Raw genomic sequence first — 72,089 nt, 5'->3', positions numbered from 1 at the left:
CCTCCTGTTTTGGGGCTAACATCATCTTGCGCACAACACAATTCACCTCCTTTTCCTCTTCTTCAAAATCATCCTCGTCGCCATCCGGTTCACAACAATATTTATCTTCCTCCTCTTCCCTCGCTGCCACATTAACTGTCTTTCTCTGAGGGCATTCATTAGATTTGTGCCCGGGTTGATTACACCTGTAACACTTTATCCCCACTGGTTTAGCGTAAGGATTTGGGTTCGCAGATTTCTGCGCTTGCGTTCCCTTATCCCTCGCCTCATTCATAGGGCGCTTCTCCATTGCCTTATCATCTCGACTCCGCTCCGTGTTATAGCGATTGTTGAAGCCGCTTTTCTCTATGGAACTGTTCGAACTGCTACCTCTATAGTTCTCGTAGCCCCTCTTACCTCGTTCTTGCTGCATCATCTCCGCCTTCATCGCCATGTTCTTCGCTTCGGACAAATTCCGCAAAAACCGTACTCCAATCTTATCTCGGATGAAGGGCTTCAACCCATCGATATATCTAGCCACTTGTTGCCCCTCCGTCTCCGACAGGTTATTCCGCTCCGCCAACCTCATAAATTCTGCCGTGTACTCATGTACGCACCGATTACCTTGCCGGCAACGTTGATATTGCTGGAACATAATCTGCTCATAATCGGGAGGAAGGAACTCCCGCTTTAGCAATCTTCTCATCCTCCGCCAAGTTCAAACTCGCTCTTTTCCTTCTCTCTCTCTCTCTCCTATGCTGCAATCTCTCCCACCATGCAGACGCACCCCCCTTCAATCTACAAGCTACTAATCGCACCTTTTTCTCACTAGGGGTTTCCATATAATCGAAGAATTTATCTATATCAGCAACCCAATCCAAAAATTCCTCTATTCCCAGACCTCCATTAAAAAAAGGGATATCGACTTTTAGTTTAAAGTCGTTACCTTCACGATCGTCATAGCGTCGCCTGCCGTCTCTTCTTCCACGATCGTTGTAACGTCCCCTTCGATTTCCTCCATAATTGTTCCGGTTTGCATAATCATCACGTTCTTCATCCGAAACTTCGGTCTCCTCTTCTTCCGAACTCTCTGAATAAAGAGGATTATCTTGCCTGCGAACAGAAACGTGCCTATTAACAGGGTCACCGCGAGCAAAATCTGCACCCGGCCTTCTGCCTTGTCGCCGATTCCGATTCACATCAACGCCGAGACCCTCGAATCGATCTGCTATCTCGTCAAATCGCTCTTCGAAACGACGAAGGCCTTGATCAAATCGTTGATCTATGCGTTCCATTAAACGCCGCTCCAAACGTTGCAGCGCGTCGTCCCCAAGGATTGGGGCTCCATTCTCCCGAACATCGTCACGAAGACCACCGCCAATCGCCATAGGCTCTGATTACACCTAACGCAATGTTCAAGAAATAACGCAAGAAAATTCTTGCTAAAGGAGAGAAATCTCGAAAATTCTATGAATATTATTGATGATGTACTTCAAAAAATGTGATAAACACCTTTTATAGGGTGTTCTCCTAACCCTAGTCCAATTAGGAATCAAAATATCAAAAAAAGGGAAAATTACAAAAGTGCCACCGAAATAAAATTAATCCCGAAAAATACTAAAAAAATAGGAAAACCCATCTAGACATTCTCGAACGGCCAAAATTCATCGTTAGTCACGGCCAAAGGCCGTGAGTATTGATCAGGACGCCGTTTCGCTTCAGTCTATCGAATTTGAGCTCAATCCGACGTCGTTGACCCGATCCGCTGGTTCTAGCCGCAGCACCGTTTCGCCTTCCGATTAGATTTGTGTTGATCCAATCAATCCAGAAACGTATTACTAATGACATCCGCATCATTAGACATATTGGGTTTTCTCCTTTGTTGTATGTATGTACGTTTATACCCTTTCTTGTATATATATTTATATTGGTCTTGTTGTGTCTGATGATAAATCAAGCATTCCATTATCATTTTCTCACTTCCTAACACCCATATCATCCTCTTACAATGAATAGCCCGGAGGGTCCTTTGAATTGGCCAATGGCCTGGACCGTGACAATACACAAGCAATGAATGGGAAGAAGTAAAGAAACCTTATAGCTTGACAGGAAAACCCAAAAAAAAGGGAGATACATTGGCCTTTTCCAGAGACTTCATATACGCAACTTAACCGGAACATACCTACAACGGAAGGATGGACAGCGGTTTTCCTACGGGAAATCATCAAGGATCTTCGATAACAAAAAGACAAACAAAATCAAGAATACAACTTGATCTTTGTGTGTTCCGAATAGATATAAAACCGCATATGAAAAACCGTATGAGGTAAAATGAGAAGTAATAACTACCGATGAACTAGCTGTTTTTTTTCATGCATCTCAAAACAGCCTACGAAATTTACAAAGTCAATAATGAGGGAAAGAGAAACAGCGCTGTAGGTGTTAGAACACATTTCGGATCCACGGCCTTTTGTGGACGGCTCAATCTTTTTTTTTTGTCCCCAACAGTTGGCAGCGGATTAGCGAAAGATTGAACTTTCGTTCTTTTGAATTCTAGAATCCGGACAATGTCCCCGGACTCAACATGGGAATCGTGCTCCATCCGAGAAAGCTCGGCGACAAGCTCAGCTCGAAGCCATCTCCAAACTTGTGGAGAGGCTTCTTCTCAGGGCCCTCAGACACCAGCTCCCTGTACACAGTAGACAAAGGAGTAGTGGCCTTCGGCGCCGCTGCCGTGTTATTGTTGTTGCTGATATCGCTACGGGCCGGGCTCGGCGTCACGAGCTCAAGCGGGGGAGGGGCCGCCTCCTGGAGCCGGCGGGCGGGGGGCTGCGGCAGCCGGGACGGAGCCCCCGTGAGCTTCTGGACGAGCTCTCGGAAGTTGATGGGCTCGACCTTGTAGACCCGGGTGGGGTTGGGGGGGAGCGGGGCGGTGGGCTTCTTCCACGGCTTGGCGGGGGCTTTGCGGACAGAGTGGAGAGACTTGTGGAACGGGTAGGCCTGGGGAGGGACAGTCGCGGCCTCCTCATGCGGAACCATGGCCGCTGCCGATGAGTATCTCTCCATTTCTCTTCTGGTTTGTCCTAAAGTTCTTGGCTTCAGAACGACAAGATTGTGTGTTGTGCCTGAGAAAGAGGACGCGAGACTATAAATATGTTCTGTGGAGAGAGAGAGAGAGAGAGAGATTTTTCAAGGGTTACGTTCGTCTTCGGCCGCCGGCGATGGGCCGGGGTTGGCGTATGCAGTGGGGTCAAATTCCAAGGTGTTGACCGGCTCAATGTTGAAACGACGTTTCTGAATGATTATAAAAATTTCTTGTCCGTTGTCCCGTTTTGACCGAAGCTGGTGGATCTGGAATCTGATCCATCTACCAAAACTGGTTTTACCGAAATGGGGCTGGCAATTCCGCGATATAACATGGCGCGACATTTGTATTCCTCGAGGACCAATTTTTGGAACTTTGGTCTCAAGATTTATTTATTTCGTTAGAATATGTGTTAAAGTAATGCTACCGACTTTCAATAACAAGTTAAATATGACCTACTTATTAAGGCATGCAAATCACAACCAATCACGTTACCGGAAAAGAAATTATTAAGCCCGTCTTAGACCAATTTGTACCTCACCGTATTGTTTTCTAAGGTGGTACATGTATTCATTTCACTTTACCAGAAGCATGCTCTAATATTATGTTTCCTAAGTCTGTCTAGAGTTGATTTTGCGGTAATAACTTGAATGTGTTTGGCGATACTAAAGAAGGTCGGGTATTAAGTCGATCACTTCTAGCACATTCATGTTTTGGGCTTTACAAAACACAGAAATCTGTTTGGAATGATTGCATGATCCCAATTCAACTCCCAACTTAGAATTTTTGACTCGCGTGTGATGATATGGTCGACAATATTATTGCGATAATTTGCACGTCAAAAGTTTACCTTTTTCTATAAACTAGGTTTTCCCATCAAAAATTTATCAGAGTGATGAATTTATGCATGTATTTGGCTTCCATAATTTAGGGAATAATTATCCAATAAGCCCTAAATTTATCATACGACAGCCCTACGTGTTACATCGTCATGTCGGCGATTTTCGACAAAAATTAGTCTAAATAACTATATCGAATTCCACTTAAAATTTTATGATTAAATTGACAAAATATAAAGTTCACGACTAAATTGATATTCGTACAATAAATCGAGACTAATAGGATAATTTTTTTTTCCAAAAACTAACCATAGTTAAAGTAGTACAGTTATGAAAAGTAAATAGAATACTCTCCCAAAGCCCCACCCGCCATTCGCTTTCCCGTACCAAACAATGGAGGAGGGAGGCGCCGCCGCCAGCTGGCCGTCTCTGAGTGGCCCCGACGCACGCGCGGGTCGTATCCCCACGTGATATTATTCTCCGCGTGGGTCCCCCCAACACCTGGAATATCATTAATCGTTCGTGCCGAGTGTCAACAGCCCCAGCAGTCGGAACGAGAAAAAGAGGGGGAACGATCCAAGCTGAAATATGATTTGACACTCTTGCCCTCGCAAAACCTCATGATTTTCCACTTCCCCGCGTGCCATCGCTTGGACTTTCGGGGCAATAAATATCAAAGGGAGAACGAGAAAAAGAAGGAGCACGATCTAAGCTGAAATATGATTTGACACTCTTGCCCTCGCAAAACCTCATGATTTTCCACTCCTCCGCCATCGCGTGCCATCGCTTGGACTTTCGGGGCAATAAATATAAAGGGAGAATGAGAAAAAGGGGGAGCACGATCTAAGCTGAAATATGATTTGACACTCTTGCCCTCGCAAAACCTCATGATTTTCCACTCCTCCGCCCTCGCGTGCCATCGCTTGGACTTTCGGGGCAATAAATATCAAGGGAATGAGAGAGAACCCGGCTGATGTTTCGGGTTGAGTCTTAGGAATTGGAGTGGGAGTCTTTTTCAAAGCGTGCGCCTGTTTTGGTTGACCACATGCAGCAAGCAATGGCACGCACGGATGGAAAGGAATCGGGAAAAAACATGGAACGATGGACGGGCTTACAAGACCGAGCTATTGAGTGGCGACGCGCCGGACTCCGAGTAACCCTTGGACCGAATTGGCCGTATTCAGTAAGCAGTGACGACCCGACGTGTCATTCTATAGATTGATTTTTTTTTAATTGGGTGCTTTCAAAAAAGAGAAGGACCAAATGCGGATTTATTTTCAAAGGGATATGTTATGTTGATGTCATCCCGCGGTGTTAAAGCCGCTCCTTACTTATATGGAATTGGTGTGTTCAATGACAAAACATGCACACCCCGACTGGTAATCTTAGCTTTCTTTGTCTTTCAAGTGCTTTTATGTCCTCCTTTCTCTCGGCACAGCCTTGCACGGTAGGTTGCCATAGTTCTTGACCACAATAGGCGCATTGCCGCCTTCAATGCCCCTTCCATCGGCCTCACCTTCGTTGCCTCTCTTTGTGTGCTCGCGCGGATGATAGAGTAACTATTGTTGGGGCGGCCGACGTTGGTGTGGTGGCATCGATTAGTGTGATGGAAAAAGCATAAAAAAGTTTTAAATCTATTGCATTGGTACCAATTCACTCCTAAACTTTTCAATTGCATCAATTTATTCTTAAAACTTTCACATTTTACCAAGTGACTGCATCCTTCCAATTTAGGCCGAAGATTCTTGTTGTGAACAATTTTTTTAAATGTTTATATTTATTTTTGTCAATTTTCTTTTCTCTTTTTTAATATACCATGGCTAGCAAGGGTCGCTAGAGCCGGTCGACCACTAGGCGATCATTGTGAAGCCCTTGCCAGCAGCGGGCGAAGGTGGCCATGGCCTTGCTAGCCATGGGCAAAGTGGTCTTCGCTCGCGACCAACTAGGCCATAGCGAGGCTATGTCGCCCACGGCTAGGCGAGGCCGAGTGAAGGCCATGAGCCTCGTCCACCATAGTGGAAAAGAAAAAGAAATGAAGGAAAAGAGAAGCCAAAAAATGCTAAAATCAATAAAAGGTTTCGAAAAGAATAAAAATTATAAATAAAACTATTCACATCAATGCCACCAGTGCCACGTAGGATTGCCGATGTACACATAAGTGATTTCCGGCTAAAATTGATCGGATGGACTCAATTAACAAAATACGAAAATATTTAGGACATAATTAGTTCAATTAAACCATTTATGACTAAAACGGTACTAATGTAATAGGTTTATGATTTTTTTTTTTTTGGGTACTTTTCTCTAGTGCGATGGCTATGGTGTGGATGGAGAGAGAGAGAGAGAGAGGGGTTAGTAGAAGGTTCCATGAACGTACAACACATGTCTGAGCTCAAATGCTAAGACGCTGCTCTTTAGCGACGATCAAAAGCCATCTTATTACATAAACATTCTAGTAAGTAGTCGCAAAATGTCAAAATGGCCACCGTGCGGTAGTTTTCGACTCAAAATGCCTCAAGAAGATGCCAAAATTCTCAAAATGACCCTAGACCTGGTTCAATCCGTGTCAATTGCCCCCCATGATCATCTTCTTGGTCTTCACATATAGTGCTATGTGTTCGCGCCAATGTACAGAAATTTAGTGGGAACAAAGCAAACCATAATTATTTGTCCAGTTGACGCACGTCTAACTAAAACTGATTGGTGGGTTACAAGTTATGGACATCATTCACATACAAATCTAACTAAAACCGGATAAGGGCAGATGCGCACATTCGTCACTCATCAATTAAAGGGCAAGATTCTTCGCTATTTCTGATTAGTGAATTATGAAATATGATGTATCACCAACGTGTGAACTTTAACTTTAATCAAAAGTAGGTGACAGTTCATTTTTGTCGCCCGCCAGTTAGAGATGCGGGGTCACTCCGGCGCCTCCGATCAAATGCATGTGATCCAACCAGGGATGGAGAAAAAAGCGACGACGAGAAACACGGCTTCGTCCTTTTTATTCCTCTTCTCCTTCTTCTTTCGTGGGAAAAGGTTGACGAGGTCTGGGCTTAGTTACAACATGGGGTCTCTCCTCTCTAGTCTGAGTTTGCCCTAATTTGCATGCCCTATTTGGCGGAGCCGTAATGTAAAAGAAGAAGGCGAATAGTCCTTGGCTTTCTATTTCCCGCTTGCTCATCTCATTTTTATACCCAAATGAAATTCCAGATCTCAAGTCTACCTATTAGAATAGAAAACCATGGATCCATTTAGATAGGCTCACGACATTCTCATTCCGGTTCGATTCGAACCGCCGGTCCGCTCTTTCCCTCCGAGCCTCCCTTTTAAAAAAAAAAAGACAAACAAGCCCTTCTCCTTTCCGTTAGAACCGTCCCTATCAACAGGCCATTTGGACATGTCTAGATCCATTACACGACATCTCACTCTAACAAAACATTTTATATTTGGGCATTCTAGCAATGATCTTCGAATGCTCGTTTTGATGAAAAATTGCCCCGAGCCGAGAAACTACCTAAAAAAGTGCTAAATTTATAGCAATTGTGCTAATTTAGTTCTAAACTTTTTGTATTTTTGTCATTTCAATACATCCAATCAATTTTGAGCCGATTGATGCTAACGTAGCATTGTCAGCACTTACGTAACAATTTTTTTAATAATTTTTATAACTTTCCTTTTTTTCTCTTTTTTTCCTCCTTTTTTTTTTTTTAAAGTTTTCCCCAAACTCTTAGGGCTGAAGAGGGTCATCGACGCCGAGCCTCTCAGCCCTCATCGGCTTGCGCGAGGGTGCGTGGCCCCTCCCCCAAATCTAGCAAGGGCCAAAACCCTTGCTAGATTTGGCTAGGCGAGGGCGCCGCGACCTTCGCTAGGTCGGGGCGAGGCTATCGTAGCCCTCGTCGGCCTTAAGGGTTGGGAAAATATACTAAAGAAAAGGAAGAAAAACAAAAAAATTTAAAAATTTTATTAAAATAAGTTCATGTCAACACCGGCCGATCAAAAATTGGCGGGATGGATTGAATTGACACAAATGCAAAAAGTTTAGGAATGAATTGACACAATTACAATAGGTTCATGACTTTTTGTTAACTCTCCCGATGTAAACCGCTGGTCACTTTCTTGGGGCTTTTTTCTAAAATAGGATTAAAAAAAATACCAAAATAGGTTTTTTTTTCATTTTTTAACCGTTTTAGGTGTAGTTCGGTAGTCTTATTGCTGAGCAAGGGAGAGCCCAAAATTTCACGACACTGTAGCGCCCAACCAAAGGTGCTACAACACCTTTGGCTCTGCTTTTTTAAGCAAAGCCCAAGGCTTTGCCTCCTCTCACTCTTCCTCACACTACAGAAATCATGTCCCTCACCTTGCACTCTTTCTTGCCTCAAAGCTCCTCGCCGAAGGCTCTCCCTCGCCTCACTCAGAAACCCTCTCCCTTGCCTCGCACTCTCCCTCGCCTCAAAAGAAGAGCCCTTTTGTTGTTGTTGTTCATTTTTCCTCACTCGATATTTTCTATTCATCGGCCTCATTTGCTCATTGAAGGAGATCCCCTAACCTCAGGTGCCTTTATCGGTATTAAATAATTTTTCAATTAAGTATTATATTTTTATATAAATTGATATTATTATAGGTTGTTAGTACTATATTTTTATTTTATTTTTAATATTTTTGTAATGTTTAAATTAATTTGTGAATTTTTTATTTTGTAGAATTTGAGATAAAAGCAAAGCCGGCCTCCCTATTCGATGCTTTCTCTTAGCGGTTTGAGCTCCTCATTCGATGTGTGCTCTCCCTTGATAGTTTGAGGTAAATTTCGTTGTAGTTATTTTTTGCAGTTTCATAAGTATAGATTTATTTATTTGGTTATTATTTGTACTTGAATATATATGTTACTTATAGGTTGTTAATAATATGTTTTAATTATTTTTTAATGTTTTGGCAATAATTATAATATTTACGAATTTAGGTATTCTTCAAGTTTCGGGATTTTACGGATTTTATATGATGAGATTTGTCCAGCTTAATTGGCATTTGATTACTGTATTGGTCGAGCGGTGAAGGCCCGAGACCCATACCTTCACTATGCCGAAAGGTAAGTGCACGATCATGCATAGGATATTACGGTGCTCACAAGGCTTCCCATTGATGGACATGTAGTTACTAGTCCTACTAATATAAATTGGGGCACTCTCCGTGATAATTTACTTGGTGCTCGGCCACCCCAGTTGCATGGCACGTACATAAAGATGACTTGGTTGAGAGAATAATTTAGTGAGCTTCCGGTTAATGCCGATGAGGTCACCATAGTGTAGCATGCTAGGGCATTCATTCTCCGGTTGCTTGGAGGATCTATTTTTGCAGACAAATCGAGAGTCAAGATTAGTTTGCTATTTTTTCCACTATTGGTAAACCTCGATGGCCCTATACAAGATAGTTGGGGTTTAGCAACGCTTACGTGGTTATATTATGAGCTATGCAATGTAATCGATCTAGAAGTGTAGTAAATTGGCCTTGTCGGTACAATATTAGACATGTCGAACGGCGGAGACAACCTGATTGTGGAACAAGAGGTTATGTAAGAAGAGGATATCATTAATAGATATAATTGCGATTAACGATTGTTATCTATTATGAAAATCCCATGTTTTTCATTTATCCTACCACTTTTATTTTATGAATATTTTTAATTAATTACATAAATACAAAATTATTTATTAATTATATATCTTAATTAATTAATTAGATAATTATGTTATAAAAATAAGCTTCAAAAGAAAAAATAATAAATAAAATAAATGTTATAAAAACATAAAAAAAAATACGAAATTTAAAAAAAAAAATATTTGGCTCGGCAGTACGTAAAATGGAAAAAAAAAATTTTTTTAACCTATTTTGATAAAAAAAATTTATCCTAATTTGGAAAAACAGCCCCACTTTCTTGTCCTATTTCGTCCCCATCTCTCCAATTTAATGCTATTATTCAATCTGGTGAAGAAAGAACGAGGAAACTAAAGAGGACGGGCTCGTTTCCATTAGAGTGTCCCTAAAAGAAAAACTGGGAAGCCCCTCGATATATAAGGCAAGTTGCCCAACTTGAATGGCTCTTTGGCAAGCCGAAAGGGCCATATAGAAATTAGAAACGTGGTTCTCATGCAAAGCGCACACGAACCTTCGGGCGCTCTTGCCTTCTTATGGACGCCAATGGCTCGTCCCGCTTTCTTTGCCTTTACCAATCCCTTTTCATCGAGTCAATGGTACATTATAGTACATCCTTTTAAACTTCGTAACCTCGATTGTAGCTCAATTTGGGTTCGATCCTATCTAATTACAAGCTGAGCCTCCTAATCTCGTCTCTCAGTTGCAAGTTGGATCCCTTCTTCTTTCACGGAGGTTTATTGTCCCAAGCAATTTCGAGCCTCATCTAAGCACAATTTATGCTCGAGGAAAGTACCAAAAAGCCCTAAACATATTGCATTAGGGGTCATTCAATCATAAACTATTCAATTGAACTAATTTAATCATAAATATTTTACATTCTTGTCAATTTAATCCATCCAACCAATTTAGACTATAAATCGCTGACGTGGACACCAACCATCCTATTGGAACAGTCGGTGCTAACGTGATTTTTTTAAAACAAGATTTTATGAATTTTTATATTTTTCTTTCTCTTTTCTCTTAGGGTCGCGGTTTTTCCACTCATTTTTATGGCCAAAACACTCATCAACACAATTTTTGACCATTTTGCCCTTCATGGGTCCCAGGCATTTGATATTTCTGCCCCTTGTGGTTTCTTCTTTTCTTTTCTTGTGGATCTCATTTTTCTTCATCTTCTTCCCCTTATTATTATTATTTATTTTTTTGTGACAATACATGAGACTATATCTAAGAATCAATGGATGAAGAAGGGTTATGGATGACATGATTCTTCAACGGTTGGAGTTCACTACCTCTGCCTCTTGCATTCGTACTTGAGAATGCCTTTAACTCCTTGTCATGGCAGTATTAATTACTTTAAGGGGGACGAAAAAAAGAAGAAGAAGAAGATCAAGATGTAAAGAAACTGTTCGACCCTCTCGCCACGGCTGCACGAACTGGAATACCGACTGCGACTTGACCCTCACCACTGGTGCCGTTAGTTACGGCAGATTCAGAGCGATGCGGAGGTCCTGAGCCTAGAGCGCGTGCGAGCCACGTAGAGCTCCAAGCCTTAGAGAACGCATTGCCAGAGAGGCGGCTCTTCTCCGCCACATCGCCGCCCTCAAAGGCGGTACCACAGCAGAGCCAACGGCGGTCTGGCGAATCGCAGAGTGGCACGCCAGAGAGGTCAAACCAGACGCCTCTTAGGAAGGGCCTCTGCTGATGAGTTCCGAAAGGAGATCTCAAGCATATGGAACCTCAGCAACTCAGGCTCTTTGTGGCCTCACAGCCCTCGCGATACCACCTCTGCATCCCCCTCAACTCCACCCCGAGGATATCACAGTTCAAGAAGCATGTAAGGAAGATAATTGGCTGCAAGAGAGAAGAAGGAAGAAGAGGAAGAAAAGTCGGACCCGGAAGAAAAAAAAAAGAAACTTAATGCATAGTGGCTCTCGGATGGATGCTGATGTTGGGATACACGTAACATGCATAGGCAAATAAAACATATAAAATACGCAGCGGAAGTAAATAAAAACCTATACACGTATCTCCAGAGGCGTAGTTCGTGCGTTTCAATCGAAAAACACGTGCAACAAAAGGGGTTTAACGGATTACCTCTTGAAGCGTGCTTGAAACGAAATAGGTTTAGATGTTCTTCCATCCGAGCCCCACAAGTGTCGGGCCTCTAGTTCAGACACACCACCAATCGCAACGACGAACGGAAGAACGAGCGCGCGAAAATCACCACCTTAATTGTGCTAGCAATGTCGTGGATACATTACTCCGCAATCTCAAATTTTGGTCAAGAAGGAGGAGCTAAGAGAGGCTTCCAATAGTTCATTTTAAAAATACTTTTTCAGCAGCCCAAAAAATGCTCATACACTTTCTCAAAGCACACCAAGTGAAAACCGTTTCACTCGTTTCCCTTTTTCCCCTTTTGCAGACAAATCCCTTTTTTTTTTTTAATTGAAAACATGCGCCGCACGATCAGCATCGTGAGAAGCACCCACGATCGATCGTGGTTGCATTGCACAACGATGGCAACACGTTGCCTTTTTTTTATTAAAGAAATACGATGAGCAACATTTGCTCATCGTGTGCCACGCACATGGTCAGCATTTGCTGACCATGTGCATGCACATAAAATATATATATTTTTAATAATAATAATAAACCATTATTATTATAATAAAAAACAAAAAGGCTATACAATAATAAATGTGCATGTTAGACATATAATATATGTCCACGTTAAGAGTACGTGTGCATTATATGCACGTGAGCCGATGACCAAAAATAAAATTAAAATTAAATCACATTTAATTTAATTGTTACCCGACTAAAATCGGTACATCGTAATTGCAAACATATTTGCAATGTGTCTTTCCGTTCAACGTCGTCATGTATTGGTTAAGGTGTGTGACATCCCTAGGTTCATCACCGAGTTGGCAAGAAGACATGCACTAACACATTAGTACTTCCAAGAGAATTGATTGTCCCGATCAACCTCTAGGTCCTACAAGTCACGAGTGACATCTAGCAATATGTCATGGCTACCCGAGGTGAATTCTTTAAGAACATAATGAACCTGTCAGCTTTGCTTACAGTGTAATTCAATCCCTCTGTCTTACTATATCCCGATCGAACAAAGACCATGGAATATTTGTCAAGTCACCGATTCGATCATATGCACAAATCTAATCGACATGCATTTATACGAGACATGAACATTTCATTCTCGATTATAACCCGGCCGAGGATTTCAATGCATTGTCATAATTAAATTGCATAGGATATCATACCTTGCATGTGACAAGGAGACAATTCCATTTTGCGCACACGTGCGACTTCGTATGTGCATGAACTGGACCATCAAGAACGAGACGGATCGACGAACCATCAATATGCGTCCTCGTGAACCATAGTCATGCAACACACAAGTCAACACTATGCCTCAGGTCTAAGGATTATTTACACAAGACCAAAGCATGAACAATTAGACATTGACCACGCCAAAAGCTTCCATGTCGCTAATCGTTCAATGCGTGTCACGTTCGATGAACTTGTATGATACAAGCACCTGTGTTCTAACTCGAGCATCGCAATACCCAATGACTTGTGACTCGTCATTCCCTTAAGCATCCAATGCTCAATGGTGAAGTTAAGAACACACCGGTCTCAACAGGATCATTGATATCCATTCAATAATCCATCAACCGGGAACAGTTTAAAGATTCGGCTAACCGTGAACCTGTCACACATATTCTCAACGTCTCAAGAATAGGTCCAACCACAACCGATCTTGTGGAATTTATTCATATAAGTAAATAATTGGACAAATGAATAAATAAGTCTTTGCCATTAATTAAATAAGAAATTGAAAATACAACCGAAATCCCTAACATGTAACTATTACATAGTCGCTTTAGGGCATATCTCTAACAATCTCCCACTTGCACTAAAGCCAACTAGTCCGGTACCTCAAACCCATTTTGTCAAGGTGTCTTTCAAAAGAAGACCGAGGTAAGGCCTTAGTAAAGGGATCCGCCACGTTTTCCGCCGAGGCAATTTTCCGCAAGGCGATATCACCTCTCCCAACTATTTCTCCAATGAGATGGAAGCGTCTCTCAATGTGCTTGGACTTTGGTGAGACCTCGGTTCCTTAGCTTGAGCGATTGCCCCATTGTTGTCACAAAACAATGTAACCGGTCGCTCAATGGAAGGAACTACTCCAAGTTCGAAATGAATTTCTTCATCCAAGCGGCTTCCTTTGCCGCTTCGTGAAGCGGCTACATACTCTGCCTCGGTGGTGGAATCAGCAGTTGTGCTTTGTTTGGAACTCTTCCAACTAACTGCACCACCATTGAGTGTAAAGACAAACCCAGATGTAGACTTATAGTCATTCGGATCCGATTGAAAATCGGAATCGTATAAGCTTCAACTTTAAACTCTCCTTCTCCATATATCAAGAATAAGTCCTTAGTCCTTCGCAAGTACTTAAGAATATTCTTGACTGCTATCCAAGTGCTCTTCCCTGGATCGACCGATATCCGCTAGTAATACTTACAGATGCGAATATCGGGTCGTGTACATAGCATAGCATACATTATGCTTCCAATTGCGGATGCATAAGGTATTTTTGCCATCCGCTCTCTTTCTTCAGGAGTGTTGGGACACATCTCCTTGGAAAGACGGATTCCATGCCTAAAAGGCAATAATCCTCTTTTGGAACATTGCATGTTAAACCGTGTTAACACTTTATCTATGTACGTAGATTGGGAGAGGCCAATCAATCTTCTCGATCTATCTCTATAGATCTTGATACCTAAAATATAAGTTGCCTCTCCTAAATCTTTCATGGAGAATTTACGTGACAAGAATAGTTTGATCAATGATATCATTGGAATATCATTCCCGATTAAAAGTATATCATCGACATAAAGAACTAGAAACGCAATTGCGCTCCCACCGACCTTCTTATATACACATGGTTCATCCGGGTTTTTAATGAAGCCAAACGATTTGACTACCTCATCAAAACGGATGTTCCAACTTCTGGAGGCTTGTTTGAGTCCATAAATGGATCTCTTGAGCCTACACACCTTTCGACTTTCACCACTAGATTCAAAACCATGTGGTTGTTCCATATAAATGTTCTCCTCGAGGAAACCATTTAGAAAAGCCGTTTTGACATCCATCCGAAATATCTCATAATCAAGGTGCGCAGCTATAGCCAACATAATCCGAATGGATTTTAGCATGGCTACAGGTGAGAAAGTTTCGTCGTAATCGATCCCTTCTTTTTGACGATATCCTTTCGCCACCAGCCGTGCTTTGTAAGTTCCAACTTGACCATCAACGTTCATCTTCCTCTTGAAGATCCATTTACAGCCAATTGGTACAATACCATCGAGGCATCAACTAGAGTCCAAACATCGTTGGAATACATTGAATCCATTTCGGATTTCATGGCTTCTAGCCATTTACCGAATCGATGTCCAACATCGCCTCCTCATAGGTGCTAGGATCACTCGGCTGATCACTATCATTCACAATGAATAGTGGCTCAATATCTTCAACCGAGTGTCTATAACGAATAGGCGACGAGACGTTCTCGCACTCCTCCTAAGAGGTTGTGTATCGAAGCTCCCACCGAATCGAGATCGGTCTCCGAACTTGATTATTTGGTACTTCATTATTTTCTTCTTGTAAGACTATTTTTCGCCCAAAGACCACCTTCTTGAATGAACCGATTCTCCGAAAGGAAGCATGCCTATCGACCAAACTCTTTGGTCGAGTGAAAATAGAAATAATACCCAAGAGTCTCTTTTGGATATCCAATGAAGCGACCTTGTTCGGACCTAGCCTCCAATTTCTCCGTCCTCAACTTCTTGATGAAAGCGGGACAACCCCAAATCTTAGTATGATTAAGACTTGGTTTCCTACTATGCCATATCTCATAAGGCGTAGTTGAAACAGATTTGGATGGCACTGTTCAAGAAATATGCAGCCGTCTCAAGGGCATATCCCCAAAGGGATACGGCAAATCGGTGTAACTCATCATAGATCGCACCATATCCAATAAAGTGCGATTTCTCCTTTCGATACACCATTATGTTCGGGTTGCAGGAGGTGTCCACTGTGATAAAATGCCATTATCTTTAAGATAGTCCAAGAATTCAAGACTAAGGTATTCACCTCCTCGATCGATCGAAGAGCCTTAATACTCTTTCCCCGTTTGTTTCTCAACTTCAAACCTAAATTCCTTGAACTTTTCAAAGGATTCAGATTTATACTTCATTAAGTACAAATACCCATACCGTGAATGATCATCAAGAAAGGTAATGAAGTAAGAATAACCACCCCTAGCGGTTTCATTAATTGGTCCACATACATCCGTATGTATCAATCCTAGTACGTCGGCCGCGCACTATGTCCTACAAAGGGCGCCTTAGTCATTTTTCCTAGAAGACATGCATGACAAGTCGAGTATGGTTCAAAACCAATTGGATTAATATATCCATCATTACTCAACTTGTTAATCCTGTCTTCTCCAATATGACCTAATCGAAGATGCCAAACATACATTGGATTTGGACTATCTCTAGGGCGTTTATTAGTTATGGCATTTACATCGTGACTATTTTGCTTATTGACATTGGTAATCGCATTACCGGACATTGTAATGGTATAGAGATTATTGGTTAATAATCCAGAACCAACACATGTTCTATTATAATAAATAGAACATACATCATCAGCAAAAGAAAATTCATAATTCTCTTTACCCAAACGAGGTATAGAGATGATGTTCGAACAGCATTCTCATAATGCAAACAATTCTTTAAAACCAAAATATGTCCGGAAGGCAAACATAAACGAAAAGTCCCTATAGCTAATGCAGCAACTCTTGCCCCATTTGCAAATGTTAGGACAATCTCATTTCGCCCCAAAGATCCCGCTTATTTCCAGATTCCGCAAAGACATACAAATATGTGAGGTTGCAGCAGAATCCGAATCCATAAGTTGGATTCAGCACTAACCATAAGATTAGTTTCAATAAGGATGGACACCATACCTTCACAAGGTTGGTTCTTTGGCTTGACCTTCAAGCTCGCGAGGTACTTCTTGCGCTTCCTCCTCCAATGCCCCATGACACCACAATAATGACATTTCCCTTTTTCAATCTTGGGTTTTGGTTGCACAAAGCCTTTCACAGCCTTTTCCATTTCTTTTCTTCAAAATAGTCTTACTCTTTGAAGAAGAAGCCTTAGCCATAGCCACTACATTTGGCCTTGTATTGTGCATTTCCTTCTCATAAACTACCAGCATGCTATGTAACTCAGCAAGAGTTTTCTCCATCTTATGCATGTGGAAATTTTGGACAAAACCAAGAAGGAATCGGGTAAGGATTGGAGGATCAAATCCACAGCTAAGTCATTGTCCATAACGAGATTCAGCCTAGCCAATTCTTCTATGTGCCATATCATTTTCAAAACGTGATCATTAACCGATGATCCTTCACCATCCTCATGCGGTACAATGCCTTAGATATCTCATATCTAGAGGTTCGACCATTCTCATCAAAGAATTCCTTTAGGTGCAATATGATCGACCTAGCATCTTCCATTGCTTCATACTTCTTCTGAAATTCATTATTCATTGAAGCAAGCATATATGACCTAACTTTTAAGTCATCATCATGCCACTTATCATAAGTGACACGTTCCTCTTGGGTCCCACCCTCGGGAAAAGAGGTTGGCATTTTTTCATCAAGCACATACCCGAGTTTTTCCGAATTGAGAACAATTCTCAAATTCCTCACCCAGTCGGTGAAATTGGGTCCAATCAAACAGTTCTTGTCAAGTATCGAAGCAAGCGGGTTTGTGTTCACCATTTTCGGAGTAATAAATATCCGTGCAGAAAATAAATTGTTAGATGTTGTCTTTCAAAGTAACTATTTCATTTTGGCCTTTAAATGAAATAGACCCTCCCACTAAATTTATATTCGGATCCCATACTCCTTAAAAATGGGAAACGGTAATCTTTGTTGGGTAAAAGATTACTAGTGGGGATTGGAGTCCCACCAGCTCATAGTCCACCTCACCTAACAGTTATTGGTGCTCTATAAACTTGGTGAGTGAATCAACTTATTCAACGCATCATATGCGAGTCCCAATCATAATTTCGGCCTCTAGACCATGAAAGTCTCACCTGACGTTATTGACCTCATGATCATAGTTAAGTCTAACCCATCGTCTCATGCAAATATTGAAAACGCAAACGATCCCCTCACCTAACAGTTATTGGAAATCGTTTGGCTCCAACCCCACAACATCATATGCTTAATGGAGTGGTCCATTATTATGAATGGCAATTGACCCCTATGTATCCATAGCAACAATCAACCACTATAATATAGGATCAAACCACGACGACGGAAGGCCACGAGTCCGAAACCCGTTACGACTTAATATTATTTTAAGGAGGTTGTGGTCATTATTAAAGGTCTCACTTTGCACATTAACCGGTTTAACATGCTCATAAAACATAATAAATAAATAGATGTCAAACGCATAAACATCTATCCTACGTGGTGATCATGGAATTATGGCTTAATGGGTCTTGAGCCAATGAGACCACATTTAACCATTTTTAATATTTTAATATTGGAGATCCGCTTTTCGCTTCGTCTTGGTTCCTTGAACTCTTCACGAACCGGGCCCATAGAGCTCTCCGGCTTAACGGCTCCTCCACGTAATCCTCGTAGCATTTATATCAACAATTGACTATGCTAAACTACGCTAAAAATAAAAATTACATGAAAAATAAAAGAAGGACGCAGCCTCCATTTAATAATTACAACCCCAAAAATACCTGTAATCACCATACATTCAATCATATATCAATCACATTGATTAAGGGTTTTTCCATGATCACCACCCTTCCACGTGAGCAATAAATTCGTAATTTAAAGCTTCGGAAGGCACAAATAAAATTCTGCATTTAATCATATTCATGGTAGAGCAACGCAAGCCACGTTAAGAAATCAACGCCGGCGAAACAAATTTCACGTGCGTAATTCTAAGCGGCATTAGCATTCTCGCCACTTGATTCGTAGTCGCGAATCATTTTGCAGAATTCATACATGATATAAAATAATTACAGATTTTCGATTCAAAATTGATTTAGCCTCAATTTTTGCTACGTTGATTAATTTATCGAATAAAGTAATCAACTTCTATCGGCCACGTAAAAAGAACAATTCTCTAAAAATAAATTGGCCATAGCATCGCAAAAATCACTACGAACTAAAATCAATTAAACGCACGAAAACGCCTAAGGATTGGCTCTGATACCACTGTTGGGATACACGTAACATGCATAGGCAAATAAAACATATAAAATACGCAGCGGAAGTAAATAAAAACCTATACACGTATCTCCGGAGGCGTAGTTCGTGCGTTTCAATCGAAAAACACGTGCAACAAAAGGGGTTTAACGGATTACCTCTTGAAGCGTGCTTGAAACGAAATAGGTTTAGATGTTCTTCGATCCGAGCCCCACAAGTGTCGGGCCTCTAGTTCGGACACACCACCAATCGCAACGACGAACGGAAAGATGAGCTCGCGAAAATCACCACTTTAATTGTGCTAGCAATGTCGTGGTGATACCTCTACTCCGCATCTTAAATTTTTGGTCAATAAAGGGAGAGCCAGTTTTGAGAGAACTACGCAATAGTTCATTTTAAGAGCACACTTTCAAGAGCTCTCAAAAAATCTGCTTTCTCATTGGAAAAAGAAATGAAAATCGCTTTTGCACAACACGATCAGTTCGCTTTTGCATGACGCCCCTCATTTTTTTTGTGCACTTGTGCACAAAGCACACGCATCGGAAAAGCACCCGACCATGTGTGACATGGTTAGCAACATTGCACAACGATGCACACGTGCACTATTTTTTTTTATTAAAGAAATAAAACGCAACATTAGCACAACAAGTGCCGACCATATGTACGCACATCAATATGTGCGTGCAACACAAATATATATATTTTTAAATAATAATATATAACCATTATATATAATATAATTTAAAAAAAACATATATAGTACGATAAATGTGCATATCGGATACATCAATATGTGTCCACTATAAGAGTGCGTGTGCATCATATGCACGTACGTCCATGACCAAAAATAAGAATCAAAATTAAATCTTATTTAATTTAATTTTTGCCGACTAAATCGGTATACGTAATTGCAAACATATTTGCAATATCGTCTTTCCGTTCAACGTCGTCATGTATTGGTTAAGGTGTGTGACATCCCTAGGTTCATCACCGAGCTGGCAGTAAGACATGCACTAACACATTAGTACTTCCAAGAGAATTGATTGTCCCGATCAACCTCTAGGTCCTACAAGTCACGAGTGACATCTAGCAATATGTCATGGCTACCCAGACAGTGTGAATTCTTTAAGAACATAATGAACCCGTCAGCCTTGCTTACAGTGTAATTCAATCCCTCTGTCTTACTATATCCCGATCGAACAAAGACCATGGAATATTTGTCAAGTCACCGATTCGATCATATGCACAAATCTAATCGACATGCATTTATACGAGACATGAACATTTCATTCTCGATTATAACCCCGGCCGAGGATTTCAATGCATTGTCATAATTAAATTGCATAGGATATCATACCTTGCATGTGACAAGGAGACAGATTCCATTTTGCGCACACGTGTGACTTCGTATGTGCATGAACTGCGACCATCAAGAACAGAGACGGATCGACGAACCATCAATATGCGTCCTCGTGAACCATAGTCATGCAACACACAAGTCAACACTATGCCTCAGGTCTAAGGATTATTTACACAAGACCAAAGCATGAACAATTAGACATTGACCACGCTAAAAGCTTCCATGTCGCTAATCGTTCAATGCGTGTCACGTTCGATGAACTTGTATGATACAAGCACCCGTGTTCTAACTCGGGCATCGCAATACCCAATGACTTGTGACTCGTCATTCCCTTAAGCATCCAATGCTCAATGGTGAAGTTAAGAACACACCGGTCTCAACAGGATCATTGATATCCATTCAATAATCCATCAACCGGGAACAGTTTAAAGATTCAGTCTAACTGTGAACCCGTCACACATATTCTCAACGTCTCAAGAATAGGTCCAGCCACAACCGATCTTGTGGAATTTATTCATATAAGTAAATAATTGGACAAATGAATAAATACGTCTTTGCCATTAATTAAATAAGAAATTGAAAATACAACCGAAATCCCTAACATGTAACTATTACATAGTCGCTTTAGGGCATATCTCTAACAATCTCCCACTTGCACTAAAGCCAACTAGTCCGGTACCTCAAACCCATTTTGTCAAGGTGTCTTTCAAAAGAAGACCGAGGTAAGGCCTTAGTAAAGGGATCCGCCACGTTTTCCGCCGAGGCAATTTTCTGCAAGGCGATATCACCTCTCCCAACTATTTCTCCAATGAGATGGAAGCGTCTCTCAATGTGCTTGGACTTTGGTGAGACCTTGGTTCCTTAGCTTGAGCGATTGCCCCATTGTTGTCACAAAACAATGTAACCGGTCGCTCAATGGAAGGAACTACTCCAAGTTCGAAATGAATTTCTTCATCCAAGCGGCTTCCTTTGCTGCTTCGAGGGCTACATACTCGCCTCGGTGGTGGAATCGGCGGTTGTGCTTTGTTTGGAACTCTTCCAACTAACCGCACCACCATTGAGTGTAAAGACAAACCCAGATGTAGACTTATAGTCATTCGGATCCGATTGAAAATCGGAATCGCATAAGCTTCAACTTTAAACTCTCCTTCTCCATATATCAAGAATAAGTCCTTAGTCCTTCGCAAGTACTTAAGGATATTCTTGATTGCTATCCAAGCTCTTCCCTGGATCGGACCGATATCTGCTAGTAATACTTACAGCATGCGCAATATCGGTCGTGTACATAGCATAGCATACATTATGCTTCCAATTGCGGATGCGTAAGGTATTTTTGCCATCCGCTCTCTTTCTTCAGGAGTGTTGGGACACATCTCCTTGGAAAGACGGATTCCATGCCTAAAAGGCAATAATCCTCTTTTGGAACATTGCATGTTAAACCGTGTTAACACTTTATCTATGTACGTAGATTGGGAGAGGCCAATCAATCTTCTCGATCTATCTCTATAGATCTTGATACCTAAAATATAAGTTGCCTCTCCTAAATCTTTCATGGAGAATTTACGTGACAAGAATAGTTTGATCGATGATATCATTGGAATATCATTCCCAATTAAAAGTATATCATCGACATAAAGAACTAGAAACGCAATTGCGCTCCCACCGACCTTCTTATATACACATGGTTCATCCGGGTTTTTAATGAAGCCAAACGATTTGACTACCTCATCAAAACGGATGTTCCAACTTCTGGAGGCTTGTTTGAGTCCATAAATGGATCTCTTGAGCCTACACACCTTTCGACTTTCACCACTAGATTCAAAACCCCGTGGTTGTTCCATATAAATGTTCTCCTCGAGGAAACCATTTAGAAAAGCCGTTTGACATCCATCCGGAATATCTCATAATCAAGGTGCGCAACTATAGCCAACATAATCCGAATGGATTTTAGCATGGCTACAGTGAGAAAGTTTCGTCGTAATCGATCCCTTCTTTTGACGATATCCTTTCGCCACCAGCCGTGCTTTGTAAGTTCCAACTTGACCATCAACGTTCATCTTCCTCTTGAAGATCCATTTACAGCCAATTGGTACAATACCATCGAAGCGATCAACTAGAGTCCAAACATCGTTGGAATACATTGAATCCATTTCGGATTTCATGGCTTCTAGCCATTTACCAGAATCGATGTCCAACATCGCCTCCTCATAGGTGCTAGGATCACTCGGTTGATCACTATCATTCACAATGAATAGTGGCTCAATATCTTCAACCGAGTGTCTATAACGAATAGGCGGACGAGACGTTCTCGCACTCCTCCTAAGAGGTTGTGTATCAGAAGCTCCCACCGAATCAGAGATCGGTGTCTGAACTTGGTTATTTGGTACTTCATTATTTTCTTCTTGTAAGACTATTTTTCGCCCAAAGACCACCTTCTTGAATGAACTGATTCTCCGGAAAGGAAGCATGCCTATCGACCGAAACTCTTTGGTCAGAGTGAAAATAGAAATAATACCCAAGAGTCTCTTTTGGATATCCAATGAAGCGACCTTGTTCGGACCTAGCCTCCAATTTCTCTGTCCTCAACTTCTTGATGAAAGCGGGACAACCCCAAATCTTAGTATGATTAAGACTTGGTTTCCTACTATGCCATATCTCATAAGGCGTAGTTGGAACAGATTTGGATGGCACTCTGTTCAAGAAATATGCAGCTGTCTCAAGGGCATATCCCCAAAGGGATACCGGCAAATCGGTGTAACTCATCATAGATCGCACCATATCCAATAAAGTGCGATTTCTCCTTTCGAATACACCATTATGTTCTGGAGTTGCAGGAGGTGTCCACTGTGATAAAATGCCATTATCTTTAAGATAGTCCAAGAATTCAATACTAAGGTATTCACCTCCTCGATCGGATCGAAGAGCCTTAATACTCTTTCCTGTTTGTTTCTCAACTTCAAACCTAAATTCCTTGAACTTTTCAAAGGATTCAGATTTATACTTCATTAAGTACAAATACCCATACCGTGAATGATCATCAGAAAAGGTAATGAAGTAAGAATAACCACCCCTAGCAGTTTCATTAATTGGTCCACATACATCCGTATGTATCAATCCTAGTATGTCGGCGGCTCGCGCACTATGTCCTACAAAGGGCGCCTTAGTCATTTTTCCTAGAAGACATGCATGACAAGTCGAGTATGGTTCAAAACCAATTGGATTAATATATCCATCATTACTCAACTTGTTAATCCTGTCTTCTCCAATATGACCTAATCGAAGATGCCAAACATACATTGGATTTGGACTATCTCTAGGGCGTTTATTAGTTATGGCATTTACATCGTGACTATTTTGCTTATTGACATTGGTAATCGCATTACCGGACATTGTAATGGTATAGAGATTATTGGTTAATAATCCAGAACCAACACATGTTCTATTATAATAAATAGAACATACATCATCAGCAAAAGAAAATTCATAATTCTCTTTACCCAAACGAGGTATAGAGATGATGTTCCGAACAGCATTCTCATAATGCAAACAATTCTTTAAAACCAAAATATGTCCAGAAGGCAAACATAAACGAAAAGTCCCTATAGCTAATGCAGCAACTCTTGCCCCATTTGCAAATGTTAGGACAATCTCATTTCGCCCCAGCATCCTGCTTATTTCCAGATTCCGCAAAGACATACAAATATGTGAGGTTGCAGCAGAATCCAGAATCCATAAGCTGGATTCAGCACTAACCATAAGATTAGTTTCAATAAGCATGGACACCATACCTTCACAAGGTTGGTTCTTTGGCTTGACCTTCAAGCTCGCGAGGTACTTCTTGCGCTTCCTCCTCCAATGCCCCATGACACCACAATAATGACATTTCCCTTTTTCAATCTTGGGTTTTGGTTGCACAAAAGCTTTCACAGGCCTTTTCCATTTCTTTTTCTTCAAAATAGTCTTACTCTTTGAAGAAGAAGCCTTAGCCATAGCCACTACATTTGGCCTTGTATTGTGCATTTCCTTCTCATAAACTACCAGCATGCTATGTAACTCAGCAAGAGTTTTCTCCATCTTATGCATGTGGAAGTTTTGGACAAAACCAGAGAAGGAATCGGGTAAGGATTGGAGGATCAAATCCACAGCTAAGTCATTGTCCATAACGAGATTCAGCCTAGCCAATTCTTCTATGTGCCATATCATTTTCAAAACGTGATCATTAACTGATGATCCTTCAGCCATCCTCATGCGGTACAATGCCTTAGATATCTCATATCTAGAGGTTCGACCATTCTCATCAAAGAATTCTTTTAGGTGCAATATGATCGACCTAGCATCTTCCATTGCTTCATACTTCTTCTGAAATTCATTATTCATTGAAGCAAGCATATATGACCTAACTTTTAAGTCATCATCATGCCACTTATCATAAGTGACACGTTCCTCTTGGGTCCCACCCTCGGGAAAAGAGGTTGGCATTTTTTCATCAAGCACATACCCGAGTTTTTCTGAATTGAGAACAATTCTCAAATTCCTCACCCAATCGGTGAAATTGGGTCCAATCAAACAGTTCTTGTCAAGTATCGAAGCAAGCGGGTTTGTGTTCACCATTTTCAGAGTAATAAATATCTGTGCAGAAAATAAATTGTTAGATGTTGTCTTTCAAAGTAACTATTTCATTTTGGCCTTTAAATGAAATAGACCCTCCCACTAAATTTATATTCGGATCCCATACTCCTTAAAAATGGGAAACGGTAATCTTTGTTGGGTAAAAGATTACTAGTGGGGATTGGAGTCCCACCAGCTCATAGTCCACCTCACCTAACAGTTATTGGTGCTCTATAAACTTGGTGAGTGAATCAACTTATTCAACGCATCATATGCGAGTCCCAATCATAATTTCGGCCTCTAGACCATGAAAGTCTCACCCGACAGTTATTGACCTCATGATCATAGTTAAGTCTAACCCATCGTCTCATGCAAATATTGAAAACGCAAACGATCCCCTCACCTAACAGTTATTGGAAATCGTTTGGCTCCAACCCCACAACATCATATGCTTAATGGAGTGGTCCATTATTATGAATGGCAATTGACCCCTATGTATCCATAGCCAGTCAATCAACCACTATAATATAGGATCAAACCACGACGACGGAAGGCCACGAGTCCGAAACCCGTTACGACTTAATATTATTTTAAGGAGGTTGTGGTCATTATTAAAGGTCTCACTTTGCACATTAACCGGTTTAACATGCTCATAAAACATAATAAATAAATAGATGTCAAACGCATAAACATCTATCCTACGTGGTGATCATGGAATTATGGTTTAATGGGTCTCGAGCCAATGAGACCACATTTAACCATTTTAATATTTTAATATTGGAGATCCGCTTTCGCTCGTCTTGGTTCCTTGAACTCTTCACGAACCGGGCCCATAGAGCTCTCCGGTTTAACGGCTCCTCCACGTAATCCTCGTAGCATTTATATCAACAATTGACTATGCTAAACTACGCTAAAAATAAAAATTACATGAAAAATAAAAGAAGGACGCAGCCTCCATTTAATAATTACAACCCCAAAAATACCTGTAATCACCATACATTCAATCATATATCAATCACATTGATTAAGGGTTTTTCCATGATCACCACCCTTCCACGTGAGCAATAAATTCGTAATTTAAAGCTTCGGAAGGCACAAATAAAATTCTGCATTTAATCATATTCATGGTAGAGCAACGCAAGCCACGTTAAGAAATCAACGCCGGCGAAACAAATTTCACGTGCGTAATTCTAAGCGGCATTAGCATTCTCGCCACTTGATTCGTAGTCGCGAATCATTTTGCAGAATTCATACATGATATAAAATAATTACAGATTTTCGATTCAAAATTGATTTAGCCTCAATTTTTGCTACGTTGATTAATTTATCGAATAAAGTAATCAACTTCTATCGGCCACGTAAAAAGAACAATTCTCTAAAAATAAATTGGCCATAGCATCGCAAAAATCACTACGAACTAAAATCAATTAAACGCACGAAAACGCCTAAGGATTGGCTCTGATACCACTGTTGGGATACACGTAACATGCATAGGCAAATAAAACATATAAAATACGCAGCGGAAGTAAATAAAAACCTATACACGTATCTCCAGAGGCGTAGTTCGTGCGTTTCAATCGAAAAAACACGTGCAACAAAAGGGGTTTAACGGATTACCTCTTGAAGCGTGCTTGAAACGAAATAGGTTTAGATGTTCTTCGATCCGAGCCCCACAAGTGTCGGGCCTCTAGTTCGGACACACCACCAATCGCAACGACGAACGGAAAAACGAGCTCGCGAAAATCACCACTTTAATTGTGCTAGCAATGTCGTGGATACATTACTCCGCAATCTTAAATTTTTGGTCACGAAAGGGAAGAGAGTTTTTGAGAGGCTTTTCAATAGTTCATTTTACGAAAAACTTTTTTCATTAAAAAAAATGCTCATACGCTTTCTCAAATGCACACCAAGTGAAAATCGTTTTCGATCGTTCATTTTCGCCTTTTTGCAGACAAACTTTTTTTTTTTTTTTAATGACAAAGCATCCCGCACGATCAGCACGTGAGAAGCACCCACGACCATGTGTGACATGGTTAGCAAACGATGAAAACGACGTTGCCATATTTTTTTTTTAAAGGAAAGAAAACGATGAGTTTGCTCAACAAGTGCTGACCACGCACACAGTCAGCATATGTGACGTGCAACACAAATTATATATATATATATTTTTAATAATTATATATAACATTATTATTATAATAAAAAACATAAAAGGCATACAATAATAAATGTGCATGTTGGATACATCAATATGTGTCCACTATAAGAGTGCGTGTGCATTATATGCACGTACGCCCATGACCAAAAATAAGAATCAAAATTAAATCACATTTAATTTAATTGTTACCCGACTAAAATCGGTATATCGTAATTGCAAACATATTTGCAATGTCGTCTTTCCGTTCAACGTCGTCATGTATTGGTTAAGGTGTGTGACATCCCTAGGTTCATCACCGAGTTGGCAGTAAGACATGCACTAACACATTAGTACTTCCAAGAGAATTGATTGTCCCGATCAACCTCTAGGTCCTACAAGTCACGAGTGACATCTAGCAATATGTCATGGCTACCCAGGCAGTGTGAATTCTTTAAGAACATAATGAACCCGTCGGCTTTGCTTACAGTGTAATTCAATCCCTCCGTCTTACTATATCCCGATCGAACAAAGACCATGGAATATTTGTCAAGTCACCGATTCGATCATATGCACAAATCTAATCGACATGCATTTATACGAGACATGAACATTTCATTCTCGATTATAACCCCGGCCGAGGATTTCAATGCATTGTCATAATTAAATTGCATAGGATATCATACCTTGCATGTGACAAGGAGACATATTCCATTTTGCGCACACGTGTGACTTCGTATGTGCATGAACTGCGACCATCAAGAACAGAGACGGATCGACGAACCATCAATATGCGTCCTCGTGAACCATAGTCATGCAACACACAAGTCAACACTATGCCTCAGGTCTAAGGATTATTTACACAAGACCAAAGCATGAACAATTAGACATTGACCACGCCAAAAGCTTCCATGTCGCTAATCGTTCAATGCGTGTCACGTTCAAAGGAACTTGTATGATACAAGCACCGTGTTCTAACTCGGGCATCGCAATACCCAATGACTTGTGACTCGTCATTCCCTTAAGCATCCAATGCTCAATGGTGAAGTTAAGAACACACCGGTTTCAACAGGATCATTGATATCCATTCAATAATCCATCAACCGGGAACAGTTTAAAGATTCAGTCTAACCGTGAACCCGTCACACATATTCTCAACGTCTCAAGAATAGGTCCAACCACAACCGATCTTGTGGAATTTATTCATATAAGTAAATAATTGGACAAATGAATAAATACGTCTTTGCCATTAATTAAATAAGAAATTGAAAATACAACTGAAATCCCTAACATGTAACTATTACATAATCGCTTTAGGGCATATCTCTAACAGCTGAACGGTGGGACCCACAAAATGGTCAGAACACCGTGTTGAGCCCTGTCTCTCCCTCAAGAAAGTTGCTGCAGAAAGGATGGTGCGAACGTCATGGTCATTCGTGTCGAGGGTCAACAGCCCCAGCAATCGGAATGAGAAAAAAAGGGGGCACGATCTAAGCTGAAATATGATTTGACACTCTTGCCCTCGCAAAACCTCATGATTTTCCACTTCCCCGCGTGCCATCGCTCGGACTTTTGGGGCAATAAATATCAAGGGAATGAGAGAGAACCCGGCTTATGGTTCGGGTTGAGTCTCAGGAATTGGAGTGGCAGTCTTTTCCAAAACGTGCAGCTGTTTTGGTTGACCACAATGCAACAAGCAATGACGAGGATGGAAAGGAATCAGGAAAAAACATGGAACGATGTATCTATACGGGTTTACAAGACCGATCCATCGGGTGGCAACGCGCCAAACTGTGAGTAATCCTTGGACCGAATTGGCCATATTTAGTAAGAAATAACGACCCGACATGTCATTCCATACATTGATTTTCTTTGAATTGGGTGCTTTCAGAAAAGAGAAGGGCCGTATGCGGATTTGTTTTCAAAGGGATAGGCTATGTTGCTGCCATCTCGCACTGTCAAAGCCACTCCTTGCTTATTTATTCTTGATGTGTTCAATGACAAGACATACACATCTGAATCAGTAATCTTCCGAAAAAAGAAAACAGTAATCTCAAATTTATATCAAAAAATTCGTCTTTTAAGTACTTTTCTTTCCTTCTCTCTCTACGCATAGCTTTCCACAGTCCGTTGCCATAGTTCTTGACCGCACTAGGCACACTGCTGCCTTCAGTCCCTCTTCCACCAGCTTCACCATTGTCGCCTCTCATTTTACGATTGCTACTTTTTTTTTTTTTAGGTCGGATGCGATTGCTAATTGATTACCTCAATTTAAATCGGAAATTGCCGACATGAACAAACTTTTTTAAAATTTTTTTAAACATTTTAGATATCTTTTCAAATTCCAATGTTGATTGATTTTATCTTTTTTGTTTTCTTTTTTTCTCTTTTCCTTCTTTTCTTTTCTTTCTATCCATTGTGGTCAACGAGAGTCGGTAGAGCTTGCCGGCCATTGAGCGAGTGCTGTGAAGCCCTCACCTAGTCTCGTCAACTGTGGGCAAAGGTGGCCATGGCCTCGCCAGCTACGGGCGATGGTGCCTTCGCCTACAGCCGGCTAGGCCATGACGAGGCTACCTCACCCCCATCTAGGCGAGGCCGAGTGAGGGTCGCGACTCATCAACCATAGTGGAAAAAAAAAGGAAAAGGGACGGGGAAAAAAGAAAAGAAAAAATAAAACCAACAAATAAAATTCGGACAAAATTTATATAGTATAAAAAAAATGTACACACCAGCACCATATAGGACGATTATCATGCACGTCGGCGCTTTCCAACTAAAATTGGCTGGACAAACTCAATTGATAGAACGCGAAAAATTTTATGACTAAATTAGTCCAATCAAAAAGTTTGTGATTGAATTGGTATTAACGTTACAAATTTATGACTTTTTTGGTACTACTTTTTTGTCAGTGGGAAAGCTAGTGGCAGGGAGAGAGAGTGAGAGAAGGGTCAGTAGAAGGTTCCATGAGCGTGCAACACATTTCTGAGCTTTAAAAATAAACGCTATGACCCTACACTTCACCTACAATCAAAACCACATTATCGTCGAAATATCCCAGTAAGTGATCGGAAAATGTCCAAAATAGCCACACCGAGGTAGCTTTGGACTCAAAAGTGCCTCACGAAGCGAATGTGTCTCCAGAGGTCCGCTCGAGAGACGATCCACAAAATCTCAAAAATGCCCCTAGATCGGGGTTCAACCTGCGTCGATTCCCCCCCACCAAAACGATCTTACTTGTCTTCTTACAGTTCTATGTGTTCACGCCAATTCGAAAACAACACAGATGGAACCCAAGCACGTAGAAGAGCCTAACAAAGATTCATTGTGAACGCGCTTATCTCAGTCTACGTATGAGATGAAAATATGGTTACATGACTATCCTTAATCCACTAGAAGATTAACTGTTTTGGGCCACCAAAAAAAAAAAAAATAGCAAATAATTAGAACTCGTTTTAGGGTCCACTAATTAAAAAATTTTTGGAAAAATTACCAAAATAATCCTAAACCAAGTACAATTGGGGCTGGTGACCCTGGCCGGTACAGGGCGAGGGGAGCCTCGCTCAATCCCACGTGAGCGTGTCATCGTCCTAAAGAAGAAAGAAGAAAAAAAATCAAAAAAATTATTAAAAAATATTAAAAATATAAAAATAATATTCAAATGATATTAAAAAATGTCACGTCAGCGCCAGTCTTGTCACATAGGACAACTAAGTTCCACATTAGCAATTTTTGGCCAAAATTGACTTAATTGGTACAAATGCAAAAGGATAAGGACTGAATTTGTATAAATACAAAAGGTTTGGTACTAAATTAGTATCAATAAAAGGTGTAAGATAGAATCGGCACCAATGCAAAAGGTTTAAGACTGAATTGGCACTAATGAAATATGTTTATGACTTTTTTTTTATAATTTTCCTCATAATTGCAATGGATTTAAGACTTTTGTAACACTTTTCCCCACAATTGCAATAGGTTTAGGACCATTTTAGTAATCTTCCTCAAAAAATTTTGGTTCACAATATGCTATTACTCTCAAAATCATCCAAAAAATGCTATGCTAACTAAGTCCTATGAGATTCAACTTGAATGAAGCAAAGTATAATTACTTGTCTAAGTTGACGCATGTTTAGCAAGTTCAGGGCCATTTTGAGGTTTTGCGAAGGGCACTGTGAAGATCGAGCATCGTTGTGGGATTCAGTTATTGCTTCTTAGTTGCTTGCTCCCTAAATGGGTTGCGATAAACGGCGTTTTCTTCTTCCTCGATGGATTTCATGTGAACCCAATATTTATCTATCAAATCGAGTTGAAGTTCCTCATCTGTAATCGTGATGATTTAGAGAGACGCGCGGATTCTTGCTTCCCTAGTCGGAGATAATTTCTATGATCACGTATTTAATTGATGGGTTACAAGGTATGGACATCATTCACATGTAAACCTAATTAAAATTGAACATGGGCAATGCACACATTTTTAACTCACCAATTAAATGGCAAGATTCTTCGCTATTTCTAATTGGAGGAACGTGTGTCCGATTGGTGGGGAACAAAATATGAGTATAACCAACAAGTAATCTTTAACTATCATTAAAAAAAAAAAAAAAAAGTAGGCGATGTTCGTTTTTGAAGCCCACCAATTAGAGATGCGGGGTCACTCCAGCATCCCGATCGTCACTGGTCCTAAGGGTTGGGAAAAAAAATAAAGAAAAGAAAAAGAGAATTTTTTTAAAAAATTTTAAAAAATATATTATTAAAGAAGTCCACATTAGTACTTGCTAATCAAGATTAGTTGAATGGACTGAATTGATATAAATGTAAAAGGTTTATGATTGAATTGACATAATCGTAATAGGTTTAAGACTTTTTTTTGTAATTCTCTCTACGTGAGCCGATGTCACTTTCTTGTACTCTTTCGTCCCCATCTCTCCAATTTATTGCTATCGCTCAACCTGGTGAAGAAGGAACGAGGAAACTAGCGAGGAGGGCAAGTTACCCAACTTGAATGGCTCTTTGGCTAGCCAAAAGGATGACATTAGAAGTTAGAAACGCGATTCTCATGCAAGCACATGAACCCTCGTGCGCTCTTGCCTTTTTATGAACGTCAAAGGCTCGTCCTGCTTTATTTGCCTTTGTCATTCCCTATTCCATTGAGTCAATGTTGGGGTACGGGACATCCTTTTCAACTTCATAACCTCGATTGTAGCTTAATTTGGGTTTAATCCTTTCTATTACTAGCTACGCAACATAATCTAGTCTCTCAATTGCAAGTTTGATCCTTCTTTTGTCGAGGAGTTTATTGTTTGAAGCAGTTTCGAGCCTCGTTTAAGCACAACTTAAGTTCGGGGAAAGTACTAAAAAGTCCTAAACATATTGCATTTATGCTAATTTAGTCCTAAACCTTTCAATCGAACCAATTCAGTCATTAAATTTTTTCACGTTTTGTCAATTGAGTTCATCCAATCAATTTTGATCAGAATCGATAATGTGGATGCCGGTCATCTTACTTCGACGGCCGATCCTGACATGACTTTTTTAAATAATTTTATGAACTTTTATCTTTTTTTAAGTTTATTTTATTTTCTTCAATTATGATTTTATTATACTTTTCTTTTCTTTTCTTTTTTTCCCCTTTCATTTTGGCTAGCGAGGTACGCAAGGGCAGACAAACCCTCGCCGAATCTAGGCGAGGGCGCGATGGCCCTTGGCAACGCCTTCGTGGCCCTCGTCCCGACGCCTAGATTCGGTGAGGGCCATGACCCTCGCCGGCCAAAATGAAAGTGAAAACAAAGAAACTTAAAAGTAATGAAAAATCCAATTTTTTTTTTTTTGAGTTGTAAAAAATGTTCACGTAGGATGACTGGCGTCCATGTCGGCTATTTGTGGCCAAAATTGATCGGATTGACTGGATTGGAACAAATACAAAATAATTAAGAAAAAATTGGAACGATTAAGAGGTTTAAGATTGAATCAGCATCAATGCAATATATTTTTTAGTTGTCGGAAAACTTGCTTCATTCATTGCTTTAAGTGATACCACTATTACACGGAAAACAGGCCTCAAAACATAGTAAATCCCATAAGATTTTTGGGGGATTATAGATCCAATAACTAGCAAGCTCATTTCGTCCATGCGTCTTAGATACCCAATCCGTCACTTGATTTGCTTCCCTTGAACAATGGGCCAATCGTATGCTTTTCAAGTGTCCCATTTTTTATCTACTTCCCAGGTTGGCTTATCTTGATCTGTGAGGGCATTTATCCGTCAACGATCTTCCCGGAGGCGTCTCGGCTATACGCAGTCGACCCTACCTTCATTTTCTACTTCCACAAAGGACCCATCAATGTTGAGATAACACTGGTTTTGGGATGTCTCGTTTTGCCGATTCTCTGGACGCCTGGGCCTGTGCTCGTGCATGTGCCGGCGCAAGTGTGTCAATTCTTTTTTTGTTTAACATAGGCATGCATATTCTCCACCCAAAAAAAAAAAAAACATAGGCATATTAAGATTGCTCTACGAATTGGTACAAAAAAAATGGCGTTGCAAACCACAAAGGTGTACGTGTACTTTAAACAAGCTTACGAGCGTAAGCGTGAAAACAATCTTTGAATCACTTAGCATAGCAAATTTGTAAACGGTTTAAGTATGCTTAGGATGTCACCAAACTGATTTCTCTATAGCTTGAAAATGAGCTCCATCCTCAAACATGTTATAGGTGCACGACCCAACGTGATGCAAGGGAATATGCAGTGTCAGTTAGCCAAGGAGAAAAGGAAGACAAATAAAAAGCTAACAAAGGATTCAAGATAAAATGCTTGTGAGCAGGACGTGAGGGCGCTTAAGAATGAGCTGTTGCTTAGTGGAGCAGTTGCCGGAGAGTGCGTTTGTAGGGTTGGTTACTTTCGATTCGACGGTTAGGGTTCACGATCTCGGCTTTCCGGGAGTGCTCAAGGGTTGTGGTTTTTCATGGTGAACGTGAGCTCTCGGCTGATCAGGTTGGTTGGTAACTCCTTGTCACCTATAAATTTCTACTGTTAAGTCAAAGTCCTTTTGGTATCTTGTTTTCGATAGAAGAGCAACAACATAGAAAACAAGAGGTGGCCGCGAGAGAATCTTGGATACTTTAGAATGTAACAAAAGTGAAGTTTGAAATTGGTCATGAGACGAGAACTGTGAAGGTGGAAGCGTCTTACCCCATCGATACCGGCGTCGGTGCTAAGATGCTCGGTTCGTACACTGGTGCTTTGTTTAATTTAATATTCTAGTTAGATTGTGATTTTAGTGGCTTCTAGTTTCAGCTAACTCGTGCCCGTTTCACATTCTCCTGTTGACGACAGTACGATATTGGTAATTTATACTGTCGAGGGTTTATCTGGGGGTTCGTAAAAGGTCTCCAAAAGATGTAGGTATAACAATCAAGTACTAAACTGTTCTCTTAGTTGCAACGATCACCGTCATACTAAGTCGCTAGCTGCATTTGTAGACCTTCATGAGCTTGAACACCTTGGTGCTTTTATATGTGGTGTAAACGATTCCTCTTATCAGAATTTGAGTGTTCCCTCGACCAAGTCGCAGCTGCAGAACTAAAAGCTCCTGTTGAGAACTCGGGTGGGTGGATTTATGATGCTGGGAGAATCAAGTCTCGATGATTCCCCCTCATGCACCGGTCAGAACATACAGAATATCAAGGAGGGGAATCTTAACCACTACATGCCATAGATCCATTTAGAGTGATCCGTTTGCAGAGTTACGTGACAAACCTATTACGAAATGGGTCCTAAGAAATCACCCTCCACGCTGACCAGTGCCTGAAAATCCCTCTCGACCTCCAGCCACTTTGTCCCAATCACCATGACTCTAACCGTCACATCTTTCCCGATCTTGGAAAGCTTCTCGTTCAGGAAGACAGGATTCTCCCCAGGCACATACTTGTATTCCGCCATCTTCAAGTTCGAGAGGTAGACGTTCTCGACAGGCCCGCATCTCAAGAAGACCCCGTGCTTGAGGACCTTGTGCACGACTCCGTCCAGGATTTCTCCCCGGAAAAGCTTGAAGGTGATGCCACTGAAGACCACAGGAAAAAGGACGTCTCCAGAATGTTGTCTCACTTTCCCTTCGCCAATGCTTTCCAGTGTCGTCACAGCCAGGAAATAACCCAGGTCCTTCGTTGCCTTCTTACATGCAAAGTCGTCCAGGAGGCGTATTATAATGGACCTTTGCAGCATGAGTCCCTTCGCATCCAGGTTTTCTGCCGAAATGATCACATTCCACGGGAGCTGCACCTTCAGAAACATTTCTGAATGCTATCTGATGACCATTAACAGATGGATCAGTTTTATCCGCAACTTTTTGGGAAGATGTATTCGATTGCACTAAGTTCAAGATCATGACATGACAGTGCAAAGTCCAACAACCTACTCATTGAATGAACTGGTAATATGACGCTACTGCATTCAATAAGATACCCTTGAATGCTCCTCAACTTCCGATATGATTGATTCTAGACATTTGAGCAAAATGTAATCAATATAATCCAAATGCACGGTATTTGAGGTATTGGAGCTTTTGTCAACAAAATACAAACATGAGATTATCTAAAAAAGTATTGAAAGTTTTACATCACTGGAGTGCTAGGCCCTCATGCATCAAACCTTGGGAGAGCTAGGTTGTAGAATTGAAACTTGAGACAGGCGAAAAATCAAGCAAGAGGGGGAGAGAGAACGTGTGTGTGTTCCTTGGTCCACAACTACAATAAATGTAGACCTACACAAATTTGAGGAAGAAAGGACTTGACAAAATTTAAAGAGACAGGACAAACTAACTAAACGGAAGTCAATGAAAACGCATAAATAAGCGGGAATAACATGCGACACAATAGAGTTCATTACAACAGCAGCAGAAAGGCCTATACAGTAATGTGGTGATGCCCCTGGTAAGGTCCACATTCGCAATGGTAGCACATAATTTGTCGATGGAAACACAGCTCCAGAATCATAATAGATCAGGAAGTATAATCATTCAAAGGAATTATCTACTTTATTTCGCTCCTTCTCTTCTTATCAATTGTCCCTCCAACGTTTTGCCCTCTAGAATTACAACAGATCAGGAAGTATAATCATTTAAAGGAATTATCTACTTTATTTCGCTTCTTTTCTTCTTATCAATTGTCCCTCCAACCTCTTTTTCACTTTTCCTTTTCATTCATCTAGAGATATACTTACCAATTTATGCTTGGTTGTGAAGCATCATAGTCCACCCTTGAGAACAGAACAGTGAACAATTCAGGGCCTCATTTCAGAATACCACTTCTACTCCAGAACGTGTTGCGCACGGTTTTGAGTACGCAGGTTGAATACAACAGTACTATTTGCGCATTCTTTCAACTAACCAATCTCGTGACACTTTCAAAATAACTATCGAGCAGTTTTACGCAAATCCGTGCAGCAAAACCAGTAGCACAATTCTAATCAAAATCACTTCTCAATCCACTGCACTCCACCTCAAGATTACAATCACAAGTCACCGCCCCACTTCTTCCAAACCACCATGAAGTAGTGAATTCAGAGTCGATCCACGAAACCAAACAAGAACCCTAAGTCAAGATTAACTGAATCGGGAACACCCACATCAAGAATTGCGGACTAAATGTACCAGAGAATCAAGAGCAGCGAGACAAGGCGAGCCGAGCGGCGAGACAATGCGAGGCGAGGCGTGCGAGAGACGAGCGTCGAGAGCGAGAGAGGAGTAAGGACTCGGGCAGAGAGACGGAGAGTGCGTGCGAAGACGATAGATTAGGGATTTAGGGGTTTTGATTTCAGTTTTCAAAATTGAGTCTCGTCACTTGTCCCTCCCTATAATTCTAATCTCAGAGATAGATATGGTCACCGACCGGTTTGGGCCCGGAACAGGCCCATTTACCGGGACTGGCGGTTCTGAATTGGAACCGGCCTGGCCCCTCACGAGCCAGCTCCGGTTTTAAAAAATTAGGAATTGGCTAAAAAAAAAAAATAGGGAAAGAGCCACTCTTTCCCTCCCCCCGAGCCCCACTCGATACCAGCGGTTCCGAATCGGAACCATAGTGGCCACGAACTAGAACTGCCGGTTCATGAACCGAAACCGGCGATTCACGGCCCGTGGCCATACCTACTCAAAGAAGTGTCAAGCTATTAATACAAACTTACTTTTGTATTCGCCCAATACATGAAAGTTTAGAAGGAAGACAATTATGAGTTACTACGTCCATACTAAAGGGAACCAACCTCACGATATACGCATCCGAATTACTTGAAATTAACTTGTACAAAATCTCATTTGAATCACTGATCGTAGAATTGTATTATAGAACGGACATACCTCATTTTCACAAATTAAATATATCCGATGCAGTAATAGATGTTCATCTCAATATCACGTTTGGGAAGAGGAGAAGGGAGAACCATCGTCGTATTTGTCATTATGCTTTCTCTCTTTTTCTCTATTTTTTTTTTTTTTTGAACGTAGACGTGATCCCTTTATCACGTTTTGGCAGTTATCAAAAGACTACAAGGGGTTTGGATAGTTTACATGGACCATGGTCCTTTCCATGAATCCCAACACATGCAACTATCGAAAGAAAAGTGCCGACTCCCAAGTTCAAATTTGCATTGACCGAACCCCAAAGGGAGTATATTTAAAGCCTCTCCCCGCCTAGCTTACCATGGTACCTGAATTCATATCATTAAAAGCGATTGCTCTCGAAATGGACATTAACCCAAGCAAACCAGCCGATAAGAATGAAGCATCGTCCACACATTCCTTAATGAGCAGCATCTTAAATGGAATCAAAATACCACAAACCCATCATCACATTAGAAGCATTTCAATCTGTAGTAAAGAAGGAACTCTCGCTAATAGACCTCATCGACAATTGCGCCAAGGAACACTAGGGCTGATCGATCCCACCCATCTTGGAACCGGGAACCGATCCTGTAGAATACACACACCACATCTTATCAATTCCAATGAGCAAAGTAAAGAACCACTTCAACGTCACTTGACACACAAAATACACCTTCCCTCAACTTGCAAAATCTCAAACCTCAGACTCTTTTCCTAGATGCACAGCACCACGATTGGCCTCAACGAAGGAGATTTTCTCCAGGAATAAAGTTGTAACCCGGCATTTTAATCGCCGAGAGATACGCCCATTTTAAAGATCCACTCCTGAGGAGCAAACCCGTTCCTGACCTGAATGCCTGGTCCACGAACCCCTGCAAGATTTCTCACCTGGAATGGCATGAAAGTGCGGCAATTGAATGTCACGCGGAGCAACGGATCCTGAACCTCGTTAACTACTTAAAGACGATCGATAGCATACCAGTGGGCAGAGTCTTGAGCATGCTCAGCCAACTGGACACTTTCACCTTCACAGTTCTCTGTCTCATGACCAATTTCAAACTTCACTTTTGTTACATTCTAAATCATACAAGCTTCTCTTGCGGCCACCCCTTGTTTTCTATGTCGTTACTCTTTCGTCGAAAACAAGATACCAAAAGGACTTTTTTTTGACAAAAACGGTAGAAAGTTAAAGGTGACAAGGAGTTACCGACTAACTTGATCAGCTGAGAGTTGGCGTTCGCGCTCACCATGAAAAACCACAACCCTCGAGCACTCTGGAAAACCGAGATCATGAACCCTAACCATCGAATCGAAAGTAACCAACCCCACAAGTGCACTCTCCGGCAACTGCTCCAACACAAGCAACAGCTCATTCTTAAGCGCCCTCATGTCCTCCTCACAGCAAGCATTTTCCTGGGCTAACTGACACTGCATATTCCCTTGAATGACAGTGCATTTGACAAGTATCCAGTTGGCTGAGCATGCTCAAGACTTTGCCCATTTTGGGGTGTTTTGACCTTTGACTTCTCTTCTAGCTGTAAATTTGAAGTGTTCCACGTGGTCAGAACTAGTAGTATTTCCTCTGCTTTGAAAGTTCTCGTTTTCTCTTTTCTTTGAGCAACTTATTCACAAATACTGTAACTCCAGTAAGAAGGAATTTACATTTATCAAATCTTCCTTTCGCCAACAATAGCTCTGTCAGTAATTATACGGGACAAAGGGTAGGCTTTTTCATCAACTCAAGTACTCGGAGAATTTTTCAAAATCTCACTCATTTTCATTCCCCTGTTTTGTCCCCTCTGTCCAAACAGAGGCTGTTCACTTGATCAGAACTAATAACTTAACAACTTCATTCATGTAGAGAACACTTTTTACTGTCCAAGTTGATCAGTTTCATGGGAAAACAGGCATATTAAGTTTAACTGCAATTACTTACGTTTCATCTTTGGGGCCCAACTACTTTATTAGTTACTAAGTTCTTGATTCATGTACTTATAAAAGCCTACTTTGATGTATCTGAATCTTCATCTTTGCTTTTCCCTCACCTACCAAATTCGAAGGGTATATCCTGGTGATAGAAAAACTCCTGAGAAGACAAGTATACTGAAAGCATTTCCAATAGTTTCACACAAACAAAGGGAAATTACATAACAACAATATCTATGCTTTTTTGTTCATCATGAAATCGTGGTAAGATGAAAGTACAGGCCAACGAGCTAATATCATCGCTTTATTTCTGCTCGCAACTGCTTCTTAATTGAACTTAACCGAAATTGGACTCCTAACAGAGTACTTCTTGGAATCCCACCTCAAATATCCTTCGGTGAACTTGGTGGCCTTGTGAGTGGAATTGGCACGGCTGAGTGTGATTGAATATGTTGCCTTCTGTTCCAATTTTGAGAAGTTGAGTTTGTCAGGCTTCACGGTGACATGCACGCCCGGTGGGGGAACGACCGTGACAGCAAAAGTCGAATAGTCTGTTCCAACATTAGTCACGGTCCTAGTAAATGTCTGCGGAGGTCCGAGGGTGACCGAAAATGAGGGGTAGTTCAGCTCTCCCTCAGGAATGCTGGATACTCCCGAGCATTTGACTGTTTTGTGAGCAATTGTACCCACCTGCTTGTCAGTGTATCCCAGACCGCAGAGGTAAGGAATGTAGTCGTCGGGCTGAATGTCGTAAACGAATCCGGGGTCAATGGCCTTTACGGCATCGACATGGCCTGCTCCAATGGCAAAGACATCTGCAGGTTGAAGCTGTTCGTCCAGGATTGGGTTTTGCTTGATGTTCAGCTGCTTTGCTGAAGTCATGATAGCTGATTTGATCGCTGCTGGAGACCAATCCGGATGAACGCCCTTTATCAAAGCCACGATGCCACTGAGGTGAGGGCAAGACATGGAAGTGCCAGAAATTATGTCAAAGTAATACTTCGCTTTTGTGTCATTTCTGATGGGAAATGGCCAAGCTGCTAATATGTTCACACCAGGACCAATAATGTCTGGCTTCAGAATTCCTGGGCTAACTAAGCTTGGGCCTCTCGAAGAGAAAGAAGTAAGCGCGGGAGCAGTTGGGTTTCCAAGCACGGTTCCTTTGAACAGGATGGCAGCAGTAGGAGTTTTAGTGACATTGATGTAGGCTTTGATCTTCTTACCAGCGAAGTAGCTGACATGAGACGCAGGGAGGTCATAAGCATCGGCCAAGGTACTGAAACCATCCATTTCTTGGTTCATCATAATCATAGCAGCCCCACCGGCTCTTTGCACCTCTTCCGCTTTGGAAAACCGGCTTACCATCCCTCGTTCGCACAAGACAACCTTCCCCTTCACTTGACTGCTTTTTAAGTATCCAGGGACACAGTATATGGACTCTTCCGTACCATCGATTCCAGGATACACAAGAGGCAGTAAAGTCGAAGTGAAAGAGGGTTGGTATAGTGTCTCACCTTCATATTCCGCTCCATTCCCGAGTTTTACAATGGAGACAATGTTCCTATCGATGGTGCTCGCCCCCACGGTGAGAATCCACGGAGCCACGTTCGATAGCGAGCCTGGGTTAGGGCCGGAATTCCCAGCAGAGCAGCTCACGAAGATCCCTCTTTGAATGGCTGCAAAAGCTGCTACCGCGATGCCGTCTGTATAAAACGGAGAGGAGGAACCGCCGAGGGACATCGAGATTATGTCAACGTCGTCAGCCAGGGCAGCATCAAGTCCAGCAAGTATGTCACCCAGAGAACAATATATTCCAAAGCACACTTTATACATCGCCAGGTGAGCATGTGGAGCCATGCCACCTGCCGTGCCATCGGCCATCCCGAGCGTATTGGCTCGCTGCACAGAAGCACCAGCTGCAGTGCTGGCTGTGTGAGTGCCATGTCCGACATCGTCGATTGGTGGCATGGACACACTTTTCTTAGCCGAGGCGTCGAAGGTCCTTGCACCTATCAATTTGTTATTACATCGGGAAGACTCGAAGTCGCACCTCCCTTTCCATTTGGCCGGCGGAGGCGGCATTCCATCTCCGCTGAATGAGGGGTGATCTGGCGTCACACCCGTATCCATAACGCCGATGATAATTCCCTTGCCCATAGTCGAACCATTGGAAGATCCCTGAGGTAGAGGTAAGCCCAAGAACTGCGGGCTGTGAGTTGTCTGTAGCCTATATATTTGCTCCGGGTGAGCCGCCACAAATCCAGGCTTATCCTGCATCGCGGCGACTTCATCAGGAGTCAGCCTTGCCGCAAAGCCGGTCATCACGTTTCGATAGGAGTAAAGCACACGGCTCTGGTTCTCCGAGGCTGTAGAACTCGCAGGCAAAAACGAGTAATACCAGGATTCAAGATCCTTCAATTCAGAAAGGTGATGGCCATCGGGGATAGTCAGGTGGACAATGTAGGTTTTCAAGTCACTGCTCTTTGATTGAGCCGGAGATGACTGGCCATTGGCAGGAGAGACCTTGGCACATGAAATCAGAGCAATTAGGCAGAGGAGATAAATGAAAGCCATTGGTGGTCTTAGTCTGGAATGCGGATTCAAGTAGTGGAAAGGCTATGGTTGGTGTTCAGCGACTAGCTGAAGCATCTATTTATACAGAAGCTGGGATGGAGATCCAGCTGGCTTGTGCATATCCGGTCAGCTGAGAACTACATCATCTCAGTGAGGCACGCAGAATAATTTGTTGGAAGTTGGTTCTGTGTCTAATTCTGGGAGTTGCTTTAGAGCATCATCATCTGACCATCTAAACGTAGGAGTTGCGGCAAGAATTGGCTTGCAAGATTTACTTTTAATAGGACGATTTGATTCTCAGCGTTTTCCTAGTTTGCAAATGGTAGAGGCTGTTGCACTGATGAGTATACGGGGAGTTGGACCATCATACTGCTTGTAGCTTTGAGCCTGTTCTTGTGGGTATTTCACCATCAGATATGCCTTCTATATCAGGATTTTAAACAGAATGGCCTGAAAAACCGGCAAAGATTGATCAAAGCAAAAGTCATCACTTCTCGCCCTTTGTTAATCGGTCCTTGTACTGGCTACAGTGCTCACTCGACATCTCTCTAATGAGACCGCAAAAACCCGCTTTCGATATGAGTTTGTAAAATCTGCAGATGGTGCAGAAGAACTACCAAAATAAAGAGTTCCCTTATCCAATCGATGAAGGAATGTCAGCTAGATGGCATCATCTGTCTCATAAGGTTGGAGCAATGAATTTTGTGTCTTGATGCATTTATGTTTGTCAAATATGATCCTCGTGTGCCAATTCACTTTTAAACTAGTAACAGGCAGTTTTGAAGAAGTTTGTGTTCAGTACACAAACACAAGCATGATCTTTGCTGAATATTACATCATCTTGGTCAGGCCCATAGAATAATTTGTTGGAAGTGTCTTCTATATCTAATTCTAGGAGTTGCTTTAAAGAGCATTTTTCATTTGACCATCTAAACGTAGGAGTTGCGGCAAGAATTGGCTTGAAATATTTGCTTTTAATAGGATGATTCTCTTGATAATTTGCATATGGTGGAGGTTGTTGCACATGGTGAGTCGGACCATCGCATCACTTGCAGCTTTGAACCTGTTCCTAGTGTGTATTTCGCCATCAGATACGACTTCTAAATCAAGACTTTAAACAGAATGGTATGAAAAATCGGCAGAGACTGATCAGGACGAAGGTTATCACATCTCGCCCATTGTTAACTAATCCTTGTACTAGTCACGGCGCTCGCTTGACGTTCCTCGAATGAGACCGCAAAACACGTTCTCGATACGAGTATGTAAAATCTGCAGATGGTGCATCAAGAAGTACGTGTTCAGAATCTTAGTTGTTACCAATCGGCATCAAGAGGAAATGCAATTATGAGTCAGGAAGACATCAGTAGACTCTGCAAACGCTTAAGCCTAGTCATGTGCACATCGTGGTCCTGTTTGGGGAAGGACATATGACTAAAACTCAACCAAGATGGGCGTCTCCCAAAAATCAATGCTTAATCCAATAAGAATACTCAGGAAACGAATGGCAAGCACTGTAACAACTGGGTATCTTGACCCGCTGAGTCAACGTGGCTTCGAAGTGCTCAGAAAGAAAAAAAGAAAATTTCTTAATCAAGATGTAATTTAGGATTATGTTGGATATTGAGTTGCTGGATTGCTTCTAAAGGTTGCTGAGCTATAAAATCATGTCGTAAAGAAAATTTGTGGTGTCGCGGAGCCACGGGATTTTATAGAAGTCGATTTGGTAATTTTGTTTAGTCCAAGAGTTGAAATGAAGTGTATCGAATTCGGTGCACGAGCGGTCGCAGTACAATGTACGGCAGTAGTGATTCTGCTTTGGGCGAGCATTTTGTTAGCGTGGCGGGGTCATTTTGTTACTCGATAAACTTAGCTTAATTGAGTCTTAGCTAAGGTAGTTTTTCACTTAATTAATTGGATTTCGAGTTTTCGGCTCGAAGTAGCTTCCATTGTTTGGTTCGTATTATTTAGGTGAGTAGTGCTTATCCTTTTTCATGATTTAGACACTCATGCTTGAAAATTATAGGAATTAAGTATGTTATAATTTAGCCGAATAAGAAAGATGAATAACACGGCATGATGTTTATTAAAAAGAAAAAGCAGCATTTATATGAAATGGCAAATTAAAGCATCTCTTGAAATGACGTGTAAGTTGATTATTTGGAAGTACTTAAGAAATTCTATATAAAATGAATTCTGCTTGATGAAATGAATTGTGAAAAGCTATATGTATTCCCCTCCCCCAAAAAAAAAAAGCTATATGTATTGATTTATGAATCGAAGATGAGTTAGTGGTATTTATGGATGAGCATAGTCCGGGTGGGTATGTTCTAAACCTAGAACCCGAAACCTACTCTGTTATAACTGGTTCTCAATTTTTGAAACTTGAAGCATACCTTTTTTGTCCTAGAACCTATTTTGGAACCTACTCTTTTTTTTTTGGGTCCGATTCCGAGGTCTACCCAAGAACCTATTTTTCTTTTTGCTTCTTTTTATAATTTTATTTTTTCCAGCAAAATAATATGAGTAACAATGAAATGATTCAAAGTGAAAGATTGAATGATAAAACTCACTATCCACCAAAAGCAACAATCCTAATATGAGCAATAAAAATTACAATCTACCAAAAAGAGAGGAGGTGAGGCAAGTGAGACTAGGATTTTTTTTTTTAACAATAGTTAAAAACCTATTCCAAAACTAGTCCTAGTTCTCGAGTGGGTCTTCACTTGAAATTGGGAATCAGACCGGTTCCAACCGGTTTTCAAAAATTAGAATCTGTATCCGGAACGGTTTGAACACGAACTTGTTTTCGGACCAATTTTTCGGATGGTTCGATCCGATTTTCGAGTAAACCCGATCCGATGGCACACTTCTAGTAGTATTATGCCCATATGTGCTATGATGTGAACTCGTTGAGGAATTTTACTCCTTAAAATGGATGACCTTGATATGTTCACATATGTTTCGGTAGGTTGCATTTAGTTATCGAGATAAAAAGACAAAAAATATCTATATTTGATATATCTCAAGATTAGGATGAGGTGAGACAAAATTAAGAACATCAAATAAAACAAAAATGTTATTGGATATACTAACAAGGACTCAAATGAGATATCTTCATTCATCAAAATCACTAACATCTAATCTTAATAATTATAATTATGATTAGCTTATCAATAAGATAAAACATCCTGAAGAGAAAAGAAAAACAAAAAAAAGTAAACCACGGCCAGATTACCTTCCTGCTTCTATTCATTTTCCATTTTTTTTTTCTAACTCTTGTTGCATCTTTCTCCGCCTTCAGGTTTGAGTGCCAACTAAAACAGATCGAAAGAGTTGCAAACGATTAAAGATGGAGTAGTAATGTTTATGTACAAACTTACCGTGATAAATCACTTCAACCTATTCGGGTTTTATTTTTTCTACTTATAAGAAAAGCTAAATTATGCTTGGAAGAACCGCAATCACTAGTATCTACTAGGGGTGAGAAGATAGACTCAACCGAACCGGAAGCCGCCTAGGCTAGACCAATTTGGTCCAATTCTAAGGGGCACCGGTCCGGCTCCCTATTCCTTCAAATTGAAACTGGCTCACTAGTATCAATTTTTCTCTCTTTGGCAATCAATTGGAATTCCCCTAGAATGCATGTTACCTTACTAAAGAACAAGTGCCATGACTGCACAGGATGCATGTTCGGCCTCCAAATCTTGATCCTTTGGTCAAGCGGGACTCATGTGGACGGAGTCCATGAGTTCGTCCGATGAAAAACACATCACTACTACTTCCTAACCTTTTTGCCCAAGGCACGAGTCAGATGTATAGACATATATACCTTGTTGCCCCAGGCACGTGAATCTATATGTTTTCATCAGGAATTGTTGATTTTTCTAGTAATTTTTTTACTTTTCTAGTGTTGGACTTATAATGCAAGATTAGTTGAATCCATCAGCTGCTGTGTTACTTCACAATCCCAATGTAAAGTCCATCGAAGGCCATAGTTGCGCCTCAATCGTGCCTTCCCTATGGCAGTCCTTCACCAATTAATGAGCAACCAGCACACATTATCCCCAAGTTTGCTACGTTCAATGAATGCTGATTTGCTAAGGCTTGCAAAAGAAGGCAGTACTTGTATAACATGTTTGTAAGTCATTTGGATGTGATACTGCAACAACAAACAAGCCTGAGTTGTGGCATTAAAGTTATGAAGAAGGTAAAAAAGTCAAAAGATAGCTGCACGACAATCATCTCCTATCACAGAACAACCATCTCCTTGCAATGAGGCTCGCGGGAACTGCAGCAAGCCCCTGAGCAACTTGCCTTCTACAATCCCGACGCCGGGCCGGATCATCATCATCATCTGTAGGTTCGGCAAACTAATAAGCATAAATTCCTGCTCTAGCTGAGTGCCAGAAATATATGTCCAACACAACTTGTAACACGAGTGGCGGTGTTCTTTCCAAAAGTCACCGATTGTCCTGATCCCTAGTTCAACAATTCAAGAAGCCTTGCAGATTATTCTGGATCATACAACAGCACAAGGGACACTATCTTTAGTATAGAAATGCGTACAGAGAGAGCTTAAACTGGTCATTTGACCAAGATTGGCTGGTCTCTTTGCTTTATGGACTATGATCCCTCGATTACAATATCTTCTTTTTTTTATTATTTTTTAAACGGATAACTGATTAAAATGACCAAGTAACATGGTAATCACCAAAAATCAAATCAAACGAAATTATATCAATATCATTTGAATTAATGAAAAATTTCGCTAAAAATAAAAAAGTGATACTCAATTTGATTCATTATGATCTGTTATAGAATAGAAGTAAAATTTACTTAGACTATAGTAAAGATCATTGTATTTGCATGTTTGTTGCCAAGTAATAAAAAAAAAAATGGGGAATATCACACCAATGAGTAAACAAGTCTTGTGATAATGGTTTAAAAAAAAAACACTAAATTGGTATGCTAAACAATAATGTCAGGGATCATACTCACTTGAAACTCTACTATTTTTCAAACCCTACTTTTTTTCAATTGGGGAGATTTTCTGATCTCGCACATGACAATCAAAATCTCCTACTTGCTATTGAAGTCAATGCTTGTGAAGAGGTACTTCAAACAAACAAATGCATTCGGCTGAGGGACATTTCCAAGAGCCAAATGCTGCACAAATAAGCCAAAATCGAGACTCATGGGAGACAGTTTCATCCCAAATATCACCATGAGCTTAAACGTAACGTATCATGAGAATCTAAATATTGGGAATATCTTGAAAGAATTTGGACAAATTGCTCAAGTTGGTGTTGCCGGGTTCTTGTCTGTTTTCAGAGTTATGATCGAAACCTCCCGTGACCGGCCTCAAACGGTTCACAACACCGAAAGTGACTTTCAGGAAGGCTCCACCAATGTTGAGCAACTCGAGGTTGCGAGTTGCTTTGAGGTTAACTCGCGTAATCCCAGATCGTCTAGTAGGGGGCAGTGAGATGAACACGATGAAGATACAAGGTTCTCAAGTTCTTGAATCCTTCAAACGAGGATGGGATTTTCGCCAAACAACCGATAAGTTTCAGATAGATCAAATCCCGACAATTGAAGGAGGAGGCGGGAATCTTGTATTTCTGCCCTTAAAGAAGTAGAGTGCCGGAGACTGTGGACAATGAAGAATCCATCGGTCCATGTCACTTATGGCCAAAACTTTCTTGTGAGAGAGCACGAACGTCCGAATGAAGCAAGAGGATTCGGTCAATTATCTTCACCAAGTCTTCATTGGGGGATTGTAATGTTCCCCGACGGCCCTGGCACATTGGTCATCAAACGCAAGTTATGGAGGGACCATCTGTATCTCCATTTTCTCGACAAGATACTAGTCCCCACCACGTCCTTGGTTGCCAAGGGCCCCAAGGCTCCGTTACGTTGCTTCGACAACTGGCTGATCTTGTCGAATTATTGATCTTGCGTCGTTCTCATCTCCATCTGCGCTACACCGCAATTTCCCACACACAGTAGTGACGGCCAAACACGAGCCGAATTGAAACAATCTTATAGGAAATGTATAAAGAAATCTGATGGGAAAGTAATTAAAGTGTCAACTTTCAAAAGTTACTATATAACTAAAATCATATTGAGTGCCATGCATATGAACGCCATATACAAGTTATGACACTAGTGTACTTTTCTCGATCTAGTAAATCTTAAATATTTATATGGATAACTATTCCAAAACCAAAGAAATCATCCAATATCCTGACGAAAATTTTAAAATAAAAAAAAAAGGATAAGGAAACAAATATATATTGAAATCTTCTTAAATGTTCCCACCTCATCAAATAGTATCAAAAATCAAATCTTTGCCAACTGGTGTTCCCTAAAGTCGATGGTACTAGAAAAGTGAATGTCATGATTTCATGCCGTCAATAGCCGAGATTTCAGACCACAATTAACATATGCCATCCATTTTAAAGCATCTAATAAGCAAATCTAACCTACTAAATCTAAAATATCTAAATGTGGCTAACAAGCCAAAATTGAAACATATCACCTAATATCCTAACATGATTTCTGAAATAAAAAGATAAGGGCATAGATAAAATTGTAATCTTTGAAAATGTATAGTGTGAGAAATCAATTTTTCTCCCTTTTGGCAAGCAACTGGAATTCCCTAAATAATCTTGATCTTGAGTCAAGTAGGACTCGTGTGGCGCCACGAGATCGAAGGGTCTAAATTTTGCAAGCGACACGTGCACAGAGTCCATAAGTTCGTTAGCTGAAAAACCCATCACTTCTACCTTTTGATTTTGCTGCGCAACAATTAACTGAAAGGATTGAATTGCAATATCGTACAAAAAGTTTGTCTCATTTAGTAAAATTGAAAAATTTAGCACTAAATTGGCATCCGTATAGTATGTTTAACACTGATAGAACAATTTTCTCACTTCTAAATAATATCTCATACTCAAATTATATTAAAGTTGTTTCATAGAGCTTTTAAAGTATGGGGTGCTAATATCTCACTGCTGTGACGTGAGTCGTGACCATCAACATGGCATATTCAATAGTTACATAAGCATGGAAAAAAGCACTTAACAAAAAGGCACGATACATCCAAGTTAATATTTATAAAATTTGGAAGAATAATTAACTTGAAGCATCCAATGTGCAAAATATATTGACAACTAGTTGCTACAAAGAACTTTCACACACACACACACACAACAAAAAAAAGCAGCAAAAGGACACCTTATGGCATTCACTTTGATGCCAATATTTTTTATCACTTAAGTGCCAATTTTTTAAAAACGATTGTTTAAGTGTTAATTTCGCTGAAGTCGTCGGAATTTCTTGCCATTAGCACAAAAATTATCATTTTTTCTCCGATTTGGTACTAAAGTGCCTATTTTTTTAAAACGATTATTTAAGTGCTAACTTTGCTGATCGTGAGAATTTCTTGTCGTTGGCACTAAAATGACCCTTTTTTTTATTTGGCACTATATTGATCATTTTTTTGGATCACTTAAGTGCCAATTTTTTGAAAAACGATTATTTAAATGCCAACTCTGGTGAGGTCATCAGAATTTCTTTCCGTTGGCACTAAAATAATCATTTTTTCTTCGATTTGGCAGTTAAATGATCCAAAAAATATTGAAATCAAAGTAGATACCGTACACAAATATTTGCTTCAAGGTTGACTCGCGTAATCCCCTCCAAATTCTTCAAAGTCAGATCGTTTAGGAGGGGGCAGTGAGATACCAGAGCCCCAAGTTCGCTGGCAGACAGCTCGACACGATGAAGATACAAAGTTCTCAAGCTCTTCAATCCTTCGAACGAATATGGGATTTTAGCCGAACAACCGATGAGTGTCACATGGATCAAGTCCCGGCAATTGAAGAAGGAGGTGGGAATCTTGTATTTCTGCCCGTTATGGATGTAGAGTATGACGTTCTTTATGGAGACTTTGGACAGATGAAGAATCCAGAGATCGATGTCGCTCGTGGCCAAAAGTCTCGTGTGAGATAACATGAACTTTTGTATTGGGCCGGTATGAAGCCAGAGAACTCGGTCAATTATCTTCACCAAGTGTCCACGCGGACATCGTTGACAAAAACTTGGCCTAGCGGCCCTGGTACGTTGGTCATCAAACACAAGTTGTGGAACAGAGCACACCATTCGTGCCTCCATTTACTAGACAAGATACTAGTCCTCACCATGTCTTTAATCGGCAAGCGTGACAGGATTTGGTCCGTTACGAGCTCTGGTAACTGGCTGATCTTGTCCCACTCTTGGGTCATTCTCTTCTCCTCCATCCACAATACGCCGGAATTCATCCGAAACTGAAAGAAATCATCCGGCATCCTAATGTAATCTTTTAAAAACATCTAAATGTGTAACTAATCAAAAATGAAACATATCACCTAATAACTTAACATAATTTCTAAAAATGAAAAGATAAGGGAATAAATGAAATTGTAATCTTCGGAAACACACGCTCCCGCATGTCAATTTGGGTGAGAAATCGATTTCTCTCTCTTTTGGCCATCATATGAATTCCCCTACATGTTACCTTTGCATAAATACCATGTAAAGTTCAGCTCCAATAAAAAAAACAAACAAACACACATGTAGGGTGCATTTATTTCACGGAAAACTCAAAATTCGAAAAACGTTTTTCAAAAAAATGATTGGTTATATCGGTCATAAAAATTGGTTAACAAAAAATATTTTCGTTGTCGACAAAAAATTTATGCCTAATTATTTAGGTGGGTGAAGAAGATATCCTGAATTCATTCATTCTTGCAAAGAATACAATATATTATTTTGCGAAAAAGGTTTCCCAAAGCATAAAGTGGAACCCTTTTCTCAGTTAACAAAAAATGTTTAGGGTGTGATTGGAGATTATTTTATCTGATGCCGATGATATTGTCCATATCTTTTTCAATTCTGGAGCTTATTCTCTTACCATCGAGTTTCTTCAGAGTTCTTTCCGTCTAGATTAGGAATTTGACCATATTTTGGTCCATTCGAATTGACCTTTTAGGTAGTTTTGCAGCCCGACTTAAAGATTTTCGAAGATTTGACCGTATCCGACCCGATTTCAGATCTCGTGGACATTATATTTGAGTACACAACTGGATAGCATTTATCGAGATTTGTTTGAAGAATATGCATCTTTTTATGATGTTGATACGAGATTCAATAATTGAGCACCAATTGTGCTTTGATGCGTTTTTAAGTAATGAGTAAATTTTTCCAAATAGTACCAAATTAACTTATCTTCCAGATTTACTTACTTTGTTTGATTTACATCAAGTTATATACTTCTAATTAAAAGAAAAATTTTCTTCCGACCAAAAAAAATATCCTTCTTTTTTTTAATCTAATGGTGAAATCTCAAGATACCCTATTTTTTATTCAAGACTGTCCCATCTTATTAAGTGATGGTATCATAAAGATGCCATCACAAGATTTTCTTACTTTTAAACATGATGTCAAATTATATTTAGAGAAAACTTTGATTAAGGGTTTAAATGTATTCATTTTCTCCAATAAAGATATGAAATGGATATTAGTTCAAATAAAAATAAGAAGTGCTTAAATAGTTTTAAAAAGGACATGATGAAAGACCTTTACGTTTTTCTTTTTTCCCTTTTTTTTTTCTTTTTTCTTTTCTTTTGTTCTTTCCTTTATCTTCTTTTCTTTATCTTCTTTCCTTTTTCTTCTTTCCTCCCTTCCCCTCCCCATCTCCCTCGCCACCGCCATCTCCACTGTCACCTACCAGTCCCACATCCCCCTTCCTCCGGCGCCTCCACCTGCTATCACGGCCTCGAGGATGGGCCTACCTCCCCGAGTATTTCGGCCTGATCATCCAGTCCGCCGCTTTGGCCGGGGGTGGCGCCGTCGACGCCAAGGAGGAGGTCTCTATCTCCAAGCCTTGATCGAGCAAGGAACTGACCCGTCGCCCTTATCGCCCAGCAAAAACACCGCCCCCCCCCCAATCGAGACCACTTCCTGCGCGCTCAGCACCTTCTCCTCCTCCACCCCGCACTCCCTCTGTAGCGCGTAGCCACACTTCCTTCCGTTGCAGTATGTCCTCCACACCGCCTCCTCTATGAGCTTCCCGCCATTCTTCTTGTTATTCCTCGTCTTGGAGGCCTTTGCCGCCGTCATCGCCTTCTTCTTATTGCACTCAAGGGCTATGCAGAATAGCAAGAAGTAGAGGCCTTGATTTCATTTCGGAAGGATTACGGAGCCATCGGTGGCAATTTCCCTCGGAAATAATGTAGAGAAGTCTTCGAATGACCAAGAAAACTACTTTTCATGGCTCATCTTTCTTCCCAATTTCATCATTAAAATTTTGCGTATGCGAAAGATTATGTCCATGAGTATGTTCTGACCCAACCCAGAAGAACTATGAATAAGCATTACTCACAACGAAAGCTCGTAGAGTGAAGGTCCCTGCGAAGGCCAGAGGGTCATTCAAGTTCGTAGTAAAACAATTGCAGACTCTGTTAATTCCATGTGTGATCCGATTTTTGTGAGTTGGCTTCCGGATGGACACAGGTTAGAGTAGGGGTGAGCGATTTTAGGTTTCGTATAAATTTCACAATATACCTGTAGGAACAAGTTCCTCATTTGTTGGAATCTAAAGATTACCTACATAATTTAAAACCTGTAACCTACACTATCACATATTTTAGGATCAGCTCGGTTCTACCTGTATTCTTAATTGAAAAATTACACTGCATCATTTGCTGTTATAATCCACTGACCAACTCATATGTAGACACGCAAATAAATAAGAAACATCACCAAAAGGATCGTGCAAAAATATATGCTAAGAAAAACATAGAAACTTACTATAGGCTACATTACAAGTTTCAAGTTCCAGTATCCACCAACCTGGATCCTGCAAACTACCCATCGAAACACCTTGCAAACCTTGGAACCTAGAACCATGCTCACTCCTAAATTAGAGAACAAACACCTTTGCTTGTGGTGAGGCTCGCCGGAAATAATTCATCTCTATCAGCACCTCCATTTCTCCAATCTCGACGTCAAGTCGGAACGTCATTGTTTGTAGGTTCCGCAAGCTAGCAAGTAGAAACTCTATAAATTCCATCTCTGGCTCGGTGCCATAAATAACGTCCATCGTTACTTCTTGTACTTGCTCCAGGCAACACAAGTGGTGGTCTTTCCAAAAGTTGATCCACTTAGTCTGTTGATTCTTGGAACGATTCTGTGTTTTTAACGATCAAAGAGAAACTTTAATATAAAGATGCGCAAAGAGAAAGAGAGCTTAATCTAGTCATTTGATCAAGATTGGCGGAGAGCTTGATCGTCTCTTCCCTTTAGAATTCCCTTGATTCCTGGATTATAATATCATTTTTCCCTTGGTCAAAACCAATTACGATACCATCATTCATTCCAAAAATGAATAATATAATCACTATAAAGTATAAATTAGCTTCAACTTCATCAAATTCAATGAGTTAAAGCACCAACGTAACATGCAAATCACCGAAAATCAAATCTAATCAAATTATATCCTACATATATACTAAAACTTGATACAAAGGAAGCATCACTGTTCTAATACCCATTCATCTTTCTTTAAACGATGAAAACCTTCGCTAGATAGAAAAGGATATTAAAACAAATGTGGGAAGAATCACACGAATAATTAAACACGAATAATTAAGTATAATTTGTGATAACAGTTTCAATTAGAGGGGGAAAGAAACTTAAGGAGTATGCTCAACACTAATCTCAGTGATCATACTCACCTGAAACTCTACTTTTTGCAACTGAGGAGAGCTTCTGATTAAGCACATTACATTCAAAATCTCCTCTTTACTATTGAAGTCTATGCATGTGGAGAGGTACTTCAAATGACCAAATGCATAAGACAGTGTCTGTGGAACTTTTGCAACAGCCAAATACTGCACAAACAAGCCAAAGTCAATTGTCAATAGATTCCCCGATTTAGAAATAGAAATAAATTTTCATCCCAAAAATAAATAGTCAACAAATGCCTAACGAATTCTAGAAAATGTACCTTCAATGAGTAAGTTTCGATCTTGAGAATTTGAATATTGTGAATGTCTCGGAAGAATTCATGCAAATTATTCGAATTGGCATTGTTAGGTTCCTGCCTGTTTTTAATATTATTATTGAAACCTACCCTAACCGACTTCAAACTATTCATAACACCGAAAGTGACATCTAGAAAAGCTCCGCCAATGTAGAGCGACTCAAGGTTGCGAGCTTCGATGGTAACTTGCGTAATCCCCTCTAGATTCTTCAAAGTCAAATGTTTAAGTAGGGGACAACGAGATGCCAGAGCCTCGAGTCCATGGGGAGACAGCTCGACATGCTCAAGATATAAAGCATCCAAGTTCTTGAATCCTTCAAACGAAGACGGGATTTTTGCCAAACAGCCATAGAGTGTCAAACAAATCAAGTCCCGGCAATCGAATAAGGAGGTGGGGATCTTGTATTTCTCCCCGTTGCAAACGTAGAGTGCAATTTCTCTTATGCAGCCTCTGGATAGATGAAGAATCCAGGGGTCAATGTCGCCCTTGGTGAGAAATCCAGTGTGCGAAAGCACGGAAGTTCTGTACTGGGCCAGTATGGAGTGAGAAGACCATTTGTACCTCCACTTTCTCGACAAGATGCTAGTCCTCACTGCGTCCTTAATAGGCAAGCGCGACAGGATTAAGTCTGTGATGTGCCCAGGTAACTCGCTGATCTCGTCCGACTCTTGCGTCCTTCTCTTCTTCATCTGCAATACTCGGAATTCCTGACAATAGCGGATCACGGTATAAAGGGGTAAAACACGAGCAAATACAAAGAACCTAAAAGAAATTCTAATGTTTAAAATAGGAAATCTTAAAACTGACAAGGAAATCTCACCTAGTGAATCTTTAATGTATTTATACGGATAGCTACTTGGATACTAAAAGAAATCATCTTTAAAATAAAGAGATAAGGGAACAAACAAAAATTGAAATCTTCGAAAGATCAGATTTTCCTTTATTTATTGAAGTGGCATCACCGCTTCAATAAGGTTATTGCATCTCGTGAGAGAAGCAGTTGACGTGGGTACAACATGAACATGCCTCCTTGTTGGAAAGCAACGGTATATGGGAAAGACCGTGGTCCGCCCATGTAGGCTATCGTAGCCTTTTTCCACGTTAGATAACTACCTTTGACGGTTATCAGTTTTAAACGTGATCACGTCTTGAAAATAAGAACGAACAGAGAATGAAAAACCGCAGTAATAATGACGACAAACTCCCGCTCTTTTCTCTAGAACATCAAACGGGCCATTGGACTCTCTCCCTGCATTATAAACATTTAATCTGTGAAAAATAGAGGTGCGTTCGTTTTGTGATGCACTTTTCCGATAAGTGATTCAAGTAAATATCCGGGCTTGTTAATTCCGCATAATCCGCTGCATATGTAATAGGATGCATTCCCTTCACTCCTAAAATACCACTTAAGCGTGACACCAAGAGAGGACAGACTAGTTTGCGGCGAAAACAGAACAGGATCCTGTACAGTTAAAAGCGGGTAACGGCATGCGCAACACAGCCCTAATGCCCAGCACTAATCATCCTTATGTAGCACCGGCACTGACTCCGACATGCAGCACCAGATTGAATTCCGACCCGTTGTATGCTAAATGTATACTCTCACAAAAACATGATTAATTACCATTTTTTTCATGAGAAACGAGTGAGAACAGAGGATGAAGGAAGGAAACCACGTAGCAATCGCAACCTACGGATGAAGCGGAGGAGTACCCAGCGCAGAAGAAAAGCCCGACGCCGGTGAGAGAGAGCCGAGAAATATCCAATAGAAAAAAATTCTAACGAGCTAAATCTAAAATATCTAGAATCGATAACAACCCGAAATTGAAACATATCACCTAATATCGTAACATAGTTTTTAAATTCAAAAGATAAGGAAATAAATAAAGTTATAATCTTTGAATATTTAAATTCACAAACTCGGGACAAATTACAAAGCCCATCGACGGCCATCGTTTTGCCTTAATCATACATCCAAGAGAATCGCCTTGCGTATGGTAGTTCTTCTCCAATTAATGAGCTACCAGCACTTTATCCCCAATTTTACCACGTTCAATGAATGTTGGTTTGCTATATTGCAACAACAAACGGGCCTGAGCTGTGAATGGAGAGGAGTAGGAGTTGAAAAGTTAAACAGACAGCTGCACCAAAATCATCTCTTTTCACAGAACAGGCTGCAACGAAGAAATTAGCTGACAACTCAATCTGAACTGCTTTGTCACCATCGATTGACCATGAGACACCCTCTTGATCTCAGCATGAGTCAATGCCTCGATAAGAAGGTGCTTCAAATCACAACGCAAAGAAAGAGATGTATATACCAGAACGATCAGAGTCGGGGAAACCCTGAAGAGATTCTTAGAACAAAACCCTAAAACTCATTAGCAACAAAACAACATTTGGTCCAACATGTTCACACATTCATCATTACCAAGCTAAAAAGCTACAGTTCGCATCTTCTGCTTGTGAGATTCATGAGCCGGCGGGGGTCTGGCGTTGCACCTTCTCCTTCTCCTCCTGCATGTTTGGTGCATGCTGCTTCAGATAAGGGTTGACCAAATTTGCCGGAATAGGGTCAGTTATAAAGAGAGGCTGCACAAGATAACCAATCGATGGTCAAACTCAAACGAATATGACCCTCTTTGTCATGATAGAAACAACAGCTTGTGAGGTGATCATAGTTAACTCGCCAAAGACCTCTAGTTCACTGAATGCCACAACAACCCCCATGAGCTCCAAATTACATACCTTGAGATATTCAATTATCATCTCTGGCTTGAACTTCTGAGCCGGACCAGCTTTGGATTCATTTGATTTTGACTCCTCCAAGTGATGGAGAACCTTTAGAGCTTCACTATGCATTGAATTACTTTTGTAAAGTTCTAGCAAAGCTGTGTAATGACTGCTTTCCTGAAGAATCTCCTCACATATTTTCACATCACAATAGTTGAGGCTTTTCAGTAATTCAACAGCAGCTGAAGACCGTCCAGTGAGAAGCAAAGCTTGGAGTAGTGCTGTGTCCAGTATAGTTGCCATGTCCCTTTCAACTGAACTAAAGGAGATGATGGCGCGTCTCTGAGGAGCAAAAGAAAAACTAGACATCGAACTAATGTCTAAAATCCATTGACACAAAAGAAGACAGTCTTAGTTCGATTAGTTTGTCATGTCCCCATGGGAAATCACCAATGCCATTGCCTGCGTATTGCAATGTGTGTGATCAAGTACAAATACATTGATGTCGACACATTAGAAAGAACGGCAGAACTTTAAATGCTCTGTAATTACATTTTGACATGCATTGCATGACACTGCATGACAGTAGGTACCCAGTGCACCTTAAATAATTTAGCCGACATACCCAACATGACAATTTATGGACACTACAGAAAGCATTAAATTCATAATCAATCACTCCAATCTTCATTGCCCTTTGTGGGATTTTCTTCAAACCAGGTACCTGTAGAAACAAACTGGCTAAAAGGTCTGATATTCAAAATGATTGACCATGTTGTGCTAGTAGTGACGATTTCTCTTGACAAATTCCATCAGTCTACTCTTTCGCATTATTTTCTAGTTGATTGAGTGCAATCCAATCTAATGCATATATGCTTGAAGTTGAGTGCACTAATACTGCTGCATGCGTGCTTCTGAACTTATTCTGTGCTAACCAGAACCTCAACTCTAGATGTACGTAATTTACTTTAATTTGTCTCATTTAGCAAGTGAAAATTGAACAACATGCTATGAGATGCCATTGCTGACACTAGCCATAAGAGTAGCCCAAGTTTCTCTCCTTTGTGGGGTTCAACAAAATGTATCAGCTTTCAAGTATTTCTTAAAGCATAATTTAGGCATAAAGTTAACAACAAAATTAAATTCATTTGCCCATAGTCATAGCTGACATAAAATTTAGCTAATCCATGCATGCATCGTCAGATTTTAGCAAATATATGAGGACTTTCAGGCAATGCCATTACCTTGTTAGTCCTTTTAAACCAATTGATATCTTGAGGGGATGCTATCACCAACAGCATCTAAAACCATCTCTTCTGTGTCCTCAGTTGGGACCTTCTCTATTATACTGCATCTCTTCTTCTGCAATAACTTGACAAGTGCTGAATGCTCATCCAATCCCTGTGAATGTAGTGGGGGTAATTTCTCTTGCTTGGGAACCCAAGTTGTTTTGGGAAGAATTATTGACGGATATCGACAAAGAACACGAGTTATGTCCACTTCAGAAGCCAAGAAATGGTCCATTGCCTCCTCATATCTTCCATTTTCAAAAAGATGGCGCGCATATCTGGAAGAGGTTCAAGATCAGTGGTTTGATGAGCACTTTACTGTAAGAAGATAGTCAATGCAGGGATGGAAATCACTTTGACAATAGACTTTCGCTTTTGGACAAAGTTCTGAAGCAATAATGTCCTCGGCATACATGGACACATGTTGAGGTAATTTATTTATTACAGAAACATGCACAGAGCTTAATTTCTGATCTGTCTCTCCAACCATCAAAATTTGATAGTAAGGGCAATAAGTTATTTTCCTATTATCATGGGTACGGAATGTCAAGGAAAGCTATACCCTACATGAATTAACTTCTCTTTTGAAGATTGAAGGTTTGAATCTTCAAACATCTTGCACAATGCCAAGGCTTCCTCAAAATTGCCAGATGCCATTAATGGCACAAGCTGCATTAAAAACGTAAATCAAGCAAATCAAGCAAAACAAAAGGAAATTACATAAGAATGTACATAATAATAATTAACATGCCCCATGAGTACCTGTGAACCAATAGGAACAGGAAAGAACCCATAGACAGAATTATCTTGGGCTACAACTATCGCACTGCTACTTTGGGCAAGATGACAAACATTTTGGAGAACAACAGTCTGAATCAAAGGATACGGAACTCGAAGAGAGCGAATCTGAAGTACACAAACATGAAGAATGTTACAGCAAGAAGCTTAGCATGCAAAATAGAATGAAAGGAGAAATAATATGGTAAGACAATTATCAGCTTACCTCAACAGATCTTGGTAATAAACCTATTGCATATGTCTTCTGAATGACAACTTCTTGAGGAGCCTCCGACCAACATATCCTACCTTCTGGTAATGGCTTCCCAGTTTGGTCCACAAGAATTCCAATATTATCCTAAATATGGCAGAAACTCATTGAAGCATATCAAAACACCACCATATAATCCAGAAAAGGAACAGTCTTGATTACTGAAAGCAACTTGGCCACAAAGTTTACTGGGATATCTAAAGTTAAATGCATCACACGGAATGGCAAAGAAATTCAAGCATATTCTGCAGCCACTCAAAGAAAATATGAATTAGATTTCTTCTTCAGGATACAAGAGAGGACCTAGACATTGAAAATTTAGTTCACTCCCAGAATTTACATTTTCCTCATTTTTTTAATCAGTTTCTGCCGAGTTCTAAGTTCCTGCATAATGGAGAAAAAGTTACTATGTTTCAGATCCACAACTATACTCATGTTTGTTCTTCAAGCCAAATCCTGCAGGTAAGCCCAATTGCAAGATTCTTCTTTTAATGCCACGAAATTTTCTCTGGTAATATTAGATTCTGATGACACTAAGCAAATGTCCGAATCATTGCCTCGGCAGAACGATATAGCCTCTCATGTCCACTTACAGGGTAAGCCACTCTTACAATATTTGACTTCAGTTCTGCTGTACAGTTGACTCATAGGGATTAAATGCTCTTAGGATATCATAGACTTCTTAACATGTTCGTATAAAAGCCATGATGGAACAACAAGGATTGCACATCAAACCATCGAAAGACTAGCCTGCAGCCCTCATTCTTAATCAGTACATATTGTGACTCCATCTTCAGAAGCATTCTAAATGTAACTAAGCCTTCAGAATAAGAGAAGAGAAAAAGTGAATCATAAGGGTCTAAGGAACAAAAAACCTTCCCAAGGATGAGTTCCCCAGAAGGAAGGGGCACCACAAGAGGTGGCGCAAGCCTCCCACAAGGAAATACCTCAGACAATGCACCATTTGTAGCATTCATGATCATGTACTCCCTCCTGATTCCCAAGCATATGTTCTCACCGCACCACGACAACGACTTCACAGTATCAGGCACCCCAAACTCTTTCACCTCCACAAAGCCCATTCCCCCTACATCATAATGAAAGCTTCAGAATTCTTTCTCTGAATTGATCAAGCAACAGTCTCTGCGAGAAAAGAGGCAAACTTTTCCAAAGAAGTCAATCTAGTCACATAAATATTGAACGTAACTCGGGACCACTTTCTCCACTACGGGAAGCTTCAAGGTACGTTAACCGTACAACGATCATAATAAGTACCGAAATCCTCATTCTACAACAGCAATTCCGGATCACTAATCGACTAGACCAACATTTAAAAACAGGTCAGTAAAGAACAATAACAAGTGGAAAATAGATCAGAATTACCATCATGCCGAAAAATAAAGACCCTGTTTTGCCTGGCGAAGCAGAGGAACCCTCTCTTCTCGTCCCACGAGCACACATTGGCACCTCTCGCCTCCGGGAGGACGGCCACGGTCTCCAAATTGGGGAGCCTGTGAAACGCAACCGACTCGGACAACGTAAGGAGCAGCTCCCTCGAGGCCAAAACCTCCATCGACAGGAAGGGCGGCTTCACGAAGCCGGCAACACTCCGCTGCAGCACGTAAGGCTCCATCTGGAGCTCCGAGCGGGAGTCGGGCGGAGGAGACCAGGCGGACGGCGGGGGGCCAAAGACGCGGAGGCATCCGTCGGAGCAGCCGAGGAGGATACTGGAGGCGTAGGACTCGACGGCCTCGATTTTGGCGGGGCAATCCGTGAGGAGATCGAAGGGGTCGTAGGCGCGGTAAACCATGGCTGAAGGAATGCCTCCGACCGAGAGCCTCTACCCTTTCCCCCTCTCTCTCTCGCGCGCTCTCTCTCTCAGGAGTTCACGAGGAAGAAATTTTCAGAGGACCGAAAATTGTTTTTCTTCGTCTTCTTTGCATGTTTGATCGTTAGCGCATATATAATATAACACGAGGAAGTACAACGTAGGAAACAAAATATAGAAAACAATATTTTCCTATTTTGCGGACCAAGTGTCCATTCAATCTTTTGGATTGATTGAGTCGATATGGATTGACCGAATCGATCAATCAATCAATTTAAGATTGGGTTGAGCTGAAGCTAGTCTGACCGAAAGTGTTTGGTTGTCCTGCTCGTGCTTTGTCTGACTGATGCCGCAATGAAGCTGGATGCAAGGAAGTGCATCTTCTTAGGCCCCACACACGACACAAGAGGTGAACCATGCAGGCCGTGATTTTAATAAGGATGAGTTGTCCATTGTTATAGTCGACAGAGTTGTTATTTTGAAGAATGTGTTCTGCTTTTAGAAGAGAAGCGAGTGACTGAATACGAAGAATTTCGGCGGTGTTCAATAACAGGTGGAGCTTCGTGAAAAATCTGTAAATGTTTAAAGCGCCGTAGATGTGACAGTGTCCATCTTTTTCTATGTTAGGATGGAACTTAGAAGTTAGAACTAAGCAGAGACGGTGTTTCTTGTATCCTAAAAATGAAACCCAATTCATATATTCTTTGGGTGCCTGCAGAATATGCTTGCATGTAACTTCCCAATAAACTCTGAGGCCAAATTGGTCTTAGAATCAATGATACATAGTGCACAATGACATCGTCAATATAAAATTTTACCTGCATCTAATGAAGCAGAATAAATAAGATCGAATTAAATAAAATACTATCTAAAAGTAGGATAATCAATCTTGAATTTGGCATTGTAATAGAAAGTACAGTAAGTTTAGCTACGAACTTAAAGCCGAAACTAAAAAAAAGTTCCTTCATGTACTCTGTGGCACTTATTTTATCTTTATGATCTGCATGGCCAAATTCAACTAATAAAGCGTCGATTTTTGGATTTGTCATCCCAAACGTCAATCGCTTGTTAACTTTAACTTTTAGAAAATCTGATAGGGAGAAAGTATCTTAAAGGGATATTTTTTAATTAAGTCAATGGAATTTATTTAAGTAAAAATGAGTAATGATATGCTCCTTGATGGTGCAATTTGTCAAGCTAAGAATGGAGTGTATTCTTGGATGATACAGTTTTTTTTATTTTAAATGATATGTTTTCTTCTAATGCAACCAAAATTTTATAACTGTGATGAAAGAAACGATAAATTTTATTTAATTTACCGAAACTTAGAAATTTTTTAATGGCAAATGAATTAGTGTTTGAGCTTAGAAGAATTTATAAAATGATATTACAACTTAATTGAAATAAACACATTCACAGGGAAAATGACAATAATTTAGGCACTTAGATCCGACGACCTATTTAGTTACTTATTACATAGAAAAATTAGAGATAGACCCCCACCCCTATTCAAAAATATTATTACTTTGCACGAAGATATTATGAGCATTTTAATTGGGCCAATATAATTGCATCTGATGGGGGCTAAATAAAATCAAGCATAGGTTTTATGTTTAATCGAATTAGTTGGACTAAGCATGTGTAAATTGAAACTCTTGGCCAATCCCATTATTCATTAAGTGGCCGAAATTTTACAAGATTGGGGTGCCAGATTAGAAAGAAAAGGTTTAAAGCAAACTTGCGGAGTAATTATAGGTTATATTGTTAGACTTAGGTCGCATGTGAATGAAGGAATGCATGAAAGATTTCCTATTGTTGAGAGTCCAAAATAGGGAAGTAATTTTGCAAGAGACCACTAATTATTGTGCATTATCCTTTCAGCATCCTTTGGCTCATAATCTATCATCACCAAATTCAGGTCGTGTGGGAACGAATTAGGAAAAGGTTTCCTGTTGTCGATTGTATATGAAATATATCTTGAGTCCCAAACAGGAAAGTAATTCTGCAAAAGACCACAACATCTCTGTGCATTCTTCTTTCAATTGAAGACAGACCAGCCCAAGTTCTCGTGCACTAAAAACAAATTTTTTTTATATGAATTCTCCACTGATTTATTTTATAAGATGATATTTTATATGAATTATTAGTTTTTATTTCGATTTGATTGAATTTCAACTAGTCATAACTTTTTAATTCGAGTTATGATTAACTCGATTTTTATATCAACGGAAAGTTTGTGATCCGAATTATTAACTCGCAATCGATCTTCAAAAATGTCTTGGGATTACGAATTTACACAATTTAGGCTAATCGATTAAAACCTAACAGTGGAAAAAGGAACACCAACCCCTCGGCTACTCGAGCTCGAACTTGAACACATCATTATTCATTTTCGCTTAAATAGTTTTCATTGACTTTAAAAAATATTACTCAAGATACTTTCTTTCTATCAGATTTTCTAAAATTTAAGCTTAACGAGAGATAGACGTTTTGGGAAGACAAATCCAAAAATTAAAGCGTTATTAGTTGAATTTGGCTATGCATCAAAAGTGGTTTGCCATGGAGCAACCATAAAGTTAAAATTAAGTGCTAATGGGTTAGCATATGAGCCAACTTTTATTAGTTTTCTCTTTATTAGTTCCTAACTAAATGTCAAATTCAAGATCCATTATCCTACGCTCTAGATAGTATTTCAATTCAACATTCGATTGTGAAGACAACTCGGTAGAACTCCAATCAAATGATAGATCATTCGATCTCTAATGGTAGGGTTTTGTAGGATCGACGGTTTAGAATGATCACGGTCTGTTTCCAAGTTTGCATGACCGACGAGTGCTTGACCACCTTTCCTTCTATAATCCCGACGCTTGCCAAATCGTCATCATTTTTGGGCTTGATCAAATTAGTAGGAAAACTTTATGAATTCTAGCTTTGACTAAGAGCCCGAAATATTGTCCATCGATACAATTTGCACTTGTTCCAGACAAAACAAGTGGTGTTCTTTCCAAAACTCGTCCATTGTCTCCCTTGTGTCTCCAGTGGTTGACTCTCGGGACCACCCTATGTGTTTTTGAAGACCAAAGAGCAACTTTAATATAAAGATGCATAAAGAGAGCGCTTAGTCCGAGATTGGCAGGGAGGTTGATTTGTCTCTTCCCATTATGAATTATGATCCCTGGATTACAACGTAAAATCCACTTGGACTAAAGTGATAGATCATTGTACTTGAAGTTTGCTTTATGTTTGTTGCCAAGTAATAAAAAAGATGTGGCAAAAATTGCACCTATAACTAAATATGATTTGTGATAACAACTTAAAAACAACTAAATTAGTCCCCTAAACACTAATTTGTGATCAAACACACTGAAATAGTTTTTTCAGCCAATGGGAGCTTCTTATCATGGACATAACGGTTAAAATCTCCACCTTACTATTGAAGTCTATGCATGTGAAAAGGCGGCACTCCAAGCGTGAGGAGCTTTCGAACTTCAGAATTTCAATATTTTGAACATCTCGAAAGAATTTAGGCAAATTGTTCGATCGGTGATATATATTTACATAACTACAATTGAAACCTTACGCGACCGACTTTAAATGTTTCATAACACCAACGACATAGACATTTTCCTCCAAAGTCAAGCGACTTGAGATTGGGACATCAATGTGGATAATACCCGGTAGATCCTTCAAAGTCAAATGTTTTAGTAGGGAGCAACGAGATATGAGAGCTCGGGTTGGGAGACTCATTAATAGTCCGAAGTAAGCCGAGAAATGGCTTACTTCTAGAATCCTTATAATTGTCCATCATGCAAGAGCATATTTAGAGAGAATAGCCAAAAGTAAGTCGAGAGACAGCTCGACCTTTAAAGAGACAAAGTAATCAACTTCTTGAATCCTTGTAATTGTGCATCATGGCAGAGCATTTTTAGAAAGAATGAAAACTCAAGATGAGATGACTTCATCTTCCTCTAAGGAGGGTTATCAAGAGGAAAACTCTCTCTCGTCTCTACAAGTAATCAACATTTGCAACATATTAATCTATAACACATGAAAAAAAAAAATTTTTTTTTTTACACGGATTATCCATTGATTTATTTTTTAAGATGATATTTTATATGAATTATTAGTTTTTATTTCGATTTGATTGAATTTCAACTGGTCATAACTTTTTAATTCGAGTTATGATTAACTCGATTTTTATATCAACGGAAAGTTCATGATCCAAATTATTGAATCGCATTCGATTTTCAAAAATGTCTTGGGATTACGAATTTACACAATTTAGGCCAATCGATTAACACCTAACATTGGACAACAGAACACCAACCCCTCTGGCTACTCAAGCTCGAACTTGAACACATCATTATTCATTTTCGCTTAAATAGTTGTCATTGACTTTAAAAAATATTACTCAAGATACTTTCTTTCTATCAGATTTTCTAAAATTTAAGCTTAACGAGAGATAGACGTTTTGGGAAGACAAATCCAAAATTTAAAGCGTTATTAGTTGAATTTGGCTATGCATCAAAAGTGGTTTGCCATGGAGCAACCATAAAGTTAAAATTAAGTGCTAATGGGTTAGCATATGAGCCAACTTTTATTAGTTTTCTCTTTATTAGTTCCTAACTAAATGTCAAATTCAAGATCCATTATCCTACGCTCTAGATAGTATTTCAATTCAACATTCGATTGTGAAGACAACTCGGTAGAACTCCAATCAAATGACAGACTGATCATTCTGATCTCTAATGGTAGGGTTTTGAGGATCGACGCGGTTTAGAATGATCACGTCCGCTTGCATCCAAGCTTGCATGACCTGCAGCGAGTGCTTGACCACCTTTCCTTCTATAATCCCGACGCCAAGCCAAATCGTCATCATTTTTAGGCTTGACAAACCGGTAAGCAGAAACTTTATGAATTCTAGCTTTGACTAAGAGCCCGAAATATTGTCCATCGATACAATTTGCACTTGTTCCGAACAAAACAAGTGGTGTTCTTTCCAAAACTCGTCCATTGTCTCCCTTGTGTCTCCAGTGGTTGACTCTCGGGACCACCCTATGTGTTTTTGAAGACCAAAGAGCAACTTTAATATAAAGATGCATAAAGAGAGCGCTTAGTCCGAGATTGGCAGAGAGGTTGATTTGTCTCTTCCCATTATGAATTATGATCCCTGGATTACAACTTTTTTTTTTTTTTTTCCCCAATATTTTTTTTAAATTTTTTAAAAAAAACTCATATCCCCATTTTTCCCTTTTTTTTTATATTTTTTAGGATACACCTTACTACGTAAAATCCACTTGGACTAAAGTGATAGATCATTGTACTTGAAGTTTGCTTTATGTTTGTTGCCAAGTAATAAAAAAAAATGTGGCAAAAATTGCACCTATAACTAAATATGATTTGTGATAACAACTTAAAAACAACTAAATTAGTCCCCTAAACACTAATATGTGATCAAACACACCTGAAATTCGGCTTTTTTCAGCCAATGGGAGCTTCTTATCATGGACATAACGCTTAAAATCTCCACCTTACTATTGAAGTCTATGTTCTCCATGTAGACAAAGGACGGATTTTCATCCCAATCAAAAGCGTGAAAAAAGGAGCTTTCAAGAACTTCAGAATTTCAATATTTTGAACATCTCGAAAGAATTTAGGCAAATTGTTCGATCAGTGATATATATTTACATAACTACAATTGAAACCTTACGTGACCGACTTTAAATGTTTCATAACACCAACGACATAGACATTTTCCTCCCAAGTCAAGCGACTTGAGATTGGGACATCAATGTGGATAATACCCGGTAGATCCTTCAAAGTCAAATGTTTTAGTAGGGAGCAACGAGATATGAGAGCTCGGGTTGGGAGACTCATTAATAGTCCGAAGTAAGCCGAGAAATGGCTTACTTCTAGAATCCTTATAATTGTCCATCATGCAAGAGCATATTTAGAGAGAATAGCCAAAAGTAAGTCGAGAGACAGCTCGACCTTTAAAGAGACAAAGTAATCAACTTCTTGAATCCTTGTAATTGTGCATCATGGCAGAGCATTTTTAGAAAGAATGAAAACTCAAGATGAGATGACTTCATCTTCCTCTAAGGAGGGTTATCAAGAGGAAAACTCTCTCTCGTCTCTACAAGTAATCAACATTTGCAACATATTAATCTATAACACATGAAAAAAAAAGTTTTTTTTTTACACGGATTATCCACTGATTTATTTTTTAAGATGATATTTTATATGAATTATTAGTTTTTATTTCGATTTGATTGAATTTCAACTGGTCATAACTTTTTAATTCGAGTTATGATTAACTCGATTTTTATATCAACGGAAAGTTCATGATCCAAATTATTGAATCGCATTCGATTTTCAAAAATGTCTTGGGATTACGAATTTACACAATTTAGGCCAATCGATTAACACCTAACAGTGGACAACAGAACACCAACCCCTCCGGCTACTCAAGCTCGAACTTGAACACATCATTATTCATTTTCGCTTAAATAGTTGTCATTGACTTTAAAAAATATTACTCAAGATACTTTCTTTCTATCAGATTTTCTAAAATTTAAGCTTAACGAGAGATAGACGTTTTGGGAAGACAAATCCAAAATTTAAAGCGTTATTAGTTGAATTTGGCTATGCATCAAAAGTGGTTTGCCATGGAGCAACCATAAAGTTAAAATTAAGTGCTAATGGGTTAGCATATGAGCCAACTTTTATTAGTTTTCTCTTTATTAGTTCCTAGCTAAATGTCAAATTCAAGATCCATTATCCTACGCTCTAGATAGTATTTCAATTCAACATTCGATTGTGAAGACAACTCGGTAGAACTCCAATCAAATGACAGACTGATCATTCCGATCTCTAATGGTAGGGTTTTGAGGATCGACGCGGTTTAGAATGATCACGTCCGCTTGCATCCAAGCTTGCATGACCTGCATCGAGTGCTTGACCACCTTTCCTTCTATAATCCCGACGCCAAGCCAAATCGTCATCATTTTTAGGCTTGACAAACCGGTAGCGAAAACTTTATGAATTCTAGCTTTGACTAAGAGCCCGAAATATTGTCCATCGATACAATTTGCACTTGTTCCGAACAAAACAAGTGGTGTTCTTTCCAAAACTCGTCCATTGTCTCCCTTGTGTCTCCAGTGGTTGACTCTCGGGACCACCCTATGTGTTTTTGAAGACCAAAGAGCAACTTTAATATAAAGATGCATAAAGAGAGCGCTTAGTCCGAGATTGGCAGAGAGGTTGATTTGTCTCTTCCCATTATGAATTATGATCCATGGATTACAACGTAAAATCCACTTGGACTAAAGTGATAGATCATTGTACTTGAAGTTTGCTTTATGTTTGTTGCCAAGTAATAAAAAAAGATGTGGCAAAAATTGCACCTATAACTAAATATGATTTGTGATAACAACTTAAAAACAACTAAATTAGTCCCCTAAACACTAATATGTGATCAAACACACCTGAAATTCGGCTTTTTTAAGCCAATGGGAGCTTCTTATCATGGACATAACAGTTAAAATCTCCACCTTACTATTGAAGTCTATGCATGTGAAAAGGCGGCACTCCAAGCGTGAGGAGCTTTCGAACTTCAGAATTTCAATATTTTGAACATCTCGAAAGAATTTAGGCAAATTGTTCGATCGGTGATATATATTTACATAACTACAATTGAAACCTTACGTGACCGACTTTAAATGTTTCATAACACCAACGACATAGACATTTTCCTCCCAAGTCAAGCGACTTGAGATTGGGACATCAATGTGGATAATACCCGGTAGATCCTTCAAAGTCAAATGTTTTAGTAGGGAGCAACGAGATATGAGAGCTCGGGTTGGGAGACTCATTAATAGTCCGAAGTAAGCCGAGAAATGGCTTACTTCTAGAATCCTTATAATTGTCCATCATGCAAGAGCATATTTAGAGAGAATAGCCAAAAGTAAGTCGAGAGACAGCTCGACCTTTAAAGAGACAAAGTAATCAACTTCTTGAATCCTTGTAATTGTGCATCATGGCAGAGCATTTTTAGAAAGAATGAAAACTCAAGATGAGATGACTTCATCTTCCTCTAAGGAGGGTTATCAAGAGGAAAACTCTCTCTCGTCTCTACAAGTAATCAACATTTGCAACATATTAATCTATAACACATGAAAAAAAAAGTTTTTTTTTTACACGGATTATCCACTGATTTATTTTTTAAGATGATATTTTATATGAATTATTAGTTTTTATTTCGATTTGATTGAATTTCAACTGGTCATAACTTTTTAATTCGAGTTATGATTAACTCGATTTTTATATCAACGGAAAGTTCATGATCCAAATTATTGAATCGCATTCGATTTTCAAAAATGTCTTGGGATTACGAATTTACACAATTTAGGCCAATCGATTAACACCTAACAGTGGACAACAGAACACCAACCCCTCCGGCTACTCAAGCTCGAACTTCAACACATCATTATTCATTTTCGCTTAAATAGTTGTCATTGACTTTAAAAAATATTACTCAAGATACTTTCTTTCTATCGGATTTTCTAAAATTTAAGCTTAACGAGAGATAGACGTTTTGGGAAGACAAATCCAAAATTTAAAGCGTTATTAGTTGAATTTGGCTATGCATCAAAAGTGGCTTGCCATGGAGCAACCATAAAGTTAAAATTAAGTGTTAAAGGGGTAGCAAATGAGCCAACTTTTATTAGTTTTGTCTTTATTAGTTCCTAGCTAAATGTCAAATTCAAGATCGATTATCCTACGCCCTAGATAGTATTTCAATTCAACATTCGATTGTGAAGACAACTCGGTAGAACTCCAATCAAATGACAAACTGATCATTCTGATCTCTAATTGTAGGGTTTTGAGGATCGACGGGATTTAGAATGATCACGTCCGCTTGCATCCAAGTTTGCATGACCTGTATCGAGTGCTTGACCACCTTGCCTTCTATAATCCCGATGCTAGGCACGATCGTCATCGTTTTTAGGCTTGACAAACCGGTAAGCAGAAACTTTATGAATTCTAGCTTTGACTAAGTGCCTGAAATATTGTCCATCGATACAATTTGCACTTGTTCCGGACAAAACGAGTGGTCTTCTTTCCAAAACTCGACCATTGTCTCCCTAGTGTCTCTAGTGGTTGACTCTCGGGACCACCCTATGTGTTTTTTACGATCAAAGAGCAACTTTAATATAAAGATGCATAAAGAGAGCGCTTAATCTAAGATTGGCAGAGAGGTTGATTTGTCTCTTCCTTTTACGAATTTTGATCCCTGGATTACACCATCTTTTCTTTTTTTTTTCAACATATATTCTAAAAACATGATACAAAAGAAGCATCAATACCCAATTTTCATATCATTATGATAAGGATACAATTTACTACGTAAAATCCACTTGGACTAAACATAAAATCCACTTGGACTAAAGTGAAAGATCATTGTACTTGAAGTTTGCTTTATGTTTGTTGCCAAGTAATAAGAAAAGATGTGGCGAAAATTGTACCTATAACTAAATATGATTTGTGATAGCAACTTAAAAAAAACTAAATTAGTCCGCTAAACACTTATATGTGATCAAACTCATTTGAAATTCTGTTTTTTTCAGCCAAGGAGAGCTTCTTATCATGGACATAACAGTCAAAATCTCCACCTTACTATTGAATTCTATGCATGTGAAATGGACGTCAAAATCAACAAAGTCGAAAAAATTAAAGGAGATTGTTCAATTAACATCAACTTCAATTTGAATATTTTGAACATCTCGAAAGAATTTGGGAAAATTGGTCGATCAATGATATATATTTACATAACTACCATTGAAACCTTACGTGACCGACTTTAAATGTTTCATAACACCAACGACATAGACATTTTTCTCCCAAGTCAAGCGACTTGAGATTGGGACATCAATGTGGATAATACCCGGTAGATCCTTCAAAGTCAAATGTTTTAGTAGGGGGCAACGAGATATGAGAGCCTGGGTTGGGAGACTCATTATTAGCCCGAAGTAAGCCGAGAAATAGTTTACTTCTAGAATCCTTATAATTGTCCATCATGCAAGAGCATATTTAGAGAGAATAGCCTAAAGTAAGTCTGGAGATAGCTCGACCTTTGAAGGGACAAAGTAATCGACTTCTTAAATCCTTATAATTGTGCATCATGGCGGACCATTTTTAAAGAGAATGAAAACTCAAGATGAGATGGCTTCATCTTCCTCTAAGGTGAGTTATCAAGAGGAAAACTCCCTCTCGTCTCTACAAGTAATCAAGATTTGCAACACATTAATCTATAATACATGAAAAAAAAAAATTTTTTTTATATGGATTATCCATTGATTTATTTTTTAAGATGATATTTTATATGAATTATTAGTTTTTATTACAACTTGATTGAATTTCAACTGGTCATAACATTTTAATTCGAGTTATGATTAACTCGATTTTTATATCAACGGAAATTTCGTGATCCGAATTATTGAATCGCATTCGATCTTCAAAAATGTCTTGGGATTACGAATTTACACAATTTAGGCCAATCGATTAAAACCTAACATTGGACAACGGAACACCAACCCTCTGGCTACTCGAGCTCGAACTTGAACACATCATTATTCATTTTCACTTAAATAGTTTTCATTGACTTTAAAAAATATTACTCAAGATACTTTCTTTCTATCAGATTTTTTAAAATTTAAGCTTAACGAGAGATAGACGTTTTGGGAAGACAAATCCAAAAATTAAAGCGTTATTAGTTGAATTTGGCTATGCATCAAAAGTGGCTTGCCATGGAGCAACCATAAAGATAAAATTAAGTGCTAAAGGGCTAGCATATGAGCTAACTTTTCTTAGTTTTGTCTTTATTAGTTCCTAGCTAAATGCCAAATTCAAGATCGATTATCCTACGCTCTAGATGGTATTTCAATTCAACATTCGATTGTGAAGATAACTCGGTAGAACTCCAATCAAATGACAGATCATTCTGATCTCTAATGGTAGGGTTTTGAGAATCCACGGGGTTTAGAATGATCACGTTCGCTTGCATCCAAGCTTGCATGACTCGCATCGAGTGCTTGACCACCTCGCCTTCTATAATCCCGACGCCAAGCCGGATCGTCATCGGTTTTAGGCTCGACAAATTGGTAAGCAGAAACTTTATGAATTCTAGCTTTGACTAAGTGCCCGAAATATTGTCCATCGATACAATTTGCACTTG

General features: G+C 39.9%; 5 protein-coding genes and 2 pseudogenes across 6 annotated transcripts; all 7 read right to left on the bottom strand.

The window, feature by feature from the left end:
• Nucleotides 1–2,237: 2,237 nt before the first annotated feature.
• Nucleotides 2,238–3,150, bottom strand: LOC115747035. The gene has a single exon (XM_030683071.2). The coding sequence runs from the start codon at nt 3,043–3,045 to the stop codon at nt 2,533–2,535; it is 513 nt and encodes a 170-aa protein (XP_030538931.1). The 5' UTR covers nt 3,046–3,150; the 3' UTR covers nt 2,238–2,532.
• Nucleotides 3,151–34,741: 31,591 nt separating this feature from the next.
• Nucleotides 34,742–38,054, bottom strand: LOC115728225 (DNA-directed RNA polymerase V subunit 7-like). Of its 2 annotated transcripts, none has more exons than XM_030658566.2 (2): nt 37,982–38,054; nt 34,742–35,296 (listed from the first exon to the last, which is right to left on the bottom strand). In XM_030658566.2, exon 2 carries the CDS (start codon nt 35,281–35,283, stop codon nt 34,753–34,755), a length of 531 nt encoding a protein of 176 aa, XP_030514426.1. In that variant the 5' UTR covers nt 35,284–35,296; nt 37,982–38,054; the 3' UTR covers nt 34,742–34,752. The 2 variants fall into 2 exon arrangements, with proteins under 2 accessions (XP_030514426.1, XP_030514427.1); XM_030658567.2 differs by lacking the exon at nt 37,982–38,054 and adding an exon at nt 35,641–36,058.
• Nucleotides 38,055–38,152: 98 nt separating this feature from the next.
• Nucleotides 38,153–38,800, bottom strand: LOC125314466 (protein transport protein sec23-like). The gene is made up of 3 exons (XM_048276807.1): nt 38,582–38,800; nt 38,346–38,403; nt 38,153–38,238 (listed from the first exon to the last, which is right to left on the bottom strand). Exons 1-3 carry the CDS (start codon nt 38,798–38,800, stop codon nt 38,153–38,155), a joined length of 363 nt encoding a protein of 120 aa, XP_048132764.1.
• Nucleotides 38,801–39,504: 704 nt separating this feature from the next.
• Nucleotides 39,505–42,060, bottom strand: LOC115728221 (subtilisin-like protease 4). Its single transcript, XM_030658560.2, has one exon. The coding sequence runs from the start codon at nt 41,864–41,866 to the stop codon at nt 39,620–39,622; it is 2,247 nt and encodes a 748-aa protein (XP_030514420.2). The 5' UTR covers nt 41,867–42,060; the 3' UTR covers nt 39,505–39,619.
• A 7,453-nt stretch (nt 42,061–49,513) lies between these two features.
• Nucleotides 49,514–50,175, bottom strand: LOC125314464 (annotated as a pseudogene).
• Nucleotides 50,176–52,796: 2,621 nt separating this feature from the next.
• Nucleotides 52,797–55,687, bottom strand: LOC115747069 (F-box/FBD/LRR-repeat protein At1g13570-like). The gene is made up of 4 exons (XM_048271561.1): nt 55,580–55,687; nt 53,919–54,662; nt 53,647–53,802; nt 52,797–53,099 (listed from the first exon to the last, which is right to left on the bottom strand). The coding sequence occupies exons 1-4, from the start codon at nt 55,589–55,591 to the stop codon at nt 52,833–52,835; spliced, it is 1,179 nt and encodes a 392-aa protein (XP_048127518.1). The 5' UTR covers nt 55,592–55,687; the 3' UTR covers nt 52,797–52,832.
• Nucleotides 55,688–56,427: 740 nt separating this feature from the next.
• LOC115732075 lies at nt 56,428–60,942 on the bottom strand (annotated as a pseudogene).
• Nucleotides 60,943–72,089: the final 11,147 nt, after the last annotated feature.

Source organism: Rhodamnia argentea, chromosome 1 (genome assembly GCF_020921035.1).
Source record: "Rhodamnia argentea isolate NSW1041297 chromosome 1, ASM2092103v1, whole genome shotgun sequence".
NCBI lineage: Eukaryota > Viridiplantae > Streptophyta > Magnoliopsida > Myrtales > Myrtaceae > Rhodamnia > Rhodamnia argentea.
Note: the sequence above shows the minus strand (reverse complement) of the source record. Positions and strands in the feature narration are given on the sequence as shown.

What these genes read in the sequence shown, in the direction of transcription:
- LOC115747035 (XM_030683071.2), bottom strand. Translation starts at nt 3,045, where the DNA reads ATGGAGAGATACTCATCGGCAGCGGCCATGGTTCCGCATGAGGAGGCC.
- LOC115728225 (XM_030658566.2), bottom strand. Translation starts at nt 35,283, where the DNA reads ATGTTTCTGAAGGTGCAGCTCCCGTGGAATGTGATCATTTCGGCAGAA.
- LOC125314466 (XM_048276807.1), bottom strand. Translation starts at nt 38,800, where the DNA reads ATGCAGTGTCAGTTAGCCCAGGAAAATGCTTGCTGTGAGGAGGACATG. An exon ending in GCCAACTCTCAGCTGATCAA is followed by an intron (nt 38,404 to 38,581) that starts GTTAGTCGGTAA and finishes GTCATGAGACAG; the next exon opens with AGAACTGTGAAGGTGAAAGT. An exon ending in GCTCAAGACTCTGCCCACTG is followed by an intron (nt 38,239 to 38,345) that starts GTATGCTATCGA and finishes GAAATCTTGCAG; the next exon opens with GGGTTCGTGGACCAGGCATT.
- LOC115728221 (XM_030658560.2), bottom strand. Translation starts at nt 41,866, where the DNA reads ATGGCTTTCATTTATCTCCTCTGCCTAATTGCTCTGATTTCATGTGCC.
- LOC115747069 (XM_048271561.1), bottom strand. An exon ending in TCGAAACTTACTCATTGAAG is followed by an intron (nt 53,803 to 53,918) that starts GTACATTTTCTA and finishes TTGTTTGTGCAG; the next exon opens with TATTTGGCTGTTGCAAAAGT. An exon ending in TGCAAAAAGTAGAGTTTCAG is followed by an intron (nt 53,100 to 53,646) that starts GTGAGTATGATC and finishes TTAAAAACACAG; the next exon opens with AATCGTTCCAAGAATCAACA.